The sequence below is a fragment of the Schistocerca nitens genome, chromosome 2, assembly GCF_023898315.1.
Source record: "Schistocerca nitens isolate TAMUIC-IGC-003100 chromosome 2, iqSchNite1.1, whole genome shotgun sequence".
In the NCBI taxonomy this organism is placed as follows: domain Eukaryota; kingdom Metazoa; phylum Arthropoda; class Insecta; order Orthoptera; family Acrididae; genus Schistocerca; species Schistocerca nitens.
The window spans coordinates 545,973,501-546,045,589 of NC_064615.1; the positions used below are offsets into that span (position 1 = coordinate 545,973,501).

The 72,089-nt window shown below is 40.6% G+C and overlaps 2 protein-coding genes across 3 annotated transcripts in view; both read right to left on the reverse strand.

Annotated features, from left to right (window-relative positions):
* Positions 1-6,106: 6,106 nt before the first annotated feature.
* Positions 6,107-57,680, reverse strand: LOC126234482 (uncharacterized). 2 transcript variants are annotated; one of them, XM_049943176.1, is made up of 3 exons: positions 57,448-57,680; positions 18,576-18,758; positions 6,107-6,603 (listed from the first exon to the last, which is right to left on the reverse strand). In XM_049943176.1, exons 1-3 carry the CDS (start codon positions 57,506-57,508, stop codon positions 6,482-6,484), a joined length of 366 nt encoding a protein of 121 aa, XP_049799133.1. In that variant the 5' UTR covers positions 57,509-57,680; the 3' UTR covers positions 6,107-6,481. The 2 variants fall into 2 exon arrangements, with proteins under 2 accessions (XP_049799133.1, XP_049799134.1); XM_049943177.1 differs by lacking the exon at positions 57,448-57,680 and adding an exon at positions 43,878-43,929.
* Positions 57,681-69,491: 11,811 nt separating this feature from the next.
* Positions 69,492-72,089, reverse strand: part of LOC126234484 (greglin-like) — a 22,221-nt gene continuing 19,623 nt past the window's right edge. Inside the window, exon 3 of the mRNA XM_049943179.1 lies at positions 69,492-69,719. Within this exon, the coding sequence (XP_049799136.1) occupies positions 69,562-69,719 (158 nt within the window). The 3' untranslated portion in view covers positions 69,492-69,561. The remainder of the gene's footprint in view (positions 69,720-72,089) is intronic.

The following is a 72,089-nucleotide window of genomic DNA, read 5'->3' on the forward strand; positions in this document are numbered from 1 at the left end:
AATATTTTGGAGTACAATAGCATTAACAAAAATCATTATTTAAAAGCTGTTAGGAATACATATCAAGGTACAAACAAGCGATGTTTAAATCAAAAGAAGATACTTAGTCATTGCATGGTGACCATCCATAAGGATATGTCAGTTGTTGAACAAAATACAATAAAACTGCATTGGTATAATCGAAAGCCAGTTGCAAGTAGCTATATACAAGAAATCGTCCATTGTTAAACACACCTTACAGACATATTTACAATGTATGTTTGCAAACCATATTGTAAAAACATCAGTATAGTGACCTGGATATGACATACGATAACAGAGTATTGTTTTGTCACAGTGTCAGTCAACGTTAGCCACGTCGAGGTCGCAAATAAACTGACTGGCACTGAGTAGATGGCTCATAAGTCAGCAAAGATGTCACCAGGTGGCAGCACGTTATGATGAAGTGAAATATAATGCGTTACAATTTTAAAGGGGATACTAGAATAGTAATTTACAAAACAAATGAAATATGAAGTAGTTGTAGCTATAACATTATGAAAATTAGCTTGTGGCTGATTTACCATCCGTGCACAAGGTTTATCGTGCGTTGCTATTAAATATATCTTAATTCCCGCATCATCGCTTTATCATTTGCTGAATTTGCTATTTGTGCGACAACTTTTGGCAATCAGTTAGGTCCCGATCCGTGTTAACTTTGTAATCCCGCTCCCATGCATAAGATGAGCGTTTCCTGGGCGCGCGCATGCGCAGTGATTTCGATAGCCGCGCATGTGAGCAGCCTGCGGTGCCTCAGTTCGGTGGAGAACCTGTGACCATCGTACGTTGGCTGGGGCGAGGCAGCTCACACAGGGTTGGGTTGAGATAAGTAATATTACTGACTTGGTACTTATATACCACGTATTTGTAAAAAAAAATAATAAATAAATAAATAAATAAAAATAAAAAATTAAAAAAACTTTGACTATGCTTATTTAGGCAAGCTGTTTCATATTTGTTCTGAAGATGGCCATTACCCACGCTGAAACCTAGGTAAACACCAGGTACTTTGTGTAATCGAGGCAGATTTTTCATAATTATTTCGATACTTACGATTACTCACGCGCTGCAATGCTGAAAGTTCTTATGAAAATTTGTACGTAATTGGAAATTTGTGGTAAGGTCTTACGGGACCAAACTGATGAAGTCATCGATCCCTAAGCTTACACACTACCTAATCTAACTTAAACCAACTTACGCTAAGGACAAACACACACACCCATGCCCGACGAATTACTCAAACCTACGACGGGGGGAGCCACGCGGAACGTGACTAGGTGCCCCTAGACCGCTCGGCTACCCCGCGAGGCAAATGAAGCTGAAGCTGCACATATATTAACTGATAAGTACTTGGGGATTTCTCTGTGGCTATTCAGGTTACAGTTTACTGTGTAATGTGTTCAAGTTCATATATTTGTGTACAGAAGTTTGACTTCACTACCCCTCCCTTTTTATGTTTTTTAACAGATTATTTGAAAATTATTTGGTAATAGACTGAAACTTATAATGTTACCTTCCATGTGAGCTAACAATGATAGTAGTAACAATGATTATATGTGTGTCTAATCTACTCAGTAGATGGCGATGTTGTGAAGCAGAATTGAGTGGAATGTGGTTTTAAATTAATCATTGGAGTGTGTGGCGTTTGCAGCAGACCAAATAACTGATACACCACCGTCACATGAACGTGCTAAGGTAACTGCGTCGTACAATTCTAGCTGTTTAAATGCTTCTCAAACAGCTATATATATTCTGAGAAGAATAAGGAAACGTAAGCGGTTGTGTATTTGAAACTAGATAGCATCTAAGAATGAATGAACACTTGTTCTTCAATCTCGTTGTTGCAGATTTCAACTCGGTGGATCTTCATCACTGCAACGGTCTTTCGGTAGACTACTGTCCATCTGGAGAGATCCTGTTCCAGGGAAACTCCAAGAACGGCAGTGAAATCGCAGAAGCTCGTCTCCTACACTCGCAATGAGCTTCCAGTGGACTACTTATTCATATCAGTTCATACACTACTTTCAAGTAGCTCTACACGACATACCGCACAAAATTTCTCAGAGTAAATACTCAGTTAAAATGTTGCCAAAAAAGTGAAACTCTTGTCATATGAAATGGAAACCAACCTCCATGTTACGCACTTCTTTCCAATTACATTAATAAACATTTAAGAGTATGTGTAGATTTCAAAAGCTTTGTAATTAACAGCGTGTGTTGTTGAGATGTTGTCAGTGATGAGTCTAGTACTGCAAAGCTTGCCAAAAAGTTCTGATTAATTCTCTACAAACACAGGGGGTGCATGTGATACGTTTGACTATACTACAACCAAAACGTAGGACGAATAATTTCATACAAGTTCTCTCTGAATATATGTCATGCAACTTATACTGTTTATGGGTGTAAAATAACGGTTTATCTGTAAACTTGTTTGACACAGAAACAAATCAGAAGTTCTTATTGGTCTGCGCTAAGACAGATGCAACACACATAGTAAAAATAAGTCGTTGTGGACGTGTTCTTCACAGAATAGAGCTTATCGTACCTAACAGCGTTTGTTGTTGTGAGATTGATTGTACTCGGTCTAGTACTGCTGTGGTAGCTATGACGCAGTGTTCCATTTTCTACAGTCAGTGGAGAGGCATGAAGTACGTTTCAGTACTTTATACAGTGATCTCTGGAATGTTAATTTGGAAAAGTAATTACTGAAAAGTTTTTAGTGTAACTTTTGCTTTTTAAAAATACTCAACAAATTTTTTGTATACATTTAGCCACCACAAGAAAATAGTCACGAGTCCTTGCTGGCCTCGATTACCACAGATCTACCAGGTGGGAATAATAAGTCTTTGTGGATCCATTCCTGTGAAAAAAAGACATTTAATTTCTCGGGATGTTGTTGAGGGTAACGGCTATTAATAGCTTTTCCCCCTACAGATCCTTATGATTGTGTGGTATGTAGATCTGTAAATCGTGGAAACTACAAGCTGTCTACATTAATAAAAAAGTTTCATTTTGAAAGATGCTTTCCGAATGAATTTGATTTCACGGAACTTACAAGTGGACTTTACCTTCTATGTAATTAATGGCCACACATAGAATCGTAATATTACTTCCCATACCATTAAATAGCTCCATAATGCTTCAAAATTTAGTGGGAGATAGTGTTTCGCTTGCATTTTTCTCAGCTGATAAGGAAACTCTACTGAAGCTAGCATACTAAACTGAGATTTTTTGTGTCACTCTTCCATAAGTTCCCTTACAAGGGGTTCGCATACAGTAGCGCCGCAATGAAAGTCAGTTTTATACAGTTCCCATATGACCACTTATTTCAAACTGTAATCTCTAGATGAAAATTAAGACCACTAAAACATTTCTGGGAGGTATTATTCTAATTACGAACGAGACTCTTCCTTTGTAGCTTATTCTCCATTAATTTTCTTCCGTTGCTGTACATGGCAGATGAAGTTTCCCATAAACTATTTGTACCTCTATGATCATCCCATGAAATTAGAATTGTTATGACTGTTGTACTAAGAGAGCACTTTGATCTTGCGTTCAGTTAAGAGACTGACTTTTCGTTCGAATGAGCGTCAAGAACTTACAAACTTGGTGGATCAGAGCAGTCTCAGATTCTTTGTAAATCGTAGCAGGAATTGGAAAAAGGAGGCCAGTGTATTATAGATTAAATAGACAAAGACAATTTTCAAATGTCATACTTATCCAAGAGTATTTATATTACACTAGTGGAAAATATGGATTGTGCGGCTGGTCCCGGAGGAGGTTCGAGTCCTTCCTTGGGCATGGTTGTGTGTGTTTGTACTTAGGATAATCGATTTTAAGTAGTGTGTAAGCTTAGGGACTGATGACCTTAGCAGTTAAGTCCAATAAGATTTCACACACATTTGAACAGTACCAGATATTCAGTTGATGGTGAAGTGTTATGAGCTGGCTGTGACTGTTGAGGTCTACAATTTGTTCTGCAGTTCTGCAACACTTTGGGACGACTCCTACGGATATTATGTCGAAACTGAATTTGAATATTATTCTATTTAAAAAGTTCAGTGTGTAAGTAGGCTGTTTAGGTTTTTATGGTTGTAACGCCACGTAGCGCTTTATATGATAATCTCTGACTGTGCTGTGTACAGTCTGTGGCTGGTGGGCATTGTTGAAATAGTCGCTATTGTAGGGTAGGGCAGTTGGCTGTTAACAGCGCGTAGCGTTGCGCAGTTGGAGGTGAGCGGCCAGCAGTGGTGGATGTGGGGAGACAGATGGCAGAGTTTTGAGAGCGGATGATCTGGACGTGTGTCCTCCAGAGACAGTAAATTTGAAACACTGGATGTCATGAACTGATATATGTAGTATGACTTTAGAACACTATTAAGATAAATACATTGTTTGTTCTTTATCAAAATCTTTCATTTGCTAACTATGCGTATCAGTAGTTAGTGACTTCAGTAGTTTGAATCTTTTATTTAGCTGGCAGTATTGGCGCTCGCTGTATTGCAGTAGTTCGAGTAATGAAGATTTTTGGGAGGTAAGTGATTCATGAAAGATACAGGTTATTGGTAGTCAGGGCCATTCTTTTGTAGGGATTATTAAAAGTCAGATTGCGTTGCGCTAAAAATATTGTGTGTCAGTTTAGTGATGATCAGAATAAGTAAAGAGAGAAATGCCTGAGTACGTTCAGTTTTGCTCAGCTGTTTGAAAATCAAATAACGTAAGGGGTTTACCAGCACAGCAATTCACTAATTTTTCTAAGGGGACGTTTCTAGTATTTCATCTACAATTATAGCGCTGATTACACGAGAGGCAAGAATTCGCTACACATGTTGATGTAACTCCCACATCATCAAGTAAGAACTATTTCTGTTGTGGATAAGCTATCTCTTGCATAGGTAAACCACTATGTTATCAGCGCTGTATCTTTTTATTAGTTCTATGGCTACTTATTTAGCAGGTTCCGAGGGACAATGAGGGTCAAAGCTAACTGAAATGGTCAGTGCATATTTAACAGAAAGACGATGAAAAATTTTCTAAACAAAAAATTAATGAGTTGTAAAACCACAAGAAATTAAGAGAATACAAATAAATAACTTCCGGACAACTACGAGTAGTTCCTAAATGGAATGATATGGTGCTACTAGAAAAACTTTCTACTCAGAACTTATGAATCGTGTTTTTAATTCGGGAGTGCGCACCTTTCCAAAAACTGCGTAAGGAAATGTATCCTGTTGTAGATCGTTTTTACGTCTGGTGTTTACTGAATGGATGTAGCCCTTTCTTTTCAAAGAGTAAATGTTGTGAACAACAAATACCATAATGGAATATTTGTACAGTGATGACAGAGCCACAATTCCGAGACATCTGAACAACGGGTTACACGAACTGACACAACAGAATCGACTGATCACCCCTTTCTGCGCTGACAATATTCTTGATGGCTGTGCAGAAGTGCCCCAAAATGTGATACTATAGACGATAGTAGACAGGAAGGAAGCAAGTAAACAGGCCTCCGTGTTCCAGTGTCAGAGACAGTCGAGATCATTCTCATAGTACAGGTACTCGCAAGAAAGCTTTCCATCTACCCTCTGTCCTTGACTGTTTGTTCGACCATCTTGGAACAACAAAATTTTGCTTTTACATGAGTGCCGTGTCACAAACTGTATACACTGCCTCTCCTCCTTAGGGAGAAATAAGATAATACTGGCCTAACTCCAAGTGCGGCACTCGTTGTTCCATGCTTCAGCTGCGACTGGGAGTGGTAAGGAATAATAACATTATCCTCTGCGACACGCAATGCAAAACGTCATCCTTAAACGAACAGATTGGAGTAATGAATTAATGAAACATGGTAATTAGCATCACTTGATTGAAAACAATAACATTAAATGTTCTTAAGCCTCTACACAATACCGTGCCACTTTTGCGATAGTGAAACGGTTACGGGTTTCCGAAGAGAATTGTTGCGAATGCACCTGAAATATAAGTAAATGAATCGACCATTTGTGGAAGGTATAACGGTATACAACTTTATAATCATCTTTTCGTTTCATTCAAAACTGTTTATTTGCTTTTTGCAATGTAATTCCTGTAGCAACAGAAGAGAGATGAAGTACTTTCCACTCAAAGGCCACAGATGATAGCCAAAGCCAGTGAGCAGATGTAGCAAGCCACATATTTTAAAAATAGTGAAAAACTTACAATTTTGTTGTTTGATTTATCGGGAACAACGTTAAAAAGACAAGGAGAAGAGTAATATATATATATATATATATATATATATATATATATATATATATAGTAGTTCACAGTAGATACACGAAAATGAATAAAATAGAGTGAAGTAGTGTACATTAAGTAAGACGATCGAAAACGTAGCAACCCAGTGGTTAGTTGAGAAATGCCCAGTAGCCCATTTGCAGCTTGTAAGTCGGCCAGTGGTCTACGCGCTGAGGGAGTCCTCTTCGTCTTCGGCGTCTGCTGGCGTCTGCACAGCAGCCACGCGAAGGGGGCACTTGTCTCTGAGAGCGTCCCGGCACAAGCTCATGTCCACCTGGGTCAGGCCTGCAACACCGCCGTACCGAAAGTGACATCTCCTACAAGCAAATTCCACAACAGCGTGCCGTATCTATTACTGTACTTTGTATTATTTATGTATGCTATTAACTGATTTGGCAAGAGGAGCTCATTGTAATGTGTACAGCACACGAGAACGCAATGAAAATAAAACAGTAGCAATAATAATAGTAATAATAATAATAATAATAATAATAATAATAATAGTAATTGAGTATAATAAATTTACGTCCTATTAAAATTGTGATAAACGATTTCTTCATATGGTCTTGATTAATGTGAGCAGCAGTACGAAAGAAATAAGCGGTGTATAAGGTGATACGAAAGAAATAAGCGGTGTATAAGGTGACTGTCCGGATTATGAAACACAAATAGTGGGAAAAAATTAGCAGTCGAGATGGAAGGAGGAATTTAGATAGGGACAGGAATAAGAAAAACAAGTACAGTGTTGACAATGTGGCAGAGATACTGATTGACAGACAGAAGGAAAACTGTAGAGATAATCCGAGTGGGGAGTTACGCTGATGAAAACAGATAAAGCCTTAATCTACCGCTGAGTGCAATGTGACTTTGTATAAGTCCAACGTTGTCGGTTAGCTTGTTCCAGGTTGTATGGCTGAAAAGGCCCAGGAGATGAACGAAGGTTTGGTGTTATGCAAAGGTACAGCCAAGATGTTAGATGTATCCGACTTAGCGTTCTAGTTATGAAATAACGATAAATATTTAACATTTATGGGAGCTTTGAGGGCACTAGCGACTAGGAAACTGACGGGGAAATCATTTACTGTTGTTTTTGCTGCTGTGCTCTTCAGTCTGGTTTCATAGGGTTTTTTGCAGTAGCCTATCTTGTGCAGTTCTCTTCATCTCTGCGTTACTACTGCAACACTCATGCCCTCTAAAACTTTTAATCCTCTCCACCATACAGTAACTTCGCCATTAGGAAACTGACAATTCCTTGAAGTCTAACGAAGTGTGCCATCAACGAATCGATGCTGATCAATACGTTCTTTCCTATGGACATTCAATATATCATCATTGGCTATCGCTTCCATAACCGAATGGTTACCGGCGCTGCCTCAGGTGTGGACACAATGGAATTCGATTCCCGTTACTTCAAGTTTTTTTTCTGAGGCAGGGAGGTCTGCAGTGGGCACCGTGAGCCCAAATGTGGGCTGCTGAGGAGGATCGACAGCATCCACCTACCGGTAAAAGCTGCTGGAAGTAGTAATGACGTGTTGATCACAGGCCAACAATCATACATTGCACATCATACCACCTTGTAGGCAGCAGGTGGGGGACTGGAAGATGGCTAAGGGCTGATGTGTATGTTTACCTTTATCTCCTCATTCGATGTACCCAGTAAGCATTGTTCCGCTGACTCTTCTTTCCAAGGTTTCTCTTCATGTCTAAACTGTTATTCGTTCACGTTTCACTTGATTACAAGGGTAGATTTCAAATAAATATCTTCAGAAAACAGTTCCGTTCATAGAAGTTTACATTCGATGTTATAAAACTTTTCGTTTCAAGAAATATTCTGGCTATTGCCACGGTGCATCATCTCTCCTTCGGCAGTCATTAGTAGTAGCAAAACTCATCTACCATCTTCAGTTGTCTCATTGCCTAGTCTAATTCCCTCAGCATTTCCTCTTTTAACTCGAAAATAGTACATTACCTTGTTTCACGTTTGTTGATGTTCAACTCTTTTTTAGTACAGTACCGGTTCCGTTCAGCTGATCTTCTAAGTCTTTTGCCATTCCTGACATAATAACTGTGCCATCATCAAATCTCATATAATATTTCTGCTCCCCCGATTTGAAATTCCCTTTCCACATTTTTTCATGGTTTCCATTACAACATACTTATTGCATAGGTTGGATAATATCGGGAATAGGCTAGAGCCTTGTCTCATTCACTTCTCACATACTGCTTCTCTGCCATGGCCTTCGATTGTTATAAATACAAATAATAAATGAAAAGCAACAGTTTGCTTTTGTTCTACAATATTGTAGAACAAAAGCAAACTGGTGCTTTTCGTTTATTATTATAATGTTCTACCGAGAAACGACGTAAGATTCTGTTAATGTTATAAATACAGTTACAAGTACTGTACAACTTTTGAATAACCATTCACTCCCTTTATTTTCCACCCGATAGCTTCAGCGTTTCAATAATGTTGCGCAGTTAGCGTTGTGAAAAGCTTTCTCTAATTCTAAGAATGCAATGACTGCGGGTTTGTCATTTTCTTGAATACTAATCGATCTGCTTCGCTGTTGGTCTCTACCAGTCTTTCCATTCTTCCCCAAGTAATTAGTGCCAGTATTTTAAAAGTGTGAATTATTAAACAAATAGTAACATTGTCAGCAACCATCGGCTTTAGATTTAGAATTTTTGGACTTTTCTATAATAATAATTTTCCTGTCATATACTAGCAGAACAGGTAGAACAGTTTTGACACGACTCTCTCTCCAAGAAGCCTGTGAAAATCACGTCCACGTCGGATATCCAGTCTCACCCATCCTAACTGAGACCCTCTGTTAGCACAATTTCCGAGCTTGAAATTATTCCTGGCGGACATGCGGCGGCAGCACAGTGACTGAGTCGTCACTCTTCTGACAGGTTTTATGCAGCACATCACGAATTCTTCCCCTGGGCCAACCTTTTTATTTGAGACTACTACTTGCACATGATATCCTCAATTCTTTACTGGACGTGTTAAATCTTTGACGTCCCCTACATTTTACCTTCTCCAGTTCTCTCTACTACCTGATATCTTTACACATATCCTGTCATCCTGTACCGTCTTATTGTCAAAGTTTTCCATACATTCCTTCCTCCGCCATTTTTTTGGAAATCTCCTCATACTGTACCTTATCAGTAATAGCGAGAAACATAACACACAAATTGGCGGTCACCACGTATACGAAGTTAAGGGGTTCTGTTACCTTCGAAGGAAAATTACTCATGATGGACGAAGCAAGGAGGATACAAAAAGCAGATTAGCGCAGGCAAAGACGGCATTCCTGGCCAAGAGAAGTCTGGCTAAGTATTTTCAACATTCGTCCGTAGCACCACAGCCCAGAAACACCACACCTCAAACGCTTCAGTTCTCTTCTGTTCTGGTTTTACCACCGTCCTTGATTTTCTACCATCAAAGCTGTGCTCCAAACGTACATTCTCAGAAAGATCTATGTTTGACGCCAACAGACTCCTCTTGTCCAGAACTGCCCTCTTCACTTGTGCTAGTCTGCTTATTATGTCCTCCTTGCTTCGCCCATAGCGGGCAATTTTCCTTCAAGGGTAGCACAACTCCTTAACTTCGTCTACGCCGTTACTTCGAAATTTGTGTAAATTTTGACGCTATTACTCACATCCACTACTTCTCACTACTTAACGTCGTTTTCCGGTTTACTGTCGATCCATATTGAACTTCATTTTTATTTCCGTCAATGCCTCTTCGATTTTTCGATTGAACATTAGCGGCGAAAGACTGTATCCCTGTCTTACACCCTTTTTTAATCCGAGCACTACGTTCTCGATCTTCCGCCTTGATTGTACGTACTGTGTATCACCAGTTTTTGAGAAGTAACTTTATGTGCCTTTACCTATCCCAAAAGTAAACCGTCAGCTAACAGGTGCTACTTTTCGTTTTCCATTCTTCCGTATATTATTCTTGACAGTCGCTAGGATTCGTGTGATGTTAGGCTGACAGTACGTGGTTCTCGCACCTATCTTCCCTTGCTATCTTCCTACTTGTATGGATGATATTTTTCGAGTCTGATTATTCATCCCGTAGATTCAACACACCAACCTGAGTAGTCGTTCCGTTTCCATTTCCCCTAGAAGTATTAGAAACTTAGACGGAATATTATTTATCCTTTCTGCTTTATTTGATCTCAAGTCTTTCAGTACTGTTTTTAATTCATACCTACACTGAGGCGCCAAAGAAACTGGTATAGCTATGCATATTCAAATACAGTGATATGTAAAGAGGCAGAATATGGCGCTGCGGTCGGCAACGCCTATATAAAATAACAGGTGTCTGCTACAACGTCAGGTTATCAGGATATAAGTGAGGTTGAACATGGTGTTATAGTCGGTGCATGAGCGATGGGACACAGCACCTGCGACGTAGCAATGAAGTGGAGATTTTCCGGTACGACGTCTTCACGAGTGTACCGTGAATATCAGAGATCTCGCAGAACATCAAATGTTCGACATCGCTGCGACTGGGAAAAGATCCGCAAGAACGGGACCTATGACGTCTGAAGAGAATCGTTCAACGTGACAGAAGTGTAAACGTTGCTGAAATTGCTGCAGATTTCAATGCTGGTCCATAAATGAGTGTCAGCGTGCGAACCATTCATCGAAACATCATTGATATGGGCTTTCTGAGCCGAAGGCCCACTCGTGTACCTTTGATGACTGCACAATACAAAGCTTTACGCCTGTTCTGAGCCCGTCAACACTGACATCGGACTGTTGATGACGAAATACGTTGACTGGTCGGACGAGTCTTGTTTCAAATTGTATACAGCGGATGAACGAGTACATGTATGGTAACAAGTTCATGAATCCATGGACCCAACATGTTCGCAGGCGACTGTTCAAGCTGGTGGAGACTCTGTAATGGCGTGGGACGTGTGCAGATGGAGTGATCTGGGACCCCGGGTAAGTTAAGATACGACTCTGACATATGACACGTCCTTAAACTACGCATGTGATCACCTGCATCCATTCATGTCCATTGTGCATTCCGACGGATATAGGAAATTCCAGCAGGCCAATGCGACACCCCAAACCTCCAGAACTGCAACAGAATGGCTCCAGGAGTACTCTCCTGAGCTTAAACACTTCCACTGGCCACCATACTTCCCAGAAATGAGCGTTACCGAATATATTTGGGATGCCTAGCAATGTGCTGTTCAGAGGAGACCTCCAGCCGCAATACTTCTGACATTAGTCGAGTCCATGCCACGTCGTGTTGCGGAATATCTGCGTGCTCGTGGGGGCTGTACACCATATTAAGCAGGTGTACCAGTTTCTTTGGCTCTTCAGTGATGATGATGATAATGCTTGGTTTGCAGGGCACCTATATCTTCCTTATAAACACCAGTTTCTTCGTCTATCAAGTCGTTCCCCTCACAGTGTCCTTCAATGTATGCTTTCCATCTGTCTGCTCTTACCTCTTCGTTTAACAGTGGTTCCGTTGTCGTCACTATGTTATCCTTGTTTTTAAATTAAGGAAGGTTGTTTTAACTTTTCTGTATACTGAATCAATTCTACGGACGTTTACTTCTTTTTCGAGTTCTACACATTTCTCCCTCTGCCAATTCGCCTTAGCGGCTCTGCAGTTGCTATTTATATTATTCCTAACTAATGTATACTACTCAATTCCTGTCTTTCCCTGGGAATATTTGTACTATTTTCTTCCGTCTATTAACTGAAGCATTTCTTCTTTTTCCCAGTTACCTTTGTTTGTCTGTTTACCATCCGCGAATGCCGTCTTTGGAGATGTCCACACCTTTTCAACTGAACTGCCTGCTGTAACATTCCTTACCGCAGTATCTCGATCCTTAGCGAACTTCGTCCTACACCATTTCTTCCGTATGCTTATCTCAAACTTCTGCCGACTCTTCATCACTGCAGAATTATAATCTGCGTCTTTATCTCTTCCATTACAATCCAGTATCTGATTTCCGAATCTCTGTTTGAGCGTGGTGGAATTTGACTTTAATCCTCCTGTGTCTTCCGGTCCTTTTCCAAGTATAACGCCTCCTCGTGGCATTCTTCAACAGTGTATTCGCTGTTACCAATAGAAAATTTTTGCAGAACTCATTTAGACTCATTTCTACAGCACAGCTCATGCTCTCTTGTGACTCTTTAATCTATTCCTTATTTCAGAATCATGTTCCAATCCTCAAAGATTACCAGATTTTCATCTTGCATTTTCCTTTCAATATCCTCACACACATTCTCTGACTGTTCATACACGTCGTCGTGTATATCTGAACTGTCATTGTCGGCGTTGGTTTTGACGTTGTCTAGCCGACGAATCTGATATTGACAGTAAGTCAGTCTCTTCCATACTTTCCTATTCATAACGAATACTACTTCCGATACATCAGTTTCTGTTGCTGTTGATATTACCCTGTATTCCTCCGATCAGAAACCTGCTTCCCATTTCACTTCACTGACCCCGCTCTATCTAGATTGGGCTTTTGCATTTCCCTTTTCCGGTTTTCTTTGTCTACTGCTACATTCAAAGTTTTGACACTGTATGCTCCGGCTCGTAGAACGTTATTCTTTCATTTGTTACTATATTTTTCTCATGATCACCTCCCCCTTTGCAATCCCCTTCCGGAGATCCGAATGGGGGACTAATTCGGAGTCTTCTGCCATTGGAGGGATCTTCATGACACTTTTTCAGCCGCGCGGGATTAGCCGAGCGGTCTCAGGCGCTGCAGTCATGGTCTGTGTGGCTGGTCCCGGCGGAGGTTCGAGTGCACCCTCGGGCATGGGCGTGTGTGTTTGTCCTTACGATAATTTTGGTTAAGTAGTGTGTAAGCTTAGGGACTGATGACCTTAGCAGTTAAGTCTCATAAGATTTCACACACATCTGAACATTTTTTGAACACTTTTTCAATTACAGACCACATGTCTTATGGATATACGTTATGTGTCATTAATGCAGTGATTTGCTTTGACTTCTGCACCGTCAAGCTATTGATCACTGCTGATTCTTCCGCCTTTCTGGAACACATTCCCATCTCATCCTGCAAGTCTGTCTCTGCATCTCCGTCTTTCAAAAGTCCGTCGGCACAGCGTTGGTGAATTCTTTTGCCAGACCTCTTTGGCCCCCAATTCCGATGTTTCTTTTTGAAAACCTAAACAATATTTGGGTTCGAACACTGGACTGAGGACAGTTTGGTTCTACGTTGCCCTCGTCATTTGATCTGGTAGGACATCACATGATACCCCTTCAAGTTCATCGATGGATACTTCACTCGGTATTTCATTACAAATGTTAGCTAACTCTCAGACGGAACATGCTGAGCTATCGTGCCGACCGATTATATCACGGGTTCGAATTATAAATGACAACTGTGAACAAAACATGTGTTTTTGATAAGTGAGTTGTGAGCAGGCAGTGTTAAGTTGTGGATGGGTGACTGTAATGTATCAGTTTTATTCTACTATGAAACACAATGGAGCAGCATTTCTAAATAAATTTTCCAAGAGATTCGCCAGAATTTTCTGAAGTATGCAAAGTTTGTCCCTCACACTTTTGCTCGCAAACAAAACCAGCGACGCTGCTCACCGGCAGTGTCGTAACAGAAATGCAAATCGAGGACAGTTACTTTCAGAAAACAAATCATTACGGGTGGTGAGACTCTGTGTTATCAATACGAACCTATCATGAAACTACAAGGTGCTGAAATTGGCATAAAGGGTGTGAACGATTTCATGACATATTCGTAATCAACATTCCAGTCAATGTGGCACACGAGTTCATCAACATCCATAGTAACTGGACCGTTTCTGCCATTAGGCAAGACTAGGTGGCCGCCTAAGGTGATAAAGTTTTAGGGGTGGCAAAGGGGCAGCGAAAAAATTGAGCAAACGAGGGCAAAAAATGAGAAAGGGGAAACATTAAAACAGCTTGTCTCTACCTACTTCGGAACTAATGTAGCCGCTATGGAGTACGAAACCGAAGCAAACATGACCGAGATGCATCTGTGTCGAGCGTTGGAGTGAGGGCGTGCACTGGCCTGCTGTTATGTTGCGACTTGATACCGTACCTCACCAGTCTGTCTTTTTTGTTTTCATCTCTGCACATTATTTGAAGCGTCAGTTGTATTCAGTGGTTCCGTTGGTGTTCTTAGTCCCGCCGGAGGTTCGAGTCCTCCTTCAGGCATGGGTGTGTGTGTTGTCCTTAGCATAGGTTAGTTTAAGTAGTGTGTAAGTCTAGGGATCGATAACCTCAGTAGTTTGGTCCCTTAGAAATTCACGCACATTTGAGCATTTGACGTTTTTAGTTTAACCATTATTTCCTGTCGATAACCCATAATGCATTCACAAGTTGGGTTTTGTACTCCTCTTTCACCATATCTAAAAGGAGTAAAAGGTAAATGCATAAAAATGAGTTGGTGTCTCTCTGTAAGTCCGTCTTTGGGTGTCCGAAACTATCGGTACGAGAAAAACACAGCACCATATTTTGTCAAACAATTTAGCTGTCCTTTCATTAAAACCGAGAACACAAAATGAGAGACTGGGGACATTTCTTGTCTTCTATCGATTATAAAGCAATTGAGGACAAAAGCATGAAAATTAAGGACTATCCCCAAAAAAATGACGACGTTTTGTTACCTTAGTTTAATGATTAAAAGTATAATAGAAGATTTTCAGTGTTATACCGTTGGATGTTGATAATGATGGCTGGCAGGGAGGATTGGGGGGAGGGGGCGTGGTAGGCGGCTGGGGGTTTACCAGGCAGATCGATATTAGTAAAAAGAGTAGGCGTCATTTTTCGGTTCTCGACTTGAGTGGAAAAACACCTAGCAGCGGCCCTGCATAGAAGTACATTTCTGTCAGTTTCACATGGTTACATGTTCTATGCGTTGTACGCCAACGGAGGGAGCCTATGTCGAATGCTTGAAGCATTAAAACCAACTCTTAGCGTTTCTCTATCTTTTAATAGTCCAGTCTCGAAATGGTTTGGCATGACGGGGTAGGTAGGACGGTAGAACTAACTAGATCCAATAACGGAATGTCATACATATATCTCACGCAACATTTCATGACTTTTTCGAGTCGTCTAGAGTTGAATCGGGTTGAATTACTTCACGGAAAAGATTTTACTTTGGGTAAAATTTGGTGTCTTACATATTATACTGCCAACTGGTTGGAACAAGGTTTAACTTGCTCTGGTTTCGACATCGACTAGGTGTCTTCATCAGGAAAAGCCAAAAACATTACGTTTAAAGGATTACAAAACAATTAGCATAGAGGAAAAACCAAAAATAGATGGTTAGTACAATAAAAAAATTATGAGGTAACGTGTAGTAACAGTTGAAAACAAACTTACGAGCAAAATACTCTCGACACATAAAATAACTTCTTAAAGTCATATATAGAACCATATAAGGGTTACAGATATTGAAACTGATATAACAATGGTAAAGGGTGGCAATTATTGAACCATATGAAAAGAAGCATAAATCAGACACAAACTACGGAGTGCACACACTTTATTCAACGTGTAAACGTCACTACAGTTATTCAAATTTAGGTTATGACATGTTCGATGTGTCTGCCATCCTTGGCAATAAGGTGGCGCAGAGGAATATCGGCATTCAGCACGATACTCTGAAGAATCGGAACATCGATCGTGTCGATGATCTCCTGAATTGCTGTTCTCAGCTCAGCAAATGTTTTGGGGTTATTGCTGCACCCCATGTCATTAATATAGCTACACAAAAGGGTGTAACATGTGTTCATATTCGAAGAATATGGCGGCCAATAGAAGCCCTCGCCAGTGGCCTCTGCGTATCTAGGAGACAGAATGCGGACCCCAAAGTGCTCCTCCAGGACATCCAACACTCTCCTGCTTCCATGGGGTCGAACTCCGTCTTGTATGAACCCCATCTGGTTTAAAACAGAGTCACTTAGGATAATGGGGATTAAATCATCTTCCAAAACCTTCATGTACCGTTCGGTAGTCGCCGTGCAATGAAGGAATATCGGACCAATTAAATGGTTCAAATGGCTCTGATTACTATGGGACTTAACATCTGAGGTCATCAGTCCCCTAGAACTTAGAACTACTTAAACCTAACTAACCTAAGGACATCACAAACATCCATGTCCGAGGCAGGATTCGAACCATCGACCGTAGCGGTCGCGTGGTTCCACCCTGAAGCGCCTAGAACCGCTCGGCCACACTGGCCGGCTCGGAGAGATTTTTCCGTTGACTGGACATTATCCGCCACACAGACACCCGCTGAGGGTGCAAAGAAGTGTCGATAGCGAAATGCGGGTTCTCAGTCCCCCAAATGCGCTAATTTTGCTTATTGACGAACCCATCCAGATGCCGCTAAACCAAACCATGCATGCGCATACTAATTCCCATCATGCCCCGCGGCAGTAACGTGCAGTTTTGACATCTAGCGCAAACCGTTCAGAAGTTATGACGATTTTATTTTATGTAGTTGAATGACGGTGATCCTGTACTTCCCAGTACAAATGAAATCTACAACACACAGCACGCTGTACGAGTATAAGGGCAGTTCAGGGAAAAAGGGACTGGAAATGGCATCAGAGTAGGCGGCTCACAGGCCGAGGTTACCACAATGTGGGCACAAAGCATGTCGCGCCATCTATTAGTAATAGAAGGAATCATTACCAAGAGAGTTACGTTCTCACTTAGAAGTCCAGTATGTTGACTTGAAAACAGATCCTCCGATTAGAGCGATTGCGAATAGTATAAATAGTACTTTTCACGACCTTGCGAAGTTTCTTCATGGCTAGTTTAAAAATCTTATGTTTTTCAAAATAATTATTCAGTTTCCAACTGTCAGTATCTCGCTAGTAAACTAAATTACTTACATTAAGATCAAATTATCAGGCTGCTGTGTGTTCGACTGTCAAAATGTTTACACGAATGTAACTGTGCAAATAACTTAACACACAAAGGAAAAAAAATTACGGGTGCATAAAAAAGTGATTTCTGATGATTAGATTACTTACTTTACGAATGTAATTGAAACTGTAGTCAGATACAGCTACTAAGAGTTCAGTGAACATTGGTATCATCAATCCGATCGTCTTGCAATGGGCAATCAAATAGCTGGTATTCTTACAGACATATTCACAAATTTCTTACGAATTTCTCTTTTTTCATTATTTTTTACCCATCACTCTAGCCATACTTTCATAATCTACACTCTGCCTCGTGATGTCTGGGTGTTGTGTGATGTCCTTAGGTAAGTTAGGTTTAAGTAGTTCTAAGTTTTAGGGGACTGATGACCGTAGATGTTAAGTCCCATAGTGCTCAGAGCCATTTTTGAACCATAATCTTCATATGTAGATGACATTTTATTATTCACAGAGAACATAGTAACGCCATTCATCATCTCTTCAAAATATTTAACGAACTTTACAAAGAAATCACTTTCACACTTGAGTTCGAAAACGAATTTCGTCTTTTAACTTACGAGTATTTGGGTCTAGCGTTAACACTAGATGATAACAAAATTTCTACGTGATGTAGCTTTTATTTTTACTAGGAGGTACACTTGTTATGTCAGTTCCAATTCCTGTAATTTTATATGGTTTTAAACATGACAGTAAAATTTTATTTTACGTGGCGAAAGTATATTGCCTGTAAACCTCTTCTGAAATTCTACTACATGTTACCTCATAAATTTGTTCAGTGTACTAATCATCTGTTCTTGGTTTTTATGCTACACTAACGGTTTTGTAATCTTTCACAGGTAATTGCTTTTACTTTTTTCTGATTAAGACGCCCATAGTCTGTGTCGAAACCAGGTGAAGTTGAAACTTGTGGCAACCGGCCGGCCGTATAATACAAATCATATTCCTTTATGGCTAATGGCTAAATGTCATGTTTGTAATTGTAAATGTTAATGTCAAAATTTTTGCATCTAATGTTCGCAATAAAGAGATTTTCTGCACGCTGTACTTTCCAATAAAGGATTATGCTGGGATGTTTTACTATTTACGGATATGATGATGTCGGGCCAACTGTTTTACAAAAATGACTGCTGTTCAACGTTCGGTTTAATATGACGAAGACCTGTGACTTCCTAGTGTTTATTTCGACACTTTTTTTTGTCTGTCGTAAGGAGAACAATCAGTAATAAGATTGCATGTCACACTGCGGCAGAATTAACTGTGAAAATCAGAAACTTGACAGGGTCCCATTAAGTGGTGGTACTCACTTCTATCGAGCATACACTCGCACATGCGCTTCATGCATGCGCCGGAGTACGTGATGTACCTTCCGGGAGAGACCTCAGCGCAGACGGACGGCTGGCCGGCGATGCACATCCTGGGACAAGGCGTCTCTGTCGTCGTCGGCACGCGGCCTGCCCGCGCTGCAGAGCACACGACTGCCGCGAGCGCTGCCAACAGGTAGGGAACAGTTGCCGTGAGCGGTGGAAAGCTTGTGTCCACATTCCCAATGTCTGAAGATGACGCCTAAGGGAAACGGCGAAACTGTTAAAAATGACTTGGCCTTGATTTTTAATGTGTGAAATCTGTTTCCTTTACGGCGGCATCATATTTTCAAGTCACTTATATCGAACTAATCACTATGTTTACGACACGGTTTTCTGCCAGACAGAACACATCCAGTTGGTGTGTGTGTACGTGTGTGTGTGTGTGTGTTTGTGTGTGTGTGTGTGTGTGTGTGTGTGTGTGTGTCATTGGTATACGGATTAATTTGATGCGTCCTGCTACGAACCACTAAATCTTCTCTTGTGTCAAGTCCTTCCCCTCACTGAGGCCTAATTATTCATTATTTCATGTATGTACATCAGTCTCCGTCCTTTCCTACAGTTTCTAGACCCTACAGTTCCCTCTAGATCCATCCATGTTATTTCCTGACGTTTTATGGTATATCCTGGCATCCTGTCCCTTATGCATGTCATTGTTCTCCATATAACCCTTTCATCTACAATACTGCGCAGAACCTCTTCATTTCTTATCTAATCAGTAGATATAATTTTCTGCATCCTTCACTACCACCGATTCTCAAACACTTCGATTCTATTCTCTTTCGGTTTTCGCACAGTCCATAATTCAGTTCCATGCAATGCTGTGACGAATCGTATATCTAAAACTACATCTTATGTTTAATAGTAGTAGACTCATTTTCGACCTGAATACCTCTTTAGCGTCTGATAGCATATTTTATACGTCCTTCTTACTTCGTCTGTCACGTGTTACTTTATTTCCAAGCTGGCAGAGTTCCTTAACTTCGTCTATTTCGTGGTCACCAATTCCTGTTATTAATTATTTCCTCTACTCTTCATTATTTTCTTCATTAATTCTCTCTTAATCAGTATGTCATAATCAGTACGCTGTACACCGTATTTAATAGATCTTGCAGCTCTTCGTTTTCACTGAGGATAGCAATGTCACCAGCGAATCACGTTATTGATATCCTTTCACCTTGAATTTTATTTTGTCTGGGGACTCCGTCTTTCATCCGGTTACTGGTTACATGTCTTGTCGATACACGATGCGTGTCTTTAATTCTGTGCCCTGTCTTCCGCATGCTCAGTTGATCATTGTTGAATGAATCTTCGGCCTTTTTTTTCTTTTTTTTTTAAAGCTCTGTCAGTGGACAATTATTGCAATCAGTAACACTGCCGTTCAATTTAATTCCTACTGTGAACTTTCCAGGTAGGTTTGTAAATGCTCTGAGGCTCCTATTGACAGTATCCTTGTAGACAAGTCTAGGGATTAAATGCAAGAGTGATGCAGCACCTTATGTTGAACGTTGGAAATCATTAGGACACAAAATCTAATATATATGAGTGCAGGAGGGTAATAAATCAGTTAAAAATTGAGAATTATAGGCAGTTACCCAAAGACGTGAACTGGATAGATGTCTACAATACTTCTGACTCAAATGAAAAATACAAAGCATTCATTAACAAAGCTACTTCCTCATTTGAAAATTGTGTACCCCTAAAAGATTACACAAAGAATAAAGGTGTCGTGTGGGACAAAGAGGAAACTGTATCTACTATCTAGGAACAGCTCTGATGTTAGCATTGCAATACGTTACAAAGAATACTGCAAAATGTTGAAGTAAGTAACCCAGAAATCTAAGCAACATTATTGTGAGAGAAAGATAACTACACCAGGCAACAAAATAAACAACATGGAACATCGTGACGACAGAGCCAGGTGGGACCAGAAAGGAAGCGAACTCATGGCTCCAAAAATAAATGAGACATTGGTAACAACTGTATTCACCTCTTAAAAAAGAACTTTGTTTCTGTTACTGACTGCCAGAGGCTGCGTGTTTCACTAAAGAGTGCTATGGAATATCTGAGACCAGTCTCTACAAATGACTTCAGTAAAACCCAAAGAAGCAGCATCCATCATAAAACCCTTAAAATCAACGTATTGTAGTGGTTATGATAACATATCGACGAAGTTAATCAATTGAGTGTTCATGCGAGTTGAGTCCTATCTTCTGTGATTTGTGTAATCAACCTCTAATCAGCGGAATATTTCCAGCCTCGCTAAAATAAGCTGAAGTTAAGGTTCTTTAGAGGAAGCGGGAGAAAAAGATACCGTCAAATTATCGACCAATTTCACCTACGACTTATTTCAGTGCAACGATCCGCTGAGTGCTTCTTTGTACGTCTAAAAGTTTTTGTTGCCTGCAGCCTACATTAGACTATGTCTTGTACTTCGTTTCAGTTGATTACGTTATGCTAAGTGCTTACGCATTCTGTTAACACGTGACATAGGTGTCAATGTGACTTTTGTGATGACTGGATCATGGGCCAAGAAAGAAGAAATTTTACACTGTAGCTGCCACTGTGACGACACATTCTCGCTATCTTAATTCTATTATTTCATTATTCTATTCTTGGCTGTGCTTTTCAGTAACTGTAGTATTTTTTTTTCAGGATAAAATTCAGTCATCAGCTGCAATGAAATTTTATTATGTTTTTTACATGTTACGATAATTTATCATCTTCGAAACCCTACAAATTAGGGACATTACAAATTTTTAGTGTTAGCTCTAAATTTGTGTAAAGAATAAAAAGTATACGACAGAAATTTACTTAGTATTGGTTTATCAGAGGTCAGTACCATATTCACACACGTATAATGCCATGGTATGTCCAGAAATGTACATATTGTATGTGATTCAGCTACTGTAAATTGTCAATCATTGTTTACAATAATGAAATATAATTTATACGTTTCTAGAGATACCATGGCGTTATGCTCCTACGAAGAAGATATTGACGTCTGCTAAACCAATGCTAAGTGAGTTTCCGCAATAAGCTTTTTATGCTTCACGTAATGTATAGCCGAAGTCCTAGGACTTATATTATCGCTAATTTTGTAGGTTTCTGAAGAAGACAAATTAATTTACCAAAATCGACAAAGCATAATAAAGTTTCTGTATATCATCTTTCAGGAGATGGTTGCGGGACTCGGCTCTTCGGCACAGAATGTCAGATCAATCACTTTTCAACCGTTTAACTTCCAGGCTATTATTTTATTGGGCTACCAGTTTCGGCGATATATTACGCCATCTTCAGGGCCACTGACCAACATATAGGAAGATAAAATCTCAGTTCCGGTCAAAGTCGGGTCCAGCATCTACCAACAGAGGATGTTTTAAGTGATCACTGTACCAAGCAGACATCTACAGATACGTCTTTGAATGCTGACCCTATTTTGACTGGAACCGAGGTTGTAATTTTCCTACACGTTGGTCAGGGGTCCTGAAGTTATACGGCTTAAATATATTTCATTTGGCATTCTATAATAATTTTCATTGCAACTGATGACTTAATATTATCCTGATAAAAAATACGTCATTTCATCTTGGTTTCACTTAATAGGCATTAATCACCACTTTCCGCTGTAACAGATCGCCAGTTTTGTTTGATCTATCATTTGGTGGTAATTAGATGCCCCGCTAGAGGCCTCACTTTGGTTCATTACGGAATAGTCATCAAGTAAAGGAGTTGCAGCGGAAGTCGGATCGAAGGAGTCTCCACTAAATGTGCTTCGGCGACCTACTGACACACATTTAGTGCTGTAGGATCGTTCTGAAGAACTTGGACAACATAACAAATCAAAGTACAGGAAGCTAAAAAGGCAGGTCTGTGGAATAAGGCTTCTCCATTCATATGGAAAACTGCTCACTCGTTATATATGACACTTTGTTAGTTAATGACATGTTTATGACGGTCCTCATGTTAATATTCTGTTTATAAAAACCGATTACCCTTAATTGTGTTTATTACTGGTGTAAGTCATGTAAGTTAATATTTCTTGTGCCAGAATGGTTACTCGACAATGTTGCAATGTAAGGAACAGCAATATATTATACATAAAACGCCATGTGTGTTATAGAATATTCACTAAATGTGACAATAAAGTAGAAATTACGTGAAAATTGTCTTGGCAGCGTATGTCGAAGCTATTGTAAGAACGTACTAAATCTAATATTCATTTGCAATTATATTACAAAAATGGTAATTTCTGAAAACTATTTTTGTAAAACTTATAATACTTTCTATGTTATTCCATGAAGCTCTCCCTCCTCTCTCAATGAAACAGAAAATAGCAGTCAACAGATGACCATTATAAGATTCTGTCGAGACATCAAGCACAATTGAGAAATGGTCGGAAAGGATTATAGTTGGTTCTAAAACGTGATATTTCAGCACATATCAGTGGTGTAGCAGCAAGTCGAATAACTCATGTATGAAGTAGGAGAATAAAGGAGGATTAGAGTTAACATTGCATGGACATCGAAGCTATTACGAATAAGGCAGAAGTTCGAAGACGGGAAATGATGAAAAAAATCAATGGTTCACTTTCCAAGGGGAACGTAACGGCATTGCTGTAACTAATAAAAATAATAAACAACAACAGAAAAAATTTATGTGGATAGTCTGACGGTGTTATGAACTGCCGTTCGCCCTTATGCAGGTATATCACTGAGTCACTCTGCTCGGCTAATGAAGTTGAAGGTGATGCTTGAGTGATGATTGAGGAAGAATCTAGTCTTCAATACATTGGTAATGTGTCGTTCCACAGTTTTTTTGTTTAACATATAAACACAGTAAACAAAGTGAAAGAAGTCTACGACCCAGCAAGAGAGATTATATTCAAGTAGTGACCATGTGAAGGGCTCCAGTGGACTTGCAGGCAGGTGGACATTAGTTCGAATCCCCATATGGCCATTCAGATTTAGGTTTCCCGTGATTTTCCTGACACGCATAGGGTGAATGAAACCATGGTACCCTTGATATTCTCGGCTAGTTTCCTTCCCTATTCTTCCTCAGTCCAAGCTTTTGCTCCACCTGTAACGGCCTCGTCAGAAAAGGTACGTTAAAACGAAACCATCATTTCTTCTCTTCCAACCAACAGTGGCATGAAAATCAGGTTTTCGCAGGAAAGTATCAATCTTAAGCGTAGGAGGAGATGCAAATATAGAAATACGTTAGAGGTTTCTGAATTTCCCCTACCGGCTGCCACAATTGACTGTAAAAATAAGGTAAATGAGGAAAATGGAGGGTTTTTAAGAAAGGAAAAAAATTGAAGGTAGTTAAAAACAAATGGACTCAACTTAAGCTAGAAATAGTAACAAATAAAAATTGTGGGAATGGGAAACAAAAGCTAAAAGTTGAGTGGTATACACATACCGAATAACCAAATAATTACGGCCACCTGATTAGTAGGGCGTTGGTCCTTCTCTGGAACGCATTACAGTAGAGGTTCTACCTAACATGGATTCCGGAAGTAGTTGATAGTTTTCCGGAGTCACAAAGCACGAGATGTCTACGTAAAGCTCACGCAAGTTCATTTTATTACGAGCCTATGGACTGTGGGTACCGAGTTGGCATAGGGTAGCATCCCAGACGTGTTTCACCAGGTTCATATGAGGAGTATTTGGTGGCCATTGTATCAGCATCCACTGCCATGCTCCTCAGATCGTTATAGTACGCTTATGGCATGACAGATTGACACAGGCACTTACCTTCCCGTCATCGTCCGGGACGACGTCAAGTAAGAAAGGTTGAGGATGGTCCACAATAATGTTCACGCAGTATACGGCAGAAGAATCAGTAATTATCAACGGGATGAGGATGCAGAAGGAAATGTAAACCACTGCATTAAAGGCTCGCAATGTGTATCCACAAGACATATGGCCCATAATTAAAAAAAAGTGTCATGTAGATCTCTTCATTGCCAAAAGATTCAGAAATCATTCGGACCCCCAGGAGGAGACTACCAAGGAACAGGATCATATGCGAAAAGGCATAACAAACGAAAGGATAACTTCTACGAGTCGGGGCGTGGAATGTCAGAAGCTTCAACGTGACAGGGAAGCTAAAAATTCTGAAAAGGGAAGTGCAAAATCTCGATCTAGATGCAGTGGGGGTCAATGGAGTGATATGAAAAGAAGACAATGAGTTCTGGTCAGACGAGTATAGGGTAATATCAACAGTAAAATGGGACAACCGGAGGAGGATTCATTATGAATAGGATGGCAGGCCAGAGAGGGAATTACTGTGAAAAGTTCATTGATAGAGTTGCTCTCATCAGAGTCGACAGCAAACGAGCACCGACGACAATAGTTCAGGAAGACGTCGAAAACTGAAGATGAAGAGACAGAGAAAGTATCTGAGGAAATTGAAGCGAGATGAAAATCGGGTTACCGGAGAATGTGAGCATGGCACTAGGGAAGAGAGAGGAGCAAGACTAGCTGAGTTCTGTGATACATTTCAGCTAGTAATAGCGGACACTCTGTTCAAGAATCATAAGAGGAGGACGTATACTGGGAAGAGGTCGAGAGAGGCCCGTAAGATTTCAGTTACATTACGTTACGGTTAGATAGGGATTCATAAATCACATACTGGTTTAAAGGGCATACCCAGTAACAGATATAGTCACAGATCACAATGTATTGGTGATGAAGAATTAGGAAGAATTAATAAGCAAAGATACGTAAGTACTAAGGACTGAAGAGATACGCTTGAGCTTCTATGGGGCTATAGATACTGCAATAAGGAATAACTCAGTAGGCAGTACATTTGAAGATGAACGGATATCTCAAAAAAGGGCAATCACAGATGTTGGAAACAAAACCACTGGTACAAAGAAGGTAACTGTGTAGAAACCATGGGTAAAGAAGAAATACTTCAGTTGATCGATGAAAGGAGGATGAACAAAAATGTTCTGGGAAACTCAGAAACACAGAAACGCATGATGCTGAAGAATGAAATAAATAGAAAGTGCAGGGAAGCTATAACGAAATGGCTGTATGAAAAATGTGAAGAAACTGAAAAAGAAATGATTGTCGGAAGGACAGACTCAGAATACAGAAAAGTCACAACAAACTTCGGTGACATTAAAGGTAGGGTGGTAACATTAAAAGTGCAACGGGAGTTTGTAACGACGGAAATGCATATCCTCCTATTTCCATCTGTTGTACTGTAAGTTTTTTCCTTAATTTGTTACCTGAATATATGACATTTCTGTGCCTTTATATATTGTAATTGTTTTACTATTTGTATATATATATATATATGTATGCATTTATGTCGGTGTATAATTGGTTTGTTTCGTAAATATTATTTGTATTTTTACGCTGGGTCTTGCCTAGGGAAAACTGCTATCGAACGATTACATCGATAGGTCGTGTGAAGAATCAAAGTGTGTAGGCTCTTTGGTAGTGTTAACTCTGCCGCGTGGAGCGCGGGCAGGGCAGTTGGAGTCTGGCTGGAGTAGCGAGTGGAGCAGGTGTGTGGTGTGACGCTCCCGCGAGTTGCCGCGCTTTCGGGGTTTGGTAGCATGTAATTGCGCTCGACTCGCGATGATAGTTTCTGACATGGTGTCGCGGACGGGAAGCATTAGCTGGCGCACATCAAGAGCCCGTTTCGCCTGGTGACCGTGTCGAGAAGAAGGCCCGCCAACATCCAGCTTCTGCAACAGCGACGGCCGACAATGAGTGACTGTCTCCACCTCCTCGATCGACGGCTTCAAACCTTCAATCAACCGACAAGGAAGACTAAAAGCACGTAAAGTTTCAGAACTGTATGGCAGACCTCAGCTTTTCAAATTGTTCCATTTGCCTCGCAAAATTACAGCAACTCAGCATGAACCTTTGTTGCTCATTGTCCCAATTGCATTACCAAGCAGGGTCCCTTCCTTTTCCGAAATGAAACCGAGTGTCGTTGAAATTCAGACGCCAGCATTAAAGTACTATCATTGCATTTCATTACTTTAGTTTCCAAGTGCAGTTAAAGCATAGCTGGCTACAATAGTTAGATTACACAAGCACAAATTAAGAGTGCGAGTTTTGTTAGCATATTTTAGCTTACCTGTGACTGCAGCTCAGCTTGGTACGTACTAAATTTTACTGTTGTTAATTATTCAGAATCATTTAATTCAAGTTCAAAGTTAAATCTCTTGTTTCTAAATTGCGTAGAGTCAAGTTGCTTTTGAAATGATTGTTGAGGTAGTCCAAGGCTAACCGTATTCTGCTGGATTTTGATGTGCTTCAGAAAGAAAGCTCACTATTAACTTCAGTCACTAAATTAACTTTCGATTTTCCGGATTTATTAATTCTTTTGCTAAATTAAGTCAGAGTGTAGCGAAATTTATTACTTCTGACAAACTTTCAGTTTTCACACTACACGTGTCAACCTTCAGTTGCCACGCTTCTAGTGCTAATTATATGTGTAATAACCTTTCTTTTTCAGTTACTACAGTAATTTTCCTTAGGACAGGCGACCGTGATTTCCCCCAAATCTCAAATATCTAATTACCGCTAGTTAATTGTTGACGTAACGGCCGCACATTTACTTTCTTTATTAACTTTACCGCTTTTCAAAATTAATTTCCACCAGTTTCATTTGCATTTTTCCTTTCATTTAGATGTAACCCTTTCCTCCCTCTTTACCGACAGATTAACTTCGGTGACGATTGCTTTTCCAAAATTCCCATTAGGTACACGCGGTTTAATTTTTCACTGTCATTAAGGTCGATAAGTGAGGGGGAGGTTACACGTGGCGACCTGGTGACAGGACAATCTTCTAATTTGAGGTTGTTCTGGACACGAATTTTGCACTGTGCAAATCTCGTAACAAAGTACTGGTTGCGAAATGGTCGATACGTCAGCGAGAATATTAGTCTGAGGAATCCTAATTAGATTTGAGATTTGTTATTTATATTGAAAATTATTAAAATGACTGAAGGCAACAATTACCAAAGTTTGGTAGACTTGGGTACGGAACAATCGGTCGAACAGTGGGAAACACGCACCGCGGTACCCATTGTTCAGGGGCAGGCGGCTAGCATGAAAGACGCGACCGCCGAGACGCAACAAAGAGCAGAAATGGAATTCCAAACATTAGAAAATGTTTCGGAATCGGAAGTGAAAATCAAATCGGAATCCCTTGATGACGAATACGGGGGGACAATTAAAGAGGAAGCCGCTACGGAAGTAAAACCGGTAGTTTCCGGGAATTTAACTGATTTATTGAATGTTTTGATTAACGAAATCAAGGCTCAGTCTAGCAAGATAGAAACTCAATCGGCAGAAATTAAAGCTCAGTCTGAAAAAATTGACAGGAAGCTAGATAATCAGAACAAAGCTATTAATGTTGTTAACAACAATGTTGGAATTGTTAACACAAAAGTTGATAAAATCAAAGAAGATATTGTTGTGATTAATACCGAAATCGGTAATCTTAAACAGGAAATGATAGGCGTTCAGGCGGAAATTGCGAGCATAAATACGCGTTTTAATTCCGAAATTAGCAGAATCGAGAAAAGTGTAGGAGACGCAGTTGCTCCGATCATCGAGAATAAGGTGACGGAACAAATTCAATTAGTGAGAAAAGACGATCAACAGAAGGTGGAAACTTTAAAGGTTTTAGTATCCGAAGTAGATACCAAAGTGAGGAAGCAGGCTAATTCCTGTGAAGAGAAAAAGAGGGAAGTGGAAACGCTTGCGACAACCACTTGCCAAGTGATTACGAGAGTGTCGGAATTAGAAAAGAAACTTGAAGAAAAACAGAGCTATGTGCCAATCTGTGCACATAGTTCGGAATTGTTGACGAAAGAGGAGCGGTTCGACCCCTTGAAAAAAGGCGGTATACACGCGACGGATTTCATTAAAAACTGTGAAAGAGTTTTACCCAGATCATGGACTAATGAGAGAAAAATTAATGCGGTTATTGATGTGTTGGCTGGTGATGCCAAGCGTTGGGGCTTAAACCTCAACATTAAGAACCTGACCTTTGACGAGTTTAAAAATTTGTTTCTGGCTGAATACTGGTCAGAGCAAAAACAGCAAAGTGTCTGGCGCGAATTTGTCGTATCGAGGCCTTTCGATGCGAATTCGCGCGGCTCGATGAAGGAGTTTTGTGAGGGCTGGATCCGCAAGTTGGAATATTTGCGTGATCGCCGCACGGAACCCGAAATAGTCTGGGAACTCTACAAGAAGCTTCCACATGATACAAAACGCTACGTAGGAAGCAATTACAGGACAATCAATCATTTCCTGGAAAGAGTTGAGGACGAGGACAATTGGCGCAATAATCGCGATACTGGTAGAGGCCGTGGTAACAACAACGGGTACCACAGCAACCACAACAATCATAACTATGGGAATAATGCATACCGCAATCTTGGCAGCAATAACAATAGTGGTTCGGGCCGTAATGACAATCGATACACTGCAAATAATAACAGGAATGACGGAAACCAGTATCATACTAGCGTGATACGGGCTTTGCAGAATAGTAATAACGCCAGAGTGTGTGATCAGCCGCCTCAGCAGCATCCGGGGAGCGTATCTGCTGGGACGAGACAGGGAAACCATTAGTCGCGCCGGTGAGGGGCCGACCGGGCGTGGAGAAAGTTTGGCGGCCCAATAACAGTAGAAAACCCAGGTGTCGTCGTTATGAAAATTCCGTGTGGAATAACCAACGGCGGGAGAGTGTGCCAGTGTTAGGAGAAAGGAGTGCGCCCACAGGTAGTAAATCAGCTGTATACACGGCAGTAGGAAGTACATTCACTGTCAGTGAGAACAATTTAAGCAGTGTTCCGGAAATCGATTACAAAGTGGTAGCTGTAATACCCACAGCGGAACTGGAGATTGAGTTTAAGAATGATTCGCAAGTGTTGAGAGAAGATCAGATGTCGGATAAAACGTCCGTCATCGAGCGAGGGGATGCAGAGAGGGATGAGGTCTGGTTAAGGCAGTTCGGTCGCTTATACGACGAACTAAGAGATTATAGGGGTCTGTATGGGAGAAGCGTTTATGGGGAGCGCGGGCAGGATTTGCCGCGTTTCGTCCCACAGGAAGATAGTATTTGTGAAGTGATAGGAAGTTCTGGCCCTAACCGGCAGACTTTACTAGAAATAGTTGATGTTAATCGGGAGCACGAGCAAGATGCGTCGTGTTTCGTCCCGCAGGAGTTGAATGTTGAAGTAGTAAAGGAAAGTTCTGGCCCTAACCGGCAGACTTTACCGAAAGTCGTAGTGGTAGAAGTAGCCGACCCATCCGACGCAAGCCTCCAGTTTAAACATTGCGGGAGTATTAAGGAGAAAGATTACGAAAATTTTAGTGATAGCCGGACACGATTGGTAGAAAAGCACGTAGATTACAGCGTGTATGAGGTTAGAGCTGACATTATACGTTCAGACGATAGCAGTGTGGGTTGCGCAGATCTAGAGGAAGTAATTGCAGATACTACTGGGCACATTTCTCCAGGTAGATTGGCAGATGAGATCAATCTGATTAAAGAGGAATCAACGAAGGTGACAATTAGTGAATTGATAGCAAAGAAACACTCACTAGTTGACGAGTTACAGGAAAAGGTTTCGGTATTGGAGGCGGAGCTACAGACTAAGCCTCAGGACAAACGTGTTGAAATTAAAACTGTATGTGAACAGAGGATGAAAAAGCCGCCAGACAAACCGGATTTAGGATCAAAGCCGGATGGTTTTTTCTGGAATGGCCTGGATATAGACGAGGATTTATTGTGGGAAAATAAAGAAACAGTCGAGGACAAGTGTAGACAGATAGTAGTGTCTGTTAATATGCACGACCTACAACTAAACGTGTTGTTTGACACCGGTGCAGAATTGAGTGCTGTATCTGGGAAAATATTTGAGTTACTGAAAGACAGACCTGGTATCGTAGTTATGCCAGTAACAGGAGTGAAAATTATCGGTGCTACTGGGAAGGCCAGTAAACCGGTCACAAAACAGATTTTTGTCAACTTCGAGATATGTGGGGCACGATTTGAGCAAGAGTTTGTCGTCGTGCCAGACTTAACTACGGAAGTAATTATCGGGTTAGATTGGCTATTAAAGTACCGTGCAGTGATTAATTGCGAAAGCAAAACTTTGACATGTACGTCACAAGATAAAACAATAGTAGTTAGTTTTGACGAGGCAGGAGACGGTGTGCATAGGCAATACCAGCCTATACACATTGTTAACTGGCCGGATGGTATTGATGTAGGTATGAATTTGAACTGCCGTAAAGTGAGGAATCTCGGCATTGACAAAAGTGTAAAAGTTTAGTGGAAGAGATAATCAAATTCCCTCCACGGATTGACATTAGTATTGGTGTGAAAAAAGATCATTTGCGAGAAGTAATGAAGCTAAAAGCTGATGCTCGCATACGTCGTCATGACGCTAAAGCGCGTTTTGCTAAGTTTGCAATCGGAGACTTAGTACTTGTAAAAGCTCATGAGAAATCGAGCGAGATAGACAATGAAATCTCTAAATTTAAGTTTGTTTATAATGGACCATATAAAGTCATTGGTATACCTCACACAAATGCTTATTGCTTAGAGTATCCAAGCTCTGGAAAACGATTAGGTATACGGAATATTGTAGACTTGAAATTGTACCAACCTAGGATTGATTAATACCACAGAATGGGTAATTTGTACAGTATGTAATATAGAGTGTAAGATTTAAGGATGTGCCATGTTGCGATGCTTTTGCCTGACCTAGAGGTCATTAAAGAACTTGTAATTAACAAGTAATTAATTTTTGATTAGACGTTTTAACCAATTGAAAAATCCAAGCTGCTAGTTTAAGTTTTCAGCTGAGTCACAGTAGATTAAGGAATGTAAATATGCTCTTGTAACTAGCTGTCAGATTTCATGAATGTGTGTTTTACTAGTCATTGCCGATGTACTTAGACGCTGTTTTAAGTTTCAGGCTAGTACATGCGTGTGATGATGGACAGTGTTGAGTTATCCACTGTGATAGTATTAAGGGACTCCTTGAGATTACTCGGGAGTGAGTTTTCCTAAAGAATTCAGTGAAACGGACGTTCTGGAAATGCCGCTACACAGGCGAGTGAGATCAAGCGTGCCGCACAGGCGGGCGCAACAATACTGGCAAGGTGGAGCCGCTGTCGGCTCTCGGGTCGCTGTCGGCTCTTGTGCCGCTGTCGGCATTCTTTGTACTTGCGAGTACGGAAGGCGGAGTTGTTTTTCTTCCCGGACAGTTGATATGAAAGAATTCTGTTGTCAACATTTATGTTTTTGTCGATCTACTGTATATTATTTTCTTGTTTAGCGTTAAGTGGACTCTCATGACGAGTTAATAATTATGAAAAGGTTATATAAAATGTGTATTCTATGTAATTAATAATTAATTTGCGTATTTTGATCTACCTGTTTTTATGACCATGTACTCTAATTAATTTTGCAAATAGTATTCCATTTCTTATAGTGTTACGAATTTTAATGGTTTTGGAATAGCTAAACCATTTTCTATGCTTTCTATGAATTTTAATATGTCGTCAACCTGTTTTATTTTGTGCAAGATGACGGAGTGGAATAAGATTAGGACTGTCTCCACTCAAATTTTATGGTCTAAAAAATTTATTTATGCTTAATTAGACGAATGCTAAATTTTGATGATGTTTTGAGCATATGCATTTCCGCTGTTTATTTTTTGGGACATTTTCTAAGTCTGTTTAGGTTACACGAACATCCTCAGACAATGTGGGGCACGTGTAACGCCGGAAATGCATATCCTCCTATTTCCATCTGTTGTACTGTAAGTTTTTTCCTTAATTTGTTACCTGAATATATGACATTTCTGTGCCTTTATATATTGTAATTGTACGCTTGATCTCACTCGCCTGTGTAGCGGCATTTCCAGAACGTACGTTTCACTGAATTCTTTAGGAAAACTCACTCCCGAGTAATCTCAAGGAGTCCCTTAATACTATCACAGTGGATAACTCAACACTGTCCATCATCACACGCATGTACTAGCCTGAAACTTTATATATGCATTTATGTCGGTGTATAATTGGTTTGTTTCGTAAATATTATTTGTATTTTTACGCTGGGTCTTGCCTAGGGAAAACTGCTATCGAACGATTACATCGATAGGTCGTGTGAAGAATCAAAGTGTGTAGGATCTTTGGTAGTGTTAACTCTGCCGCGTGGAGCGCGGGCAGGGCAGTTGGAGTCTGGCTGGAGTAGCGAGTGGAGCAGGTGTGTGGTGTGACGCTCCCGCGAGTTGCCGCGCTTTCGGGGTTTGGCAGCATGTAATTGCGCTCGACTCGCGATGATAGTTTCTGACATGGTGTCGCGGACGGGAAGCATTAGCTGGCGCACATCAAGAGCCCGTTTCGCCTGGTGACCGTGTCGAGAAGAAGGCCCGCCAACATCCAGCTTCTGCAACAGCGACGGCCGACAATGAGTGACTGTCTCCTCCTCCTCGATCGACGGCTTCAAACCTTCAATCAACCAACAAGGAAGACTAAAAGCACGTAAAGTTTCAGAACTGTATGGCAGACCTCAGCTTTTCGAATTGTTCCATTTGCCTCGCAAAATTACAGCAACTCAGCATGAACCTTTGTTGCTCATTGTCCCAATTGCATTACCAAGCAGGGTCCCTTCCTTTTCCGAAATGAAACCGAGTGTCGTTGAAATTCAGACGCCAGCATTAAAGTACTATCATTGCATTTCATTACTTTAGTTTCCAAGTGCAGTTAAAGCATAGCTGGCTACAATAGTTAGATTACACAAGCACAAATTAAGAGTGCGAGTTTTGTTAGCATATTTTAGCTTACCTGTGACTGCAGCTCAGCTTGGTACGTACTAAATTTTACTGTTGTTAATTATTCAGAATCATTTAATTCAAGTTCAAAGTTAAATCTCTTGTTTCTAAATTGCGTAGAGTCAAGTTGCTTTTGAAATGATTGTTGAGGTAGTCCAAGGCTAACCGTATTCTGCTGGATTTTGATGTGCTTCAGAAAGAAAGCTCACTATTAACTTCAGTCACTAAATTAACTTTCGATTTTCCGGATTTATTAATTCTTTTGCTAAATTAAGTCAGAGTGTAGCGAAATTTATTACTTTTGACAAACTTTCAGTTTTCACACTACACGTGTCAACCTTCAGTTGCCACGCTTCTAGTGCTAATTATATGTGTAATAACCTTTCTTATTCAGTTACTATAGTAATTGTCCTTAGGACAGGCGACCGTGATTTCCCCCAAATCTCAAATACCTAATTACCGCTAGTTAATTGTTGACGTAACGGCCGCACATTTACTTTCTTTATTAACTTTACCCCTTTTCAAAATTAATTTCCACCAGTTTCATTTGCATTTTTCCTTTCATTTAGATGTAACCCTTTCCTCCCTCTTTACCGACAGATTAACTTCGGTGACGATTGCTTTTCCAAAATTCCCATTAGGTACACGCGGTTTAATTTTTCACTGTCATTAAGGTCGATAAGTGAAGGGGAGGTTACAAGTTCCACCGTCAAATGCAAAAGATAGAGTGGATAGGTGGAAAGAATAAAGTGAAAACCTTTACGAGGGAAAAGATTAGCCTGACATGATTGAAGAAGAAACAGGTACCGATTTAGAAGAAATAGGAGATCCAGTATTAGAATCAGAATATAAGCGAACTTTTGAGGAATTAAGCTCAAATAAGGCAGAAGGGATGGATAAATTGCCATCAGAATGTCTAAAAATCATTGGGGAAAGTGGCAAAAAAATATTGACGTTGGTGTGTAAAATGTATGAGTCTGGCGACATACCATTTGACTTCCGGAAAAATATCATCCACACAATTGCGAACACTGTGAGAGCTGACGAGTGCGATAATTACCGCACAATCAGCTTAACAGCTCATGCATCCAAGTTGCTGACAAGAATAATATATAGAAGTACGGAAAAGAAAACTGGGGATATGCTAGACGACGATCATTTTGGCTTTAGAAAAGGTAAAGGCACTAGAGTGGCAATTCTGACGTTGCCGTTGATAATGGAAGCAAGACAAAGGAAAAGTCAATACACGTTCATAGGATTTGTCGACCTGAAAAAAGCGTTCGACAGTGTAAAATGGTGCAAGATGTTCGAAATTCAAAAGAAGGTAGGGCTGAGCTGTTGGGAGAGACGGGTAATACACAACATGTGCAATAGCCTAGAGGGAATAAAAAGAGTGGGACACCAAGAACGAAGTGATCGGATTAAAAATTTGTAAGGCAGGGTTGTAGATTTCGCGCTTCCTATTCAATCTACTCATCGAAAAAGCAAGGATGGAATTAAAAGACAGGTACAGGAGTAGAGTAAAATTCATTGTGGGAGGACATCAATGATAAGTTTAGTTTAGTTTTGTCATGTTCCGTAGATCATTTTCACGATTATTTTATCAATATGATGTGGAAAAAGTCGTATTACAAGATATATATTCACACATGAGTAGCGTTAATATTAATAATACTGAAACGTTTAGTTCTACACATGCAACTACATTTAGAGGTACATTTTTTTTTCACCAGTTTTGAAACGGAAACTCGTCCATGGAATAGAAGGAGTTGTCCAAAAGAAATGACTTTAAGCTAGATTTAAACTTGATCTGCTACCTGCCAGAAACTTTATGTTGTTGGGCAAATAATCAAAGATTTTTGTTGCTGAATAATGTACTCATTTTTGATCAAGTGACAGCTTCAATAACGGAGAGTGAAGGTCATATTCCCCTCTAGTGTTGTACATATGAACATCACTGTTCTTCTCGAATTGAGATGGATTATTTATAACGAATTCATTAGCGAATATATGTGCTCTGATGGTGCAGTTAAAATACCTAACTCCTTGAATAGGTGCCAACATGACGTCCTTAGGTGAACACCACTAATTATCCTCACTGCTCTTTTTTGTGCAGTCAATACATTATGTCTAAACGGCGAGTTACCCCAGAAAACTATTCCATAAGACATTATTGAGTGGAAATACGCAAAGTACTTTAGGAGGCTGATCTGTTTATTACCAAGACTAGTGATTATATGGAAAGCGAAAGAAGCTGAACAGAACTGTTTGAGAAACTCAGTGATATGCCTCTTCCAGTTCAAGTTTTCATTATTGTGAACACCCTAAAATTTGGAGAAATCTACCCTGTTAACTGAGCCATGTTCATATGCTACATCAATTATCGGTATGACTCTATTCGGCGTACAGAACTGGATATAGTGAGTTTTTTTCAAAATTAGGGGAGAGTACATTTTCTGTGAACCACTTAATAATTCTTTGAAAGACATTCTTAACAATATCTTCAGCTGATTTTTCTGGAATGGGATTTATTTTAACACTCGTGTCATCTGCAAAAAGTACTAGTTCTGCTTGTTGAACGTTAAGTGAGAGGTCATTCACATGAATAAGGAACAGCAGATCAAAATTGAACCTTATGGGACTCCCTTTGTGACAACTCCCCTTTCACTAGAATTTACCACCCTCCCAGCGTTATCTGTGTTATTCAGCACAACTTTTTGCTTTCCGTTCGTTAAGCATGATTCAAACCAGCTGTGTGTATAGCCTTCAATTCCATAAAAACTGATTTTTCTAAGAGTGTAACATGATCCACACAGACAAATGCCTTGGAAAGATCACAAAAAATACCAAGTGGCGATAATTTGTTATTTAGGGCTTGTACTATTTGATGGGTAAATGTGTAGATAGCATTCTCAGTCGAGTAACCCTTCCGGAATCCTAACGGTGACATGCTGAGTGAATTATTTTCTCTTAAATGTGAGACTACTCTTGAATACATAACTTTTTCGAATATTTTAGAAAGTGAAGTCAGCGATGAGACTGGTCTATAATTATTTAAATCACTCTTGTCCCCTTTCTTATGAAGAGGTTTGACAACTGTGTATTTCAATCTGTCTTGAAAAATTCCCTGTGCCTGCGAAGCATTACATATATCATTAAGGACTCCACTTATTAAATTAGAACAACACTTCAAAATTCTGTTTGAGACCATCAACACCACATGAGCTCTTGTTGTTCAGTGTGTTTATAATTCTCTTAATTTCAGTGGGGGATGTTGGTGATGTTTGTTGCTGGGGAATGACATTTTTAACATATTTAACATATTGTTTGCTTCTTCAACTGTACCCTTTAATCCTTTTTTTGCTGCTACATTCAGAAAGTGATTGTTTAAATTACTTGCAACTTGTGAATTATCACTCACAACATCATCATTTCGCTTTATTGCTGTGATATGCTGTGCACTGTCAGACTGCCCCATCTCGAGTTTGACAGTATTCTGTATAGTTTTAATCTTATTATCCGCATTATTAATTTCTGTCAGAACACATAAGCTTCTCAACTTCATAATGACTTCAGTTAAAATATTATGTATCTTTTGTAGTAAGCAAGTAACGTCGGATCCTGACTTACTCTGGCCAGTACATATATTTCCCTCTTCCTCTTACACGATATCTTAATTCCCTTAGTACTCCATGGCTTACTTCACTTTGTAATGGCTTTTTGGATAACATTTCAGGAAAGCAACTCTCAACTATTGAGACAAATGTGAGGAGGAATCAACTGAATTTGGCATCAGCATCATTTTCTGTGTATACTTCATTCCATTCTCCCTCTTCTAGGCTGCTCTTAAGACTCTGTATCCTGTTCGCATCAATGAGCCTTGTAAGAACCTGCCTCAAGCCTGTAAGGTGCTATATGTGTTACTTCCATTAACTGTGCATCATTGTCAGACAGCCCATTAACAACTGGGTTCACATTAATAGTTTCTGCCAGAGCACTGTCTATGAAAATGTTATCGATAAGTGACCTACTATTCTGCTGCACTCGCACTGGAAAATTTACAACAGACACTAGATTGAAACAACCAAACAAAGATTCAAGCTCATTTTTCCTATCCGTATCTTGTAATAAATCTACATTAAAACCACCACAGACCACTAACTGCTCCCTTTTGTCTGACAGGTACGTTGATAATGCCTGTAGATTTTTCATGAATAGCTGAAAGTTACCTTGAGGGGATCTGTAGTTTGTTACAATTACTATAGAAGTATATTGCAGCAGCAACTCACAAGCACATGCTTCAAGGATCTGATCTTCACAAAAACAATTTCTTTAAATATTTTGACTTTGTGTCCAGTTTTTATATAAGTAACAAATCCTCCTTTTTCCATGTTGACTCTACATGAATAAGATGCTAATCTGTAATCCCTTAAATTTAACTTCTCCTTCCCTGTAGTTACATTGTGTTTCGAGAGACACAAAACATCTATACCTTCAGAATTTACCCCATTTTCTAGGCGTACAAGAAGCTCATCTATCTTATTTTTCAATCCTATAATGTTTTGATGAAACACACAAATTTTATTTCTTTGGATACTGCTACAGACATTATGGCACTGTTCTGTTTTAATCTCCTTAATCTCTGTCTGTAACCTGACCCTAACTTAAAAAAAGGCGTCCCTCTGACTCCAGTAAACACAGATATTTTGTCTTGTGTGCATGTGGCCCCCCTTACGTTTTGTGCAAGAAGATCCACTAATCTAACCTTCCACCTCCTATTCAGGGGCAGGCCATGACTAGTGTATCCCCATCTCCCAATTTCATCAACAGGCACAGCACAGATATGAGTTTTAGTTTCTGCCAACAGTAACACCCCCCCCCCCCCTCCACCCAGCTGTAACACGGTTGATGACAGCCGTATTAACACAGGGCTGGTCATAGCGCTGCAAAACATGCACAAACCCCAAAACCCCACACGAGTGGGAGCTGTTGCTGCTCCTATTGCATCCAGGTCACACCTAATACTATAGTCCCAATTACTGGCTAGGCTCTTACCTGCTCTTCCTCCTATAAGAACATGTTTCTCTCCATCAAAATGTTTGCATAAGGCTCCTAGGTTTTCTGTAACCTGGCTAAGCTTAGCACTAGGTTTCACAATGCTTGTGACCTGGTACTCGACTTCTAGCTTATCCTGTAGCAACTGGCCTACACCTCTCTCATGACTGCCACCTAAGAGCAGGATTCTTTTGTTTCTGCTTTACTCCCGACCTAGCATTACAATTGTTTCCACGAGTCTGCTGCACCATACTTCGCTCAAAAACTGTTTGAGGCTCATCTACTTCAGGTAATAAATCAAACTGATCGCTCACTGGAATCTGAAAAGTGATTTCTGGGGATATCTCCTTCTGACTACGACTTGTTACCTTTTCCCAGCCCCCCCTTGTCTCTTTCCCTCTTCAACCTGTCTAATTCGAAGTACCCCATTTCTAGCTCAGACTGAAGGGCGCAAATCTTTTTTCCCTGTTTCACGTTTTTCTTGTCACGGCTACATAACCTACAACTCCATTGGGGAGCCTCATCAAGGAGTATAACAACTTCGCCGCTACAGTCACCCCAGAGAAACACCAACCCACAATCCTGACGTTTACCTCCGTGCTCCCTAATCTACGACAACATTTTCGTCTGTCACGCATGGCGGCAGATTAAACAGTATAAATTACTCTACAAACAATTCCGCTACACCAATTAATAATTGGCATAAAGTAACTTAGCTTCCCTTGAGATCAGCAACGAACTTGTGGACGTCAGGTTCATTGTTGACATTGCTATCCACACTGAAAGTGAAGTAGTACGAATCTGTTGAATTGAATGAACAGGCTAAAGATTGCAGAATATGGTTAAAGAGTAAATTGAAGAAAGACGAAACTAGTGAGAAGTAGTAGAAAGGAGAACAGCGAGGAACTGAACATCGCGATTGATGGTCACTAAATAGATGAAGTTAAGGAATTCTGTTACCTAGGCAGCAAAATAGCCAATAACGGCCGGAGAAAACAATAACAAGATGGACGGACAGGACGAAAAGGCATCAGCTGAGACGTCGATAGTACAAGAGGTAGCTGTAGAGTTTAAACTGCAAAGAAAGACGGATATTGGAAAACATTTAAGCAAATACTTGAAGGCGTGGATTCCAAGTGCTACTCTGAGATGAAGAAGTTAATCAGGAAAAGAATTTGTAGAGCGTTGCATCAAACTAATCAGAAGACTGATGACTCAAGAAAGTAAAGAAAAATAAGTACACTTCTGTGACGGTGCTTTTGATTTTTAGCTCAGTGGCCGTGGAAGGCCATATGGATGTCCCCCAAGGCACAATATTGTTCTCGATGGCCTGTGGCCGCCTCGCGAAACATACCTCGAACAGCAGTTAGCTTATATGAAAAGATATCTGAACACGATGGATCTGTTGTATCAAGAAACATGATTCGCATGACCAGGTGACACGTTTCCAATGGTCCGCGTTCCAGTCTCGTTGGATGATCCCGTGACCGCTACGAATGTATTGAGAATGTCGTTAGGTCAACACGCGGAGAAATCGTCTGCCCCTGAGATAGCTTTCAAAAACAGTGTTCTGCGAAACACTTGCGGCTGCACTACCACAGTAGTTCCTGTCATCATCTTACTTTACACAGAGGGCGGACCACCGAACTGTGCTCTCTGCACTGAGGCGAGGGCATCCCACTCCTCGTCGCCTACTCCTAGTTTTGCCGTCTCTCGCCCACTTTCCATGTTCACGACAGTCGACCAGTTTCGCTGTTTCCGAGATGCTCGTACCCACGTCCCGAGTCTCGACACTATGCCCTTTGTTTAAGTCGCTTCCGTTAGTGGATATCCGACTTGCGGCTATTATCGTCACTACAATAATTACTTGTCTCTGCTCCGCTTATAAAGCTTTGTCTGAAAAGTCTTAAGAGCTTGTAAGTGTATGCAGAGGAAGTTACGTCGAGAAATGACTTATAAGAAAAAAAAATTCCTACGTGCGCCGTTTCAAATTATTTAACATTGAAGTTAGCTAATCAGGTCTTCGCGCACACATATTCAAGCAACCCGCCAGAGACACTGTCGCCAAACACGTGCTTCGTTTGGTTTTCTCAGACATAACAGATGTAGCTCTTTCTCAAGTAACTTAAATTTATCTCTTCCTTAAAAAGCAGATTTTAAATGGTAATGATGATTTGAAAAAGTGGTTAAGTCACGGTCCCACAGATGTCCGTGCATTGTCACATTTTAGCTGAGGCAAGTGCTTGTATTTGTTCAAGTTCAGTGCTAAATAAGTCGTAAACGGCGTAACGTATCGAATTTTTTCTTAACGAGATTTCAGAGTGTTCCTGGCCATCCTGCGTACTTTCCTTACCTACAATACCACCTCACGGCATTCAGTCTCCCGGTGGGCAGAAGTCACACTTTTTCGCTTCATAATTCAGTACACTAAAGGGATTATCAAGAGCGTCAGGTGCAATAAGTACGCGTATAGTACGAGATGGAGAGTGATTTCATGCAAGCACTGTTGGGTATTAGCTATTTCTCCACGAATGTGTTATAAAAACAAAGGCCAAATTTTAAACTGATATCGCTGTTATATCAAAAAGCTAATATGAGGGCGTGTCGATTTTCTTCATGTGCCAGCATCAGTGAATAGAGAAGAGGGAACGACTGCACTGGAAATCCCACTGCGCGTTCTCACCGATATCACTTACTTTGGAAGCGACGTGGCCTTCTTTTGTTCAGACTGTTGTTATACGTCGGACGTGGAAATATACATCTTTAACGAATGCTTTGAAATGCAACAATTTGTATTGGTTTTGATGAGAATGTACAATACTGTTATTATAGATGCCACTGGTCAAGGCTACGAACTACAAAAGTTATTCCAGAATTTTCTTTAAGATTTTCTTTGTGCCTATATTACCTTCGTTCTCTGATAATGGACTCTTTTCCAACCCTCAGTCTAACACGTTCCAGTATTGTAGGAATTTTATGCCTGGCCAAATGACCAGTCGTAATTCTCCGCTCATATTATTATTTTGTGTCTTGACGGTCGTATGCAAGACTTTCTAGTTGTTTGGAAGAAGTGAGTCTAAAGCGTAATGTCTTGTTCGTTCTGTCCATGACGTTGCGATTGAAAGGAATGGTTGCTAACTTGTGCCTCCTCTAAAATATACTTCTTCACGATACGCCACGAAGACGCTTGGAATCTGAGATATGATTTTGGCGCCACAGTAGTAATCAGGAGATTCATTTCAACACATCTGCACCTGTCACCCTCTTCCAGTCTCGATCAGAAAAATGACCATGACGATTATTTCTGTGCCCAACGGGAGTTGCTGAAAATTTTGAGGTAGAGATGACTAGGTAGTTTCGTGAGCATCAGACGGTCCTATCTCTATGGAAATAAGAGAAATGGGGAGGGAGAGCGAAAGAGACAGAGGGAGAAAGAGAGAGAGCGAGAGAGAGAGAAGGGTAGTCTCCAACTGATTGACAATATCGATCCCATTGCCTCACTGCACTAAAGTTGATTTTGCATGCTGCCCTTTCAGGATCCAATTTATTCAAGTTTCCCCAAAGTTTCATTAATGGGCTTTGAAAAGGCAGCACTAACAGCTTTGCTGTAGAGATGGATTCATGTCATGAGGTATCACTGCCCCTCCTGTTTGTTGATACGAAAAGAAAGAATTTAGAAATACGTTTGTTGCGTGGCCAACTCTAATTGTCTTATTAATTGATTTTTCTCATCGCCATACGCTCCTACATAATTATTATATTTAAAATAGAATAGGGACCTTTGGTAATGAGATGTCATTAGTATGTAATACCTGACGACGGCATAGTAAGTATTTGGAAAATATTTACTTTATGGTGAGGATAATGCTCATTAACAAGAGCTCCACTTTCAGTCAAAAAATTGAAAAACATAAAAATAAAGAACTGTCTCCAGCTTGCTGGCGAGACAGTCAAAACATGCGATTAATTGCGATTGCTCTGCTGATCAGAAAACAGAACTTCAAGGACAATGGGTACATCTGGTTATTGTTTTCGTCTTCTAATTTTACAATGTACTTAATTCCGAAAAGCGAATGTGCCCGCGATCATCGAACCCGATAGCCACCTCCGCTGGCCACTTAACGACCCTTAGCGATCTCTGTTACTTCCAAGAATGGACCCTCTCAATCTTATGAGGGTAATTGAGGAGTTCTTGGATAATACGTGCTCCGGTTTCGAAATCCTAGTTAACCAGCCATTACTGTAGGGCGCTTATTAGGCACTCTTCCACCGCTGGTCTCCAGTGAATCCTCATTTACAATATTAGTAAAGCGTAAAGGCATCCTCCTTCATCATATAGAGGTCCGATTGAACGTGTATCACTTTGAAAAAAGTCAGAACATGTAAGTGATTTTGTCATATGTCAGGTGTATTTGTCGAGGAATCTCAAAAGTATTTATAGATGAAAATGTCCGATAACTTGAGTTTCTTAAAGTCTCCAATAGTATTACAACGTTAATTCGCAAAGCCCTTTCTCGTGTTATTATAAGCTGTCAAAAACTACTCAAAATGCGAAAACAGAAAGTATTAACATGTAACTGACCCTTACCTGCATGACAGCAAAAGAGTGTGTGCAAATCAAAGTAAAATAAATTTTAGGTACCTATTAAGAAATCAGCTGATTAATAAACACAGTTTTTCAATTGGTTTGAGTTCTGTTTTGTAAGATATTACGCTTCACATCGTCTACCGCTCCTCCTCTTCTCACATCTAGCTATCTTTGTTCTGGGTATACGCTTTCGTAGGACGTTGACACGACAGAGCTCTGGTATACATTAATACTTTCCCTTTTTCAAAATGAATAAGGCCTTAAAGAGGTGTTGAGCAAAGTTTCAGTGTTTCTAGATCACCATGTTATTTGGAAAACTCGAGATTCACTTACTTTCCTTTTAATACTCGACAGAGAGGAATATAAATTGTCACCTCTAATCAGTATACTGCATTGCTCGCCAGAGTATAAGTCTTCGAACGAAGTGCTCTGTTGTCGAAGACACCACTATTTTCTACGTACCAGCCCAATTTTGATAGAATTAATTTCTCGCAAAAGGTATTTTCCTTTGTGAGATATGGTCTCCAGACATATTTTAAGCAATAGCTTCTCACTGAAGCAAATGTTATCATAAATTCATTCCACATTTTAATAATTAATTTTAAAAATTAGTGTTTATCAGTTACCAATTATTATAGTGCGATTTTTATTCATAAAAATACCGAGCTGCTTTTATTCCTTATGGTACCCACAAAATTGCTCCCTTATCTGGTTACTAGACGGCTGGTTATAGGAGAGAGCGGAGCGGCTCTTTCTCAACGGAACTTACTTGCGAGGAACAGTAGGCCGAGCTTCATGGCGCCTGGAAGTCAATATTAACTTTCCGCACGGCGGCTAGATGGCGCTATTGGCTTTTATAGCGTTGCCGCGTCGCTGATATGCGATGTCGTTTCAGCACGTGGGTTGCAGATAACCTTCCAGTATCACTGATTCATTTCAGTACAAGCTGACTGTCTCGTGCCGTCAAATACAAGTGCAGACGTAGATATCAATCCAAGTATAAGACAACGTTTTAGTAGAACTGTCCTTTGAAATCAAACGACCTGTGACGGAGCGATAAACTGAGTCCGCCACGCGGTTTGGCCGCACTGTTAGAGGCGCCATGTCACGGACTGCGCGGCCCCTCCCGTCGGAGGTTCGAGTCCTCCCTCGGTCATGTGTGTGTGTGTGTGTGTGTGTGTGTGTGTAGTTCTTAGCATAAGTTAGTTTAAGTAGTGTGAAAGTCTAGGGACCGATGACCTCTGCAGTTTGGTCCCTTAGATAGTCACAAACATTTTTGAACTAATTCTCTATTAATAATAGCGTGTAATAAAATGGTTTGTTGAGTTCGTCACTGGTTTGCAGGCTTTTAGTTACAATGTGCTCAAAATTCTGGTAGTCCTGAAGTATTGACGTGGTAGCCAGTCTTTATTTATAGAGGAGAAACGATTTAATTAACTGGACGCACATTAACAATTGCGGATACCCGAGCTGCAGAACGTATCTAATCCAAGTATCTAATTTTGATGAGAATTTCGCATTCAGTTAATCATCGCAAGGAACAATCCAAAGTGCTGGGACCACATTCTGTGTTGTTACAATTCCGCACAATTAAAAAAACACTCTTCATCAACACTGAGTCAACAGAAGACAGCGTCAGCAAATCGGTATTTGACAATTACTTTCATTTTCATTACACTTACATATGCTTCGCAGTGCTAGACAATAAGAGGGTTTCGAAAAAGTGACACCCATTTTTGCATTTTGTAATATTTCCACCATTTGGCTTAGATTTTCATAACTACGTCTATTTCACGTTTTCGCGTCGTATGTCAGTCTAATCTAAATAAGTAATGAAATACAATGAGTATCTCCTGTATCTCTTCACACCATCGTGTCGTATTTTCGTAACAAGATCTAATGCTCAGTTTATTCTTTACCTAAACAGCGTTATACAGATAATATTTCAACAGCCTCAGTATTTGGTCTTGAAGGATCCTACTATTTCGTTTAGTTTATTTGCATGAGTAAGGGACCTCCTAAGATTCGTCTCACTGAATTGTGAAGCTCTTATTCTTCCTCTTTCTCCCTCGACATGCCTGCAAAAACACAGCTCTTGTGCCTTAATGCATTTCTACGTTCTTACTTATGATTCAAATGGGTCTGAGCACTATGGGACTTAACATCTGTGGTCATCAATCTACAGGGTGTTTCAAAAATGACCGGTATATTAGAAACGGCAATAAAAACTAAACGAGCAGCGATAGAAATACACCGTTTGTTGCAATATGCTTGGGACAACAGTACATTTTCAGGCAGACAAACTTTCGAAATTACAGTAGTTATAATTTTCAACAACAGATGGCGCTGCGGTCTGGGAAACTCTATAGTACGATATTTTCCACATATCCACCATGCATAGCAATAATATGGCGTAGTCTCTGAATGAAATTACCCGAAACTTTTGACAACGTGTCTGGCGGAATGGCTTCACATGCAGATGAGATGTACTGCTTCAGCTTTTCAATTGTTTCTGGATTCTGGCGGTACACCTGGTCTTTCAAGTGTCCCCACAGAAAGAAGTCACAGGGGTTCATGTCTGGCGAATAGGGAGGCCAATCCACGCCGCCTCCTGTATGTTTCGGATAGCCCAAAGCAATCACACGATCATCGAAATATTCATTCAGGAAATTAAAGACGTCGGCCGTGCGATGTGGCCGGGCACCATCCTGCATAAACCACGAGGTGTTCGCAGTGTCGTCTAAGGCAGTTTGTACCGCCACAAATTCACGAAGAATGTCCAGATAGCGTGATGCAGTAATCGTTTCTGATCTGAAAAATGGGCCAATGATTCCTTTGGAAGAAATGGCGGCCCAGACCAGTACTTTTTGAGGATGCAGGGACGATGGGACTGCAAAATGGGGCTTTTAGGTTCCCCATATGCGCCAGTTCTGTTTATTGACGAAGCCGTCCAGGTAAAAATAAGCTTCGTCAGTAAACCAAATGCTGCCCACATGCATATCGCCGTCATCAATCCTGTGCACTATATCGTTAGCGAATGTCTCTCGTGCAGCAATGGTAGCGGCGCTGAGGGGTTGCCGCGTTTGAATTTTGTATGGATAGAGGTGTAAACTCTGGCGCATGAGACGATACGTGGACGGTGGCGTCATTTGGACCGCAGCTGCAACACGGCGAACGGAAACCGAGGCCGCTGTTGGATCACCTGCTGCACTAGCTGCGCGTTGCCCTCTGTGGTTGTCGTACGCGGTCGCCCTACCTTTCCAGCACGTTCATCCGTCACGTTCCCAGTCCGTTGAAATTTTTCAAACAGATCCTTTATTGTATCGCTTTTCGGTCCTTTGGTTACATTAAACCTCCGTTGAAAACTTCGTCTTGTTGCAACAACACTGTGTTCTAGGCGGTGGAATTCCAACACCAGAAAAATCCTCTGTTCTAAGGAATAAACCATGTTGTCTACAGCACACGTGCACGTTGTGAACAGCACACGCTTACAGCAGAAAGACGACGTACAGAATGGCGCACCCACAGACTGCGTTGTCTTCTATATCCTTCACATCACTTGCAACGCCATCTGTTGTTGAAAATTGTAACTACTGTAATTTCGAAAGTTTGTCCGCCTGAAAATGTACTGTTGTCCCAAGCATAATGCAACAAACGGTGTATTTCTATCGCTGCTCGTTTCGGTTTTATTGCCGTTTCAAATATACCGTTCATTTTTGAAACACCCTGTATTACTTATGCCTAAGAGTTACTGGCCATTATAAGAAGCGTCTCTAAGCCTTGTGTTTAATTAAGTGGCAAACTTTAGTGTTAATAACTATACTGTAGAAAAGGTTCTCGGGAAAACGTCAGATATCGCCGTCAAATCCCCAACTCGTCGCAAGAGACCAACATCTTCAGATGCACCGAAAAACTGCTGAATTATGACGAAAGCCTATTTTTTATGCCAGTATAAGCAGGAAACACACAGGTGCGAAAGCAGCAGATTCGGTGGCCGACTGCTACGCCACTTGTCGGAAGATATACTAAGACTTGGACGAATGCACACTGGATGTCGTTGCTACCTGGCGTCGCTCCAGCGCCCCCTTTCGGAAACGGCCTGCCAAAATACCCATCTGCGCTGGTATGTGACCATCCTCGCCGTTGTAGTCCCAAAATTTAAGACTCCACCCAAGAGTTATTCATTATATGACCAATAATTCCCCTTTGTGGCCGCTTGACTAGTATTGTCAGCACTAGATCCCAGACAGTCATAACTTGCATCCCTATGGCTCTGTTCACAAGTTTTACGAGCTACAAATCTACACCGTCTCTAATTACGTTATGTACTATGACATCAACGAGAGAATTATGGTACGTTAGGAACTCACATTGTGATCCATACTGAGAGAAACTTCGGCCACTGCTAAATTCTCAGGTTGGTCCAGACGCATGTGTCATCGATTTTCGACTCATCGGTCCAACTTCTGGATTAGTACTTTTCAGCTGATCTGGGTACTACAGTATTCATTATGGCCATGTCGAGAGTCTCAGAGAACCAAAAACACATCATCATCAAGTAGTATTTCACTTCTTTCAGCGTTGGTTCTTCCTGACAATTCCTTTAAACTCCAGTCTACTCTTCGTGATTTCTCTATTGCAGACTGAGTCTGTATCTGCTAGTGGGCACGGTTGCTAGAGCACTGGTACTCAATGGACCATCCACCACACACTGTTAGGTGGCTTGCGGAGAACATATGTAGATGTTAAATATTATGAGAACTAATTCCTATCTATCACTCTATGATATATGTAAAATCCTTTACTTAACTGACGATCCCAGTTCTTGTTACTGTTCTGTAGAAGACCTTAAATTTCGCAAATGTTGAGCAGCGGCGTCTGCTGAATCAACCAGTTTCGTATTCTCCTGACAATCCCATTAACTAATATCGATTGCCCTGGTACATGTGGTAGCGCTTTCCTGGAAATCGCTTTTGTGCTTTGACAATAAGAAAGGCTTCTTGTTCGTGGTGTTATTGGAGGTGAATTGATTCACAAGACATGGCATGTAGACTGTGAGGGAAACAGAAGCCGATAATCTAAGGGACCTGAAACATGTTTACGGATGATGGAGGTAACGAGAGTGGATGCTTCTGACAATGAAGTACAAGGGTGACCACAGAGAAATTCGTCACAAAGAAACATATAGTTGTGTGGTTTGGGTAGATGTCCAGAATTCTTTTTATAGGAGAAACTTCTTCGAAACTAATAAGACAGATAAAAGAAATTTACGTGACTACAGAGACTCATCCACCTACCGTACAGCTTTAGTTACATAATGCTCTTGTGTTTAATGTTATCATTTCATCTTCATGAAAAAATACGATAATAAGTAGAACAGTAAAGATAATCGAAAAGTTTAATTTTAAGTTTAAAGGTGCTGTGTAGAAATCTTACACTGAAATGCACTCCACTGTTTATTTATAAAGGGAACAATAATACGGTCATCAGGCATAGGTTAGCATAGTAGGCCACTCCTCTGATTACAAATGTTAACCGTTTCGATGGTAAGTTTATTAGATTACAATCGTCGCCTGAACAACTACTTACATTGTCAACGTGCTAAGTGATTTAGATGGAGAATATTTGTGAGTAATCAAACATCCGTCATGTGAATGCTACCTTTCACTAATATTTTTGTATGTTATTTAATTTTTAGTGTTGAATCTTCTTGTAGTTTCTTCACACATATTTTTAGTTTTCGTACAGCATTTGCGTTTACAGTTCTGCTGACAATACACACTATTTTTTTAAAAGATGCACAGTGAATTACTGTCCTTAAATGCCAGTTTCTTAGGACACGGCTGATTATCCTCCCCGTTCCTGTACAATCGGATATAGGCTACATCTCCAAAGACAGTGTTGACAGAGGGACTAAACTTCATGATCAGAAAGAGTTTGGAAAGCTTGTAAGGGTGTTGATGGTTATGTTGTGATGAAAAATAATTGTTAAAAAAAATTTGATACCTTTCGGCGTTTCCGAATTAATTAAAATTCGAGTTAGCCAATCAGGCCTTGGTGAGCGCAAATTCAAGCGGTCCGACAAAGGTGTTGTCGCCAAACGTGTTCTTCCTTCGGTTTCCGAAAGCCGAACCACGGAGCGATACAAAAATCGTGCATGTGACGACATAAGGATCGTACCTGAGCCAAAGGCTGACCAGTCTCTATCATCTGCTTTATGACAACAACTGACACTAATTGCATTGGGCGGGCCACTTGAATTTGCACTAGTAACGGCTTTGTTGGCTAGTTTCATTACCAAGTAATTAGGAAACGGCGCAAGGTATCGAGTTTGTTTCTTAACAATTATTTCTGAGGACAACCTTCCCTGGATGAACCGTACAAGCCTATCTGAAGGTTTCTTACCACCCAGTATGTACTTATTTTCTGCTTCCTTCACAAATTTTTGTTATGTTATAAACATAAATTATATCGGTCTGTTGGTGGACTATTCCACTGCAAGGGTTTTCATTATGTCGCTCTTCAACGTAACCTGATGACAAACCACTGCAGATTGACATGATTGCTTCATGCTCCGCATGTTTCGCGTACTAAAAATACACTATGGGACAACTCAATATTCGAGAGAAGCAATATTTTTAGGAAATATCATCCGGCAAGAATGTCCTTCAGCGGCATCTATGGCAGTAAAAATTTTATAGCTGTTACTTTAACTAACGAAGTTTATCCAGACGTAATGTCTCAATTTTGATTTCTCCTTTATTATTCTTTCATGTTCTATTCCGAGACGAGGTTGCGAACAATCTCCTGATCTTCATATACAGGACGTGACTGTAATTTACAGAATGAATTTTCTCCCTGTAGCGGAATGTATACTAATCTGAATCTTCGTGATAGATTAAAACGTGGAAACTTACCTTTCAAGGGCAAGTGCTCTACCGACTGAGCTATGCATCACGACTCGTGACACTCCCTCACTGCTGTACTTTCGCCAGTACGTAATCCACTACTTTACAAACTTCACAAAATTTCTATTGCGAAATTTGCAAGACTAGCATTTCTGGAAGAAAGCATATAGCGGAGACATTCCTCAGCCAAAGCCTGCGGCCTACTTTCCATAAAGAATTTTCACTCTGCAGCGGAATGTGCGCTAATATGGAACTTCCTGGCAGATGAAAACTGTCTGCCAGTCCGAGACATTTGCCTTTGACAGGTAAGCGCTCTACGGCCTTTTTGTTTATTTATTTTGTCTTTCAGTCTATTTCTCCCTCGGTATGTTGCCAGTGGTTCCTTGCGGATGACGCATGACGTTGGTACCTTCAACCCCGGAAGACGTCTTTCACATTTTATCGATAAGAACGCCACTCAGTATTATTACAGGTAGAGCCTAGTTCCCGGACCGAACAGTGTGAGCTACCATGCCTGCTAAATTTTAAACGGTGACTAGATTCGACTCCAGAACCAACTGTCGACTGAGCTATTGAAGCACGACTCAAGAGCCGGCCTCACAGCTTTTCTTGCATCAGTACTTTCTTCTGTACACTTCACGGAAGTAGCACTCCTTGTAGAAAGTATTTAATGAGGACATGGCTTGGCCAAGGAGTACTAGTCTCGCAAGGTTTGCAGAAGAACTTCTGTGAAATATCGAACTGGACAGTTTACTCTGTACAGCACTTTTCCGCGAAATGAAAAGCTCCCAGGTTCGAGTCTCGGTCAGACACAAATTTAATCTGCCAAGAAGTTCGATTATCGTAATTTGTTTCAAAAATATTTAACATTGAGGCTGATGATTGCGGAAGACGCATTAAATTGAAATGAAGAACCGACAGTAGGGAATTGTAATTTAATTGCATAAACGAGGAAAGAAGGTGGAAGGTGTGAGGAAGCGATCGACTATGTAGATTGGAGTCTGAGATTTTAATTAGGGTTTTCATGGTTTGCAAAACTACGATGGTGAAATTTTTTAGTTGATGGACCGACAGCATAGTGGAAATGTGAAGAAAACAAAAAGGAAGCGAGAACCTTGACGTGAAATTATATAAAAAATAAAACTATGTATCGTGACCAGGGAGAAAAAGGCGGATAAACGGTGAAGACAAAGAGATAGGGAAAGAAACAATTATCAGAAAACAGAAAGTCTGTGTGTATTTTTGGATAAAAAGGGAGGAGAAGGAAATTGATTAACTTCAGAATCTGTTATATCTACATGTCTTGTAATTAATCTACTTTGCAGAGCGCTTTGCTCAGTACAACGCCTTTTTTTATTTGTCGACGAGCTAAGTTCACTAATGTGAATTGTATCACTGCTACGACAGGCGCTGTAAAAAATACATGGAAGTCACTGGTTGTGTGGTGACTACTTTCTTTAGTACCGTGTTTCGATTTATACATCATTAGATTAATCTGCAAAATTCAGTAAAAAGCTACCAATAATACGTAGTACATAATAGTACTTATATGACCACTAAGAACAAAAAGGATATAAATCAAAGTACAATGTGAAAACATACAAAGGTTAAGGGGAACATGTTTTACATAGGTATGGAATCAAATATGTTATCCATAAGGCAGTGCGAAACTGAATCATTATGGTGGTTGCGCCGTTCAGGTTTGTAGTACTGGTGAGCAAAAGTACATAAGACTTGAATATGATTATTATAGTCCAATGAAGAATGTCTAAGGTACAGTTACAAAACAAATCTACATCAAGTCAAACTGATGAAATAACGACTGTCTTAAACACAAGATCAAGTCTCATGTTGCAGGGGAGGGGAACCAATAGGAGATCGCCAGGGGAGGAGCAACATGTGGATCGGTTCGATGAATAAGCTTTTTACTAGAGAACACTTAAGATTAAGTTAGATATACATACATTTACGCCTAAACATAGCAGCAGGCACAGGAAACACATTTATAAATTTTTACTCTTTCACAACGTCAGTTCACAAACAACACTGGTCATTAGTGTAAAATGGCATCAATGAAAGGCAGGAATTGCAACATATAGTAACATGACATACATACAATCGTGCATTACCCAAGACATCCATGTGTGGGTAGCTAGGCTGGAGAATGGGGGGAGAGCGTTGTAGTGGGATCTATCGGGAAGGAAAATGACAATTGACATACAAAATTGAACCTAAAGGAACTAACAGACACAGAGCAAAATACGCAAACATGACCATAGGAAATGAACCATAGGAAATGAAAAAAAATTATAGTTGAATTTCAATAAAACAGCGTAATGAAATTGTGTGTGAGATGGATAATAACTACCAAAACATGACAATTTCCTTTCGAAAGCAGTCATTCTGAGGTTAAGGAAAATGTCTAAAATAGCATATCAAAACGAACTGAAATCCACAATCATCCACAACTGAAGTTACAGCTAAGATATAAGGCGTTTCAGAATTAACGGATTTTATAAAGTCTTTCAATCTGTTCACTGCAGCATTAGCCACAAAGAAAGCAAAGGCCAAAGACGGTTTGTAGACCAATCGCACCTGAACGGGTGGGATTAAATCTTCAAATGCTTCGGATGGTATAAAAAGAAAATTGTGAATAGGCATTCACCTGGAGGCGCCAGACTAATGTCGATGAAGATCTCGCCAGAGGGGTCGAAATGTCAAGCACTCTAGAAGTTTAAAGAGGAATTTGACGTAATGTTACAACTCATAAAGTATCTATTTTTGGTTTCGTTTGGAACTCAAATGGTTCAAATGGCTCTGAGCGCTATGGGACTTAACTTCTGAGGTCATCAGTCCCCTAGAACGTAGAACTATTTAAACCTAACTGACCTAAGGATATCACGCGCATCCATTCCCGAGGCAGGATTCGAACCTGCGACCGTAGCGGTCGCGCGGTTCCACACTGAAGCGCCTAGAACCGCTCAGGCACAGCTGCCGGCGGTTTCGAACTCATTTTCCCTACTCACATACTAAAATCTGAACTCAGCCACAAAACATTTTGTTGATATTACGTAAAACACTGTAAGGTTGCCACAGTGCATAGGCATACTCTCTGTCTGTCGTGTGAAAGTGCTGTGGTTTCTTAAAAGCTTACTCGAGAAGAGAGTACAGGGAATGAGAGAGAATTCTTGCTGCTATAATGTATTCCAACCTTTGCTCTAGAAGCATAAAGCAGGGAGATTTTGTGTGTGCTACTGATGTGAGCAACATGGATTCTTACATGAGGACGTCAGAATACAGTTAAATTACTCGTAGCACTGCATCATAACCCTCGATGCTGGACTCTTCAGTCAAATTAGACACTATATTCGTAACACTAAAATTGACGGCTTAATGAAATTCCAAGCTGCTCTAGTTCTGTTTCAAAAACTTTCCTCATATTGCCGCTCTGTCATACTGGGGAATCCTGAACAACAGGTATCCGCGCTGTGAGGGTATTCCCTGCGCATCGCGCAGTGTGGTATGTTATGCAAACTGTGCCGCACCGTTAACTCGGAGCGTTAATGGCAAACCTTGCCAAACAAATCCTTAAAGAACCTTCTTGAGAACAATTCTGCATAATTTTCCTTGCATATTTTATTGTTTTTGGAGGCCCAGTACACTTTAACGTATACATAATGTAACATGTAATGATGGCCCTCCGCAAATGTTTATAGGTCACCCGTAATAAAAATGCATGATTCCAAAGCAGGTGAACGTGGTTAGGACCTCCATCTAAGGAAAAAAGAAGGGATGAAAGTGGATAAGAGGGAGTGCGATGACCTTCCTATCATGTGACACGTCCAGATGGCGTTCTGCAGAATTTTGGTGAAATGTGGTTCCATTGTGACAGCATTAGCCTACCTTACACCTCTTATGACCTCAGAGCTGCGACCTTTCTTTCGCACATGTCGACACCTTGTTGTCCAAAGCGTCAACAACCACGAGGATGACGTCGCAGGGCGCCACGCTTTTGCAACATTACAAAAGAATGTTGTAGGCACCAATAAGGAAAATAAGGTTGGATGATCAAGATCGAATGGCTCGGATTATAAAGGTTCTAAGACAGGGGTGAAGCCTTTCACTCCATATGTCGAAGTAGCAATGAGGAAAGCAGAAGAACAATTCAAGGATGGCATTAGAATTCAGGGTACAAGGATGTCAAAACATTTACTGATATTTTGCTATCCTAACTAAAAGTAAAGAAGAATTACAGGATCTGTCGATCAGAATCAACAGTCTATTAAGTACAGAAAAGTAATTGAGAGTAAACCGGAACAACACCAAACCAATGAGATGTAGCGTGAAAGAAACTACGAAAAAAAATTTTAACTGTTGATCATGAAGCAGACAAAGTTAAGGCATTCTACTACATTGGAAGCAGAGAACATAAAAAGTAGACTAGCGCAAGCAAAGAGGGTGTTCTTGGTCAAAGGAAGACAACTGGTATCAAACATGTTTCTTAGTCCGAGGAAGAAATTTCTGAGAAGGTACGTTTGGAGCACAGCATTGTGTGGTAGTATATCAGTGACTCTGGGGATACCGGGAAAGAAAAGAACGGAAACGTTTGAGATGTGGTGCTACGAAAGAATGTTGAAAATTAAGTGGACTGATACGGTAGGAAATGAGAAGTTTGTCCGCAGAATCGGCGAAGAAAGGGACGTATGCAAATCACTAACAAGAAGAAGGGACACCATGGTAGAACAGGCGAAATACCCTCAGACTTCAAGAAGAATATAACAGTTCCAATCCCAAAGAAAGAAGGTGTTGACAGGTGTGAAAATTATCGGACTATCAGTTTAATAACTCACGGCTGCAAAATACTAACGCTAATTCTTTACAGACGAATGGAAAAACTGATAGAAGCCGACCTCGGGGAAGATCAGTTAGGATTCCGTAGAAATGTTGGAACACGTGAGGCAATACTAACCCTACGACTTATCTTAGAAGATAGATTAAGGAAAAGCAAACCTACGTTTCTAGCATTTGTAGACTTAGATAAAGCTTTTGACAATGTTGACTGGAATACTCTCTTTCAAAATTTGAAGGTGGCAGAGGTAAAATACAGGGAGTAAATGCTATTTACAATTTGTACAGAAACCAGATGGCAGTTGTAAGAGTCGAGGGGCATGAATGGGAAGCAGTGGTTGGGAAGGGAGTGAGACTGGGTTGTAGCCTATTCCTGGTGTTATTCAATCTGTATATTGAGCAATCAGTAAAGGCAACAAAAGAAAGATTCGGAGTAGGTAATAAAATCTATGGAGAAGAAATAAAAACTTTGAGGTTCGCCGATGACATTGTAATTCTGTCGGAGACAACAAAGGACTTGGAAGAGCAGTTGAACGGAATGGACAGTGTATTTAAAGGATGATATAAGATGAACATCAACAAAAGCAAAACGAGGATAATGGAATGTAGTTCAATTAAGTCGGGTGATGCTGAGGGAATTAGATTAGGAAATGAGACACTTAAAGTAGTAAAGGAGTTTTGCTATTTGGGGAGCAAAATAACTGATGACGGTCGAAGTGGAGAGGATTTAAAATGTAGACAGGCGATGGCAAGGAAAGCACTTCTGAAGAAGGGAAATTTGTTAACATCGAGTATAGATTTAAGTGTAAGGAACTAGTTTCTGAAAGTATTTGTATGGAGTGTAGCCATGTATGGAAGTGAAACATGCACGATAAATAGTTTGGACAAGAAGATAATAGAAGCTTTCGAAATGTGGTGCTCAGAATAATGCTTAAGATTAGATGGAACGATAACGTAACTAATGAGGAGGTACTGAATAGAATTGGGAAGAAGAGAAATTTGTGGCACAACTTGACTAGAAGACGGGATCGGTTGGTAGGACATGTTCTTAGGCATCAAGGGATCACCAATTTAGTATTGGAGGGCAGCGTGGAGGGTAAAAATCGTCGAGGGAGACCAAGAGATGAATATACCATGTAGATTCAGAAGGATGTAGGGTGGTGTAGGTACTGGGAGAGGAAGAAGCTTCACGGGATAGAGAAGCATGGAGAGCTGCATCAAACCAGTATCTGGATCTGGACTGAAGACCACGACGACGACGTAGCTTCCTTTCAAAACTACAATTAGACATTAGGTAATTATTTATGACATTCAAATTGGTTTAACTTCCTTCTAAATACGTCTACATATATTCTCCTGATGCAGGGTATTATTCGCAACGTGGGTATCCGTATTACATCCCCAAACTGTTCAATAAATCTAAACTAATTTTGTAACTTGTGAGAGTTCACAGTGTGAAAGACTTTATCCTAAACGGAGTCTGTTAGCTGCTGTGAAAGTGAGGAAAACTAAAAATAGTAGTGTAGTGAGGCAACAGTTGAAAAAAGTTTCACTGAAGCAATTGGGAATAGAGGTAATGAATGTTCTAAATTTTAAAGCCAACAAAGTCTATGTGGCATTGAACCCCTACTGATACATCAACACGGCGTAACAAGTCTGTATAGCTCGACAAGGTGAACTGTAGGTATGACGCACTGTATAGTTATCGGTTGTAAGATTAAACGAGACTAAGTGTAGTACTGAGCATTAGGTACAAGCTTACACAGTTCACACTATTCTCGCCCTTACAAATCAGTACCCCTCCTAAAATCCTTGTCGGCAAAGCATTGGTTTCGTGGAGCTTATATTTTCTGTTCTTACTTCCTTTTCTTCGTTGTTGTCTCTTAGGTCCCATATATGTCTGTTAGTTGCATAAAACATCATGTTTAACACCATAAATAACAAGATTTAAATACTTATTTAAGGAAGCCTCCAAGAAGAGGTTTTGATCTCAATGGAAATTTCACTTAAATAGCTCTACAAATACGTCTACAAATATTATACACTACAAAGACGGAAAAATGGGGTCGTTTCTGCTTTGTTATTAACTTGATTCATAGGCTGCAAATAAAAGTAAACAGTAACCTCCCAAGCCAATCCCTCTTTTTACAGTTCAAGAGAGGTTGAATCAATGGTGGACACAAAAGTAGTGGTCCCACTAATAACAAAAGAGTTTATTTTGATAATAATCTTAGTCCGGTTACTGAATGTTTTAAATGCTTTGAACCTCGTTTTCTTTGAATTTCTACCGCATTTTCCACCTATAAACTTTCTCAAATAATTACACAAAGTTCGTAGAGGGTAAATATGTTTTCGTCTTATGTTCACTACATATTTCAACAATTTCTTGGAGATCGAAGACATCCTTTTTCAGATCTAAAAGTATTTGGCTTTTCTATCAACTATTTCTTTGAATAAGATGTCCCCTATTGACTACTGTGGTAAGCATTTCATATGCTTTACTTAAAATGTAAAACCCTCTCTAATTGCGGTACATATTTTTATCATGCATTCTTAAAGCACAAAACTATTAGGAAATCATACCCCTTCCGGAGACACACATTGGTACTGACGAGGCAGAGGTACCTGCGGTGCAGGCGGCCATAGAGAACCGGACAGGACACGAACCCAACACTTCTCCTGAAGATGACAAGTAGGAAAGTTGATAAATCGTTACCACAGAACGGCGCCTTGACTCGGCTGATAAGCCGAGAAGACTTCATCATCGACATTCGCCGGGAAAGTCTAAATTCGCAGAAAATCACGAAAATAGTTTACACCGAAGAAAAATGTCTACATGTTAAAACCTACTTTTAGATCTTCTTATCTGAAAGTCATGACACATAAAGAGCACGAAGTCCGATAAATGAAACGGTGCTGCGCACGCTTGCTGAGAGAGGCAAACTTAAGTCGATTAGCCAATGAAATGAAAATTATATCTAACCGTATGACCGTCAGGGCGGCGTCAGCAATTGCGTCAACGTGCCACGTGTTGTGCGGTCACTGCTCCTCTCACAAGAGTCGCGTCAGCTGACCCCTCCGACGAAACCCGTTGACTTACGCAGCGGCAAAATCGGAGACCGGAGGAGTGTAAGCGAGTGACTTTTCGCCCTGGTAACAGCTTACAATAATTGATGATAGGACAATATACTTCCAGATATACATACTGGACACTCGTGCGCTTGTACCCTCTTGTGTGTGTGTGTATGCGTTTTGTGTGTGTGTGTGTGTGTGTGTGTGTGTGTGTGTGTGTGTGTGTTTGTGTTTGTGTGTGTGTGTGAGAGAGAGAGAGAGAGAGAGAGAGAGAGAGAGAGAGAGAGAGAGAGTAGGAATCATTTACTAGAAAGCTTTCTAGCGTACAGCTTTTGTTACAAACAATCTGAACACGATTATCACAGAACAAATAATGTACAATATTGACGGGTGCGGAAAAATGTACACAATTTCATTCAAAATCTAAGGAAACAACGAAAGCCGGCTACATGTGTTTCAATAATTTACGTACTACATAACGTGCCTGCATTATATTAACAAATGGTTTTAGAAATCAGGTAGCTGTGCTAGTACTCAGATGTACATCTAAACGGAAACCAATGTAAATAAACGTTTCCACAACAGCTTAATTTCTTGTCCAGTTACAGCTTTTGTAGCTGATATATGTAAGGCGCAACGTAATTTCCCCACAAAGACACTTCTTAATTCCAATTTTCCTCATTGTGTCTGTTCTTTCTCTGTCTGTAATTCAAATCATTTTACGTAACAGACTGCACGCAGCATATTTAAAATGTGTAGCTATAGTCACTGACTCCTATGGATGGGAGTAAAATACATGTTTCCGATAGTTTGTCGATATTTTCATTACACTTCAGCTGTTTTTTATTCATCTACATTTCCATAAATTCTGAGGTTCATTTTTACAGCGCCATCGATCTTCCGCATTCTTTTTTCGTATCACTATGTCACTGTGGTGTCCGTCATATCTCTTTACTATTTCAGTTTTTTGTATTCATTAATATTTGTCAAGAAGGGGCTTCAAACGAGGAAACGAATAACGGTGACTCCGTAGGACGCCAGTTTTATATGAGAAAGCTCAAAGTTTACCAACTATATTTCGTGATGGGATTCCTGGCTTCGGTTCCTGCTGTCACGTAGGAAACTATGTACTGCGACACGCCGAGTAGTACTAGGACTTACGTGCTCTTACTAGTTCTTGCATCGTTAGGTGTGGCTCGAACTATGAAGTTTGTATTTAGTCCTAGAAACGGCGAAGAGAACCCTGCAATTGAAGTTATTTCATTTGGAGTCAACGTGTATCGGGTTTTGGATATATTAGGACACGTAGCTTCGACGAAGACAGCTTCAGAGAGGACAGTGACACATGACAATAATAGCTTACATTGCCGGTTAATCCTAAAAATATACTCGTCTGTGAATAGTTGAGAATCCTCATTGGGTTTATCCTTGTCGGAAGTAATCTGGAATATATCTGTATCTTCTAATGATAAGGCTCACAATGTCTAAGCTTCAAGAACACGACTTTAAGCAAACAAAGACGAAAGTGGTGGCAGGGGATGATATGGATGGGAGGAAGTGAAGACTGAGGGGTAGGGAATGGTAAATGAATCTAGCTGTCCTCTTGTCATCACTGTGTCATGAATAATTAATATGACATACACACATATATTATAATATGAAACTATCTGTGAGTTTGCCAGTAGTTTTATAATTCCCTGGCTGCGTTACGAGCGCTGCGCAAGTTAAGTCACGTGACGGGGCTACCTCCTCTAGATATCGCGACCTACCTGGTTTTCTGTCGAGCTTGTCTCCCTTAGGGAAGCTGACTTCTAGAGGTACTGGGTGCTTGTGTTTGTTTTGTTTTTTCCGGTGACACTCATTAATAGGGGTGACAGTATACAGTGAAAAGAAGTCTTTCATCATGTTCCCAATAATATACGCTGTCCAACTAGCAGAAAAGCAAAATTTAAAGCCAAGCAAACATAATTACTTCTGGATAATTATTTCTATTACATACACAGTTTTTAGTGAAAACCTGTTAGTATTACATAAACAAATTGAACTGAAATGTGTTACTTGCTACATGAGTAGTATGAAACACTAAGATGTGCATTATTATTAATCCTTACGCGGTGTACTGTTTACTAGCCGGTAAATCGCTAACATGTAGTCCTACTTACAAACAAGTAATATACCCGGGTAGCCTGTATATTGCCTAGTCCCACATCATTTAGAGAAAAATGTGCATATGTCCCGCGAAGCATATGACTAACTAACTAATCAACCAACCATCCAGACACTGCTGAAGCCTCCAAATGACATCTGGAGTAGTCTGTTTCTATTCTCCTTTCTTTTAACAGAAATGTCAGATTACAGCTATCGTCACGTAAAGAAAATTAACTCGTAATTGAATTTTACATCCTGTGTTTCGGTCTACTACGTACTGTATTCTGGTGTACTATCATGACAAGTTTGTGTCTACATTTCGACAAACAATTTGGTCTTCTGTGATGGCGCGATGAGGACGACTTCTCTTACGTTTTCCTTACTAGTCGTTGGGAATAAAATGAACCTTACACAGTCGCACTTTGTAAGCTATGGGAGCAGATACGGATATACAATGGTTTTCTAATTACTCTTCGTCTCACAGTAAAAAAAAACTCCGTTACCAACACGACTTGCAAGTTGAACACGTGTGTCTGCGAAGATATTTCTACATCTGTCGGAGTTCTTTTATGCAAAACCGAAAGCTATGACGCAATACAGGGTGTTACAAAAAGGTACGGCCAAACTTTCAGGAAACATTCCCCACACACAAAGAAAGAAAATATGTTATGTGGACATGTGTCCGGGAACGCTTACTTTCCATGTTAGAGCTTATTTTATTACTTCTCTTCAAATCACATTAATCATGGAATGGAAACACACAGCAACAGAACGTACCAGCGTGACTTCAAACACTTTGTTACAGGAAATGTTCAAAATATCGTCCGTTAGCGAGGATACATGCATCCACCCTCCGTCGCACTGAATCCCTGATGCGCTGATGCAGCCCTGGAGAATGGCGTATTGTATCACAGCCGTCCACAATACGAGCACGAAGAGTCTTTACATTTGGTACCGGGGTTGCGTAGACAAGAGCTTTCAAATACCCCCATAAATGAAACTCAAGAGGGTAGAGGTCAGGAGAGCGTGGAGGCCATAGAATTGGCCCGCCTCTAACAATCCATCGCTCACCGAATCTGTTGTTGAGAAGCGTACGAACACTTCGACTGAAATGTGCAGGAGCTCCATCGTGCATGAACCACATGTTGTGTCGTACTTCTAAAGGCACATGTTCTAGCAGCACAGGTAGAGTATCCCGTATGAAATCATGAGAACGTCCTCCATTGAGCGTAGGTGGAAGAATATGGGGCCCAATCAAGACATCACCAACAATGCCTGCCCAAACGTCCACAGAAAATTTGTTGATGACGTGATTGCACAATTGCGTGCGGATTCTCGTCAGCCCACACATGTTGATTGTGAAAATTTACAATTTGATCACGTTGGAATGAAGCCTCATGCGTAAAGAGAACATTTGCGCTGAAATGAGGATTGACACATTGTTGGATGAACCATTCGCAGAAGTGTACCCGTGGAGGCCAATCAGCTGCTGATAGTGCCTGCACACGCTGTACATGGTACGGAAACAACTGGTTCTCCCGTAGCACTCTTCATACAGTGACGTGGTCAACGTTACCTTGTACAGCAGCAACTTCTCTGACGCTGACATTAGGGTTATCGTCAACTGCACGAAGAATTGCCCCGTCCATTGCAGGTGTCCTCGTCGTTCTAGGTGTTCCCCAGTCGCGAGTCATAGGCTGGAATGTTCCATGCACCCTAAGACGCCGATCAATTGCTTCGAACGTCTTCCTGTCGGGACACCCTCGTTCTGGAAATCTCTCTCGATACAAACGTACCGCGCCACGGCTATTGCCCAGTGCTAATCCATACATCAAATGGACATCCGCCAACTCCGCTTTTGTAAACATTGCATGGACTGCAAAACCACGTTCTTGATAAACACTAACCTGTTGATGCTACGTACTCATGTGCGTGATGCTAGTACTGTAGAGCAATGAGTCGCATTTCAACACAAGCACCGAAGTCAACATTACCTTCCTTCAATTGGGCCAACTGGCGGTGAATCGAGGAAGTACAGTACACACTGACGAAACTAAAATGAGCTCTAACATGGAAATTAAGCGTTTCCGGGCACATGTCCACATAACATCTTTTATTTATTTGTGTATGAGGAATGTTTCCTGAAAGTTTCACCGTACCTTTTTGTAACACCCTGTATAATATACCGTACAGGCATTCAGAGGGACCAGATTTCACATATGACCAGAAAGCCACTGTTTTCCTGTTGTCTTTCCAAAAAACACACTTTGAATGCTAGACAATACCTCAAAACATGGACTACCTCATAATTGTTTTCAAGGTTTCTGCTATTTCGAAATACACTCACTAGGATGCTTAGCACCAGATATTAAGGTGCTATCTGCTATCTGTGTATCTAGTAGCGGAAAATTGGATGGTATCAGACGGTGGGTTATATTGGACAACTGGTGATTCTGATTTTTGGCACGTGTAGCAGCACCAATCGAGGTCACTGCAGTCTTGGCTGTGAAGACATAGGGGAGATTACTCCATCTTGTACAGCGCCGACTTTGTGTATGGAAGTGACGGCGCATTTTCTGTTTTGTGAATATTTTTTGTGTACGAAGATAACTTTGGAGTGCTATAACTGGCTTCAAAGTAAGTGTAATTTTGTTATAAGACCATTGGTAGCAATAAGGGGTATTGTACTAACTTTGGAGTGCTATAACTGGCTTCAAAGTAAGTGTAATTTTGTTATAAGACCATTGGTAGCAATAAGGGGTATTGTACTACATGTTTTAGGCAGTAAATATGTTTAGACTTATTAGTAAGAACGAGACAGTCGAATTGTCTTCTCATGCCGGTCGGGTTGTATCGGACATAAACATTGAGGGTTGTATCAGACAACAATCATAGCCAACTAAAATTAAGTTTTGAAGGATTTTTTTTTCATTTCACAGGCGAAATGGGGAAAGTAATGCATACTTGGAGAGAAGAAAATATGAAGACGGCTGTAGAAAGAGTTCGTTTAAAGGAAATAACAATTCGAGAAGGTATTGAGCGTTTTTCAGTCACAAAACGGGCTTAAGAACTTTTCGGAGCGGAAAGAGTTAAAACTGAAATAAAAAGTGGGAAACTCAAAATATTTTGCTACCACTTCCATTGACGAGCCGGGGCAAGCACTCTACCCTCACATTAAAACAGCCAGACAGCCAGCTAATGCCACAAAGCAAGGAACAGTTTTTGAAACTTGCTTATCAATTTGCTGAGAAAATGAAACTAAAACATAGGTTCAATAAAGAAAAAATGGAGGCAGGAAAAAACTTCTACTATGACTATGAAAAGACATCCAGAACTGCGGCTGTGGACGGCGAATCAACAAATTTACAGAGAGCAGGTTTTATCAAAGAATAAGTTGACCGATTTTCGACTAACTTTCTGAGTTGATAGACAAGTATAAGTTTAGCCCCTCAAAGATTTTCAGGGCCGACGAAACTGGCGTAATGTCTGTTCATTTCAACAGACTGAAAGTAATGTCAGTCAAAGATAAAAAAAAAAGTTGGAATACTGGCGTCGGATGAGAAAGGCATGAATGTCACGATTCTCCTCTCTATTAATGCAGGGGATGTGTTCATCCCACAGCTGTTTGTCTTCCCCCGTGTTCGAATGGACAATGATCTGAAGAAAAATGTCGCAGTAGGAAGTGGTTTTGTGCCCAACCAAGGGGATGAATCACTAAGGATGGTTTCCTCAAGTGCCTAGTTTTGTTTGTAGAACGAGTGAATCCACTAATCGTGGATGGCCACTCAAGCCATAAGGACTTGGACGTCATAAAGACTGCAAAGAAACAGCGCATTCACATGTTAATCCTGCCTCCACACGCTTCCCATAACTACAGGCACTGGACAGAACTCTTATGAAATCTTTCCAAAACGCTTATCATGAGGCATGTTTATACTGGATCAACAATATCCTAGCATTAAAATAAGCTTGAAGGACATAGTAGGTTTAGCGTGCTCAGCTTTCTCAAGGATTTGCAGGATTTAGTTTGCGAAGTCTGGCTTTGAATGCACAGGCGTTTCTCCTCTGAAGCGGAATATTTTCCGTGACTTGGATTACACTCCTTCACTAAACAAGAACAGTGAATCAACTGGTACCTCATCCACCAGTTCTTGACTTGGCTCCTCCTCTTCCATGTCTTTACCAGGCTCCTTATCTGCTGCCATGTCCTTACCAGGCCCCTCTTCTGCCATATCTTCACCAGTCCGCTCGCATGCCATACCTTCACCATGCCCATCTTCTGCCATGTCTTTACGAGGCTCCTCATCTGCTGCCAAGTCTTTACCAGGCCCCTCGTCTGCCGTAGGCCTATCTTCATCAGCCCCCTCGCCTGCCCACCATGACCTGAGTCGTCGCTCCTCCTCTACATTACCAGTCCCCTAATCATGATCGAGTAATTGGGTTCTCTAAGACGTCTCAGTCTCAACCACTTTTAGAGGTAATTTCCCCTCTCCCCTGCCATTCTTCTAGTAGATTTGCATCAAGGCAGAATCATGGAGAGAAGAGTGAAATTTTGAACTCAACTCCATACAAAAAACAACTGGAAGCGAAGAAAGAAAAACAGGAAGAGAGAAAAAAAAGCTGCCGAAGCTAAGTGGAAACTTAGGCAAGAAAAAACGTAAATTGAAAGAAGAAAAGAAAAAAGAACATATCTCAAAAAAGCCTGTAGGCTAGCTAGAACCAAACTTTTGACCAATAGAAAAACTGGATGCTGTAAAAGAAAGGATAGTTCTACAACAGAAACGGAAAAATCTAGCGAAAATGCTAAGCAAAAACTAAAATTTGATGATGAGAACACTAGAGGTGATGGCGTGATTCACTGCATCACTTGTGACGAATCTTTTGAAGAGGACTGGATCCAGTGGCGATTGTGTAACGGATGGGCCCACGGAAACTGAGCAGACTTGAAAGCAGCGCTGTGTACTATGAATGTGATGGCTGCTTCTTGCATAAAAAATAAAATTCGTATTCAAGATGTGGTAAAGTGAATTGTTAAGTTAGTAAAATGGCACTTATTATTGATTCTTTATCGTTTAGTGACCACTTGTCAACCTAAAATTATTAAAATCACTCAACTCAGTAAACACTTACCAGTTGCCATGTATTATTACCAATAAACAAGTGTTTTGTGAGAAACATTTGCTTATTTTCTGTAATTTACGTCCTGTCCGATACAACCCTCCAACCTTTCTCCTTAGTTAAAATTCAGATAAATTTTAGAAACCAATAGATAATAGTACTTCTACTCCCTAAGAGCAACTGTTAGGATAGATGTTTTATGACGGTACGTTATGGTTGTTATTTTGTACGTATCAAGCCATTAATTTATTCAAAATTTGAAATAAAGCTTAACCGTCCGATACTACCCGACCTTCCCCCTACTGCATATTTGAAACGTGATTGTGGTATATATTTAATAATGACAGTGCCTGTGCTAACTGAAACCGTCAAATTAATTTCATTGTATCTTTCTGAATACATAAAATAATAATTTATAAAAAAATATCCACTAAATGGGAAAATGAGTTGCTAGTCGTAGAGATCACATTAGTTAGTCGTAGCTCACTTAAAGTAGCCAAAATGGTGAGGCATCAGCGGAGTGTTGATCGGTACCAACGTCAGAGACATCACGGATCGGCGAAACGTTTCTGATTTGGATTCCCAATTGCTATATCCACTCTTTAGTTATTAAAATTGTAAAGTTATCGGAAACTTTCACCGAACGCTCCATGTTCAGTCGCTCGAAACATCGTGGTCTCGCACTTTTCGATATCCGCTATATCTGCGTGCTCAGCTAGATTACTCTCCTTCAACACACTATTCTCGTGATTAGGCATCAGAAGACTTATTTTTATACCCCCACCTTAATTCAGCCCTGATAAGTTTACACTTTGCAGACGTAGCATGTGACAAAGATGCTTCGAGTGATTTCACAAGAAGCGTTTGCTGATAGTTCCCAAAACCATTATAACTAAAATCAGAATGGTGATTACTGAGATGATATTTGGTTTTTAACTCCTGTTTCGCTTCCTTCCTCATACCATTCACCCAACCTGGTACAACCGACATTGGCGCTTTCCGTGTTTCACAGGCTTCACTTGGCTACTTGAAAGAAAAAATGCTCGTAGCTAGTAGAAGAATGGGTGTAGCTACACACACTCTAAAAGAGGCCGTAGTAGGTAATCAGCGGGAAGAGATTGTGAGCGCGTCAAATGCATCAGGTCTGAGAGTGACAAACTGACATTGTGCCATATGGACATGTGGCCTTAAATGAGAGACGACAAACGCTATAGAAGCAGCACAAAGAGGCTACTATATCTGAGACTGGCAAAACAGGAGTTCAGGAATAAAAAGGGCAGCATTTACGGGATAAGGAGAAATAGTTAATTAATTAGAAAATATGTTACAGATTTATACCACATGAGACGGCAGGGATGGTAGTTGTTGGAAGTGTAAATGACACGAGCGATAGCAATTCATTACTTTGTAAACTATCACCACAGGGAACTAGATTTGACAGTAGCAGAGCTTGCTAACGGAGGATTGCTATGAAGGGTCTTTACCATACATAATATGTATCTTGGTTTTATAACATTCATGAAATTTTCTGGACACAACTTATATGTCGTGCGTGGTTCAGAAAAGGTGATAAACTTGAAGTCTTTTCATTGAACCGTTGCTTACAGGAGGAGAATTATAACCGCATCTTGTTTTTTGAAACTGGTATATTTTTCTTGTATTCAACGTGAGAAAGACAACAATGCTAGCTGGTAAATGTGCACAAAAGCTGCAGGTGACAAAGCAGTCGCTGAACCTTTCTTCATATTACCAGGAAGTATTTCAAGCTCTTAATGTTCTTTTTGACTGGAGGGAAACAACATACAGGGTGAAACTTCTGGAAACATACAGGGTGTTTCAAAATGAACATACCGTTTTTAATGCGTTGTAGCATTTATTACGTTCAACTTACTATTGTAAATAATACACCAAACGAGAGAGTTTAGTTTCTGTACCTGTGCGCAATGGGAAGAGTATGGAATGACAAGGAGTGACTGAAAAACATGTTGAACGAGTGCGAGACTTTCACACTTGGTCCCAAGAAATATCTCCGCGGAAAGTTTATGGCCGTTTCTTTGTAAATGAATCAACAGTAACTGATGTTTCTTTTCTTGATGTGCTACGAAAAAGAAAAATGGCTTTGAGCACTATGGGACTTAACATCTGAGGTCATCAGCCCCTAGAACTTAGAGCTACTTAAAGCTAACTAACCTAAGGACATCACACACATCCATGCCCGAGAGAGGATTCGAACCTGCGACCGTATCGATCGCGCAGTTCCAGACACTAGCGCCTAGAACCGCTCGGCCACTCCGGCCGGCTGATGTGCTGCAGCTATGGCCCGTACCTCAGTGGGAAGAAGTTCAACAACACATCTTTATTTGGGAGCAAGGTGGCATACTTCAGTACGCGACTGGTTAAACGACATTGTATCCGACCGGTGGATTGGGCGTAAGGGGCCGGTCGACACAGCGTTTTATGCATGTCTTCCACGTTCACACACGATTTGAAGCGATCGTGTGTATGTGCCTCGAATACTAGCTGATCTATCCGTCTTTAGAAACAGTGTTACTGCAACAGTTGCTCCTGACACGTTGATCAAGGTTTCGGTACAACCTGCCTATCGATTTGATGTGTGATCTGTGTTCACACTAAATAATTGTAAGAAAAACTCTCTTTCTTTTGGTGTATTATTTATAATTGTAAGGTGAATGTAATATGTGCTACAAAGCCTTAAAACCCGTATATTCAATTTGAAACACCCTGTATATTCGAAAAAACACGAGCCTTTGGATTATCCGTACTTGTTCGAAGAGCAATGATAATCCAGGTTCTACTGTACCAAATTATTCATCATCGTTGACAGGTGGTATTGCAAGAGCCGAATTCACCACCGGTAGTACATAATTGCATTAATTACTCATAAAATATTTAGTCCTCTCCCAGAATTTTAAATTTGGAATCTCAGTCTCTAATGATCATCAGTTCTTCAAGGTATTTGAAGTAGTCATACTTGTATGAGACTGGATCACGGGAATAGGAGTTTGTTAATGTAAAATGAAATATATAGTTGAAAAAGACTAGGGACTGAGCAGAATCCATTAATAGCAGGCATTTACAACTCTATCTGTGAAAAAAGTTTCATTTTTAAGTAAAATTTCATACTCGATACCACTCACAGACGCACTGACAAACGTTGTCTCTCTCTCTCGCTCACGCAATCCTAGCCACCTACACATTCGCACATACGCATGCATGTACGGGAGTCTTCTGCGTAAACATGCGAACTTTACTATCCGGTCTACCTTTCGGAAAAGTGTGTGTAAATGTTTGTCGTCTTTTCAGCACGTTACGAACGGAATTCACTGTCGTACATTTAAATTTTCTTACCAAGTCACCAGCGATAAGTAAATTTCGAGAACATAGAGTATTTTCCCCAAGGCAGTGATTTAATAAAGGGTTGCAGTTCGAAACATGAAACTATCTGATATTCACTCAAAGCGCCCAGTACTTGTTGCAGAGAATTATCTTTTCTTGACGTTATATCGAAATTGAAAAGAAATTTAGTGGGTCGTAAAAAAATGTCGTCTTATTGGTACCACAATTAATTGCACGGAAAGCATCAGAAGACAAGTTGAGTCTGAATATTAATCTGCTATAGTTTATGTGACACATACAGATGAGTTACGTGGTTGTAACTGTCGTAATCGTTCGGTAAAAATTAAACGGTTTCGTTTGTCTTTGTAAATATGGGAAGTGAAGAAAATACTGATGAGAGAAATGTTCAAATGGAAGTGTGAAGTTGCTGTTTTCCCTTAGATGTAGTCCTGAGTGATGGGATAGGAAATATAGGTGATGTTTAGGGGTACTACAGTATCGGCATGCGCTCCAGTGCAGTTTATGTATGGTCACATTTAACAGGAAAGTTTAGTCAATTGCCCGTTACAGGCTTGATGCTGCGTTTCAGGCATCGCGGTTTAGCTGGCGTGCCATCTGATTTCGACGTTATCTCACATGTTTGTTCCACTGACGCTCGAGGATGCTTGTAGTATCGTTACTAAGCAGCCCATCTTGAGGTACATTCAGTGATTGCGTTTCTACAGTCAGAGTAATGTCGGATATACATGAGGAACATTGTAATATTTTGTTACTAGCTACAGACAGTACAGAGAATTGTATTAAAGGATTCCACGGCTGTTTTGAGGTAGAGTTGTAGCTAAAAAAGTGTTTCTAAAACAAATTACTACAGAACAGACGTTATTTCATTTAAATTTGGTATTTATTGAACTACAGAAGTAAGAGTCCTTCAATTCTTCTGTGGAGAGTTGAACGAATCAGTATCATGGCTTCGTGATGGATGTGGCGGTTGGAGCGGGTGAGCTACTCTGACGAGTAAGCTTCGTCGCTGTTTTGCTGTCGCTCCAGCAACTTATGTTTCCAGCTGAGGGAGCGGGGCGGGATGACTGGAGGGTACATGGGGCACAGGTCCCACTGCGCGTCCCGCTGGCGGCACACGCTCTTCTCCCGCACGGTCAGCGCTGAAACGAAAGCGGGCCACATGTCAGGCAAATTTACCGAAATCAAAGAAATAAAAGTAATATCAATTTAAAGCTAGATATCCTAAGGAGGACTTCGCCCCCATTCATATCACCCATCTTCTTTCCATACAATTCGCATCGTGCACTAGACAACAAAAACATTACTGAACTCCAGAAGTAAGAGTTCATTAATTCTTCTGTGGAGTGTTGAACAAATCAGTAACACTCACCATCACCAAACTGGTTGTGCCGCAGGGGTAGAGACTACTGGAAAATCATTCAAGCAAAGATACGGGGCGGAAATAGGGAAACACACTGGCGTAAGCCACTTGACATTTATGGCCAGGCACCAGTGAACGTGCCTATCGGAAACAGCTAAACTAATCAGCTGTTAGGATGCTACCCCCTAAGACAAATGAACGATACACCACAAAGGAATAATCCGGCGCACATCCGTAGATGTACATGTACAGACAAGAAAATGATTACAGTTTCTGAAAACTTTGACCATGTATTGAAGAGAACGTGCTTCACACATTGAGCAAGTCAATTACGTGTTGGTCAATCTCTGGCCCTTATGAAACCAGTTATTCGGTTTGGCATTCATTGACCGAATTGTGGGATGTCCTTCTGAGAAATATTGTGACAAATTCTGTCCAAATGGCAGCTTAGGTGGTCAAAATCCAGTGCTGGTTGGAGGGTCCGATCTGTAACGTTCAAAAAGTAGTCAATTGGAGAGAAACCCGGCGACCTTTACGGTCAAGACACGGTTTGTCAAGCACGAAGACGAGCAGCACAAACTCTCGCCGTGTGCTGGCGGGCATTATCCTGCATAAGTGTGAGCCTAGGTTGGCTTACCATTAGGTACCAAAAAAGGGGTGTAGTACATCGTTGACGTACCACTGTGCTGTAGGGATGACGTGGAAGACAACCAAAAGTTTCCTGCTACGAAACGGTATGGCACCCAAAACCATCACCAGTGGTTGTTGGACTGTAAGGTGTCAGGCAAATCCAACAACTTACATGAAAACCCTGACATAATAAGCAAATCCAGTAGTATGTCACATAGCTCCGAATAAATCGTCGCATTAAATTAACTAAAGTAATACGAGTAACGAGTGAGCAAATCGAATACCACAGACTAACACAAGAATGCCTAAATGCATGTCATACCTTCCCACCGTGAGACAGACGCAGTTCCGAGGGGAGAAACGAGAAAAGAAGCCGAGAGAAGAACCGTGTTAAGCTAGAAAGCCCTACGACAAGGGATGGACACCCACGTCGCCAGCTAACCACCAGGACCACCCCCCAGCCCATGTTAAAAGCTAGAGCCCTCCAGAAGAACAGTGTAGATCTTACGATAACACTAAAAGGGCCACACCAGCCGCAAGTTTTAGCGTGAGACTTTTTCGCGTCTCTGTTAAGTTGCAAACGTTAAAAACATTGCCCCACCACGAAAGGTAACCACCAGGACCATCCCCCCGGCCCATGTTAAAAGATAGAGCCCTCCAGAAGAACAGTATAGATCTTACGATAACACTAAAAGGGCCACACCAGCTGCTACTTTTAGCGTGAGACTTTTTCGCGTCTCTGTTACGTTGCAAACTTTAAAAACATTGCCCCACCACGAGAAGTATAACGTTTCTCATTGGATAGACAGAATTTTTGTAGGCGGAGCTTAAGGTTAACATTGAGACCCTGATTGGTCAGATGAAAACACAGCCAGATAGTTTTTTTTAACCAACTTCGGAAAATTGTAGTGAGGAGAAGTTAGGACCGAGTTGCTTCCGAGACGGCGAGCTGTATGGAGCAGCGCCGGCCGCCGCCCCCTGACAAACACCGACAAGGTAATGAACGCAAGCGATGTCGCATTTTTGAGCGCATAAAGCTTCACTTAGAACTGCAAAAGTCTCATCTCTTACATCCCCGTTTTGCGTAATACTAGTGTCGACCGTCAATTAAAGCTCATGGTATTCACATTTGCTACGTAAGTTAAAATCTGAAACGCGATGATTTTTCTGTTATATAATTATTGAGAAGCCACATCAGCCACTGTAATTTAGGACAAGTTAGATAAGTAATTAAAGATAATTGAGGGTCACTGTAGACCATTTTGATAGTTTTCTCTTTTGTGAAAGCTTAAATCTAGATTATAGACGTGATATGGCATAAGTCATCCTTTGATCCATTGTAGAACTTGGAAACCCATTCAGGGAATAATCGTTCACATTTCTGTTGAACGCAGTTGGTTTTTATCATCCCGTATTAAAATATTTCCTTTTATAAATAGTGCAATTTATAAACAATGTTTTGTGAGTAGAATAATATTTCCATTGGTAAACTTAACTGCTTTTTCGACATTATTTTAAC

What these genes read in the sequence shown, in the direction of transcription:
- LOC126234482 (XM_049943176.1), bottom strand. Translation starts at nt 57,508, where the DNA reads ATGGCCGCCTGCACCGCAGGTACCTCTGCCTCGTCAGTACCAATGTGT. An exon ending in AATGTGTGTCTCCGGAAGGG is followed by an intron (nt 18,759 to 57,447) that starts GTATGATTTCCT and finishes ACCTGTTGGCAG; the next exon opens with CGCTCGCGGCAGTCGTGTGC. An exon ending in CGAGTGTATGCTCGATAGAA is followed by an intron (nt 6,604 to 18,575) that starts GTGAGTACCACC and finishes GCGGTGTTGCAG; the next exon opens with GCCTGACCCAGGTGGACATG.